At 34.1% G+C, this 72,089-nt stretch overlaps 1 protein-coding gene and 1 pseudogene across 2 annotated transcripts; both read left to right on the forward strand.

Annotated features, from left to right (window-relative positions):
• Positions 1-203: 203 nt before the first annotated feature.
• On the forward strand, positions 204-58,767 carry KIF11 (kinesin family member 11). Of its 2 annotated transcripts, none has more exons than XM_074295868.1 (23): positions 204-585; positions 778-874; positions 9,020-9,152; positions 9,454-9,551; positions 9,636-9,714; positions 17,820-18,005; positions 18,109-18,233; positions 21,684-21,774; positions 21,991-22,233; positions 23,712-23,807; positions 29,073-29,161; positions 31,862-31,949; positions 34,430-34,618; positions 38,639-38,846; positions 40,802-40,974; positions 43,735-43,860; positions 43,937-44,095; positions 46,543-46,649; positions 51,081-51,360; positions 51,912-52,134; positions 54,032-54,174; positions 54,469-54,588; positions 58,138-58,767. In XM_074295868.1, exons 2-23 carry the CDS (start codon positions 798-800, stop codon positions 58,267-58,269), a joined length of 3,165 nt encoding a protein of 1,054 aa, XP_074151969.1. In that variant the 5' UTR covers positions 204-585; positions 778-797; the 3' UTR covers positions 58,270-58,767. The 2 variants fall into 2 exon arrangements, with proteins under 2 accessions (XP_074151969.1, XP_074151968.1); XM_074295867.1 differs by having other exon boundaries at positions 207-585; positions 40,802-40,978; positions 43,739-43,860.
• LOC141558522 (poly(rC)-binding protein 2 pseudogene) lies at positions 13,190-14,446 on the forward strand (annotated as a pseudogene).
• Positions 58,768-72,089: the final 13,322 nt, after the last annotated feature.

Below are 72,089 nucleotides of genomic sequence, written 5' to 3' on the forward strand. Positions count from 1 at the left end.
GGAGGACCAGAGAATCTACCTCATCTTCGGCTTTGTGGCCGCCTACACTATAAATCCAAAACAGTAGCCCTAAGATCCGGAAGACTGAACAAAAGAAAGCGGAAATCCGGTGGCGCGCAGTGCATACCGGTATCTGTAGGCAGCTGAAAGAACCGGGAATTTTCAACTTCCGGTTAGTTGACGCAATGATCCCTGGGGCTTGTGGTAAAAAGAGAAAAATCGTTGGCCCCTGGGCGGGCGGTCTGGGTTCCTCGAGTTTCTTTTTGCTTTCGGGAGTCTCTCACAATAAGCTTCGCAAAGTACAATGACGTATTTGGTTACATGGCATAAAAAAAACAAAAACAAAAACCCACTTCTCCTACTCCCGTTTGTCTTCACCGCCATCTGTAACCCATGTTGGTCCCTTTAATTTAAATGAGATTCCCATGATGCATTGAACCCTTAGTCCTTGTGATTGGTCCAGAGACATTCTGTATGCAAGATTCAAATCGTGGCGCGTGAACGTTTATTCTACTCCGTAGAAGAGGAAGCTATCTGCAGCGGAGGTAACGAGCGGCTGCACTGAGTCGGGAGACCCGGAGGGAGGTAAGAGCCCCGCTGGGATCTTGGGTGGGTGGGGCTCTTCTCGGCCTCGCCGGTCGCGAGGTGGTGGTGTAAGGGGTGTGGGTGCTCCTGGCTGCTCCGCTTCCCGGACTGGCCCGGGCCGAGCGGAGGGGCCGGACGCGTCTCGAGGACTCGCCCCTGATCTGTCCTTGCTATTTCTCGGTCTGATTTTAGGTTTCTCTGCGAGGTCCATCATGGCTTTCCAGCCGAGTTCCGTTGGCAAGAAGAAGGATGAGAAAGGAAAGAACATCCAGGTGGTGGTGAGATGCAGGTGAGAGGCGCGCGAGATTTGACCCCCGCGGCTTAGTATCTGTAGGGGAGGAGGGAGGCCCCACTTCTGTGCTGGAATTCGGCGGGGTCTGGGGGACTGGAGAGGGATGACATCCGCATCAGACTTGGCGCGTCTTGTCGTTGGACCCCGGAAAACCCCCAGGTGTGAGTCTGCACTTGCTCGGACGGCTCTGCCGCGTCGGTCCTGTCATCTGAAACTGACGGGGCTTTTCCTAGTAGCGGCCGTGGACGCTCCCAACTCCAGCGTCTGCTGTGCCGAGCGCCTTCCTGCCTGTCACTCTTGTGACTGTGGGAGTTGGTGCGCAAATCTGCTTCCCGTGCCAGCTCGCTGGGCTAGATTTATCCTCGACTCTGATTTTATTGTGCTATTCACATCGTTTTACCGGTGTTTTTGTTAGCTTTTTAAAAATTTCATTTTTAGTTAACGTGGAGTTTGTGTCCCTGCACTTAATCTGGGACTCCGTAGGCACTTAATACATGTTTATTGATTGTCGGATGACCCCTTTGCGTTTCTATTAGTATTTGTATATGTGTTTAATTATTAATTTAAAGGCAGCTAGATGGTGAAGTGGATAAAGTGCAGGACTTCCTGACTTCAAATCTGGCCTTAAACACTTACTAGCTCTGTATAAATCACCTACTCCCGTTTGCCTCAGTTTCCTCATCTGTAAAATGGGTTGGATAACGAAATAGCAAACCATTCTTTGCCAAGAAAAATCCAGATGGGTTCAGAAACAGTCAGAGGACGGACTATGACAAAAGCTTTGTGTCTACGGGCAAGCCACTTGAGCATAGCTTCCTCTTATTTGACTGAAAAACCGCAACTAGTTTTATAGGTAAGAAAACCTCAGTTCTGGCATGTTAAGTGACTCTGGAGTCACATACCGGAGTAACTATTGGTTGAGTTTTGACTCTAGGATTCTCCTCCTATGCAGGGATGACATAATAGGACCATCTTATTTTGCATGAAAGGCAGTTTAAGGGCATTTATTGTGAACATTTTTGACTTAAAATATGGAGTCGGTAAGTGGCCTGTAGAAGAGTTGAGCACAGATCCAGCCTCAGACACTTAGCAGTTGTGTGATCCTGGACAGATGACTTAACCTTTTGTTTGTCTCATTTTCCTTTACTGTAAAATGGTAATAATAACAGCTTTTTACCTCCCTGTGTGGTCAGTGAGGATCAAATGGGATCATTTTTGTAAAAGTACCTGGAGCTGTATAAATGTTGGCTGTTTATTTTGAAGTATGCAATACATATGCATGTATTACTTAGGAAATTAACCACTCTCTTTTGATAATAATCTTGTTATATCCCATGAGACTTTGTGCCAAGCACAAAAGACAGTGGTTTGAGAGAATGTTAGAGTCGAGTGCCTTTTTATAGATGATAGGAATAAGGCGTAGAATCTCAAGATTGGAGTTTGGATGGAGAAGAAATACTATAGAGAGCAATCTGTTTAAGAGTAGGAGAAGGGAGTGATATCAGGAGGATCTGGCTGTCTTTTCAACACATACTAAAGGAGAGAAACAACACATGGTTTTAAGGTATAAAGATGTAGAAATATTGAGAGGGGCATGTCTCTATTTTCTCAATAAAGTATGATGCAAAATTCTTAGCTGTAACATTTGAGAAAAAGGTGTTACAGGAGCCTTGAATAAAAAGTAGGTTTGGAAAAGCCTCACTGTTGGAGGATTAGGCAAAAGTAAAACAACTGACTTAGAATAGTTTTTCTAGTCTATGGTTAAACTACTCAGTCCCCAGAATCTACTCTGCCTTCCCACATATGTATCTTTTAAGTTGTTTCCTAGATCAGCATATGTTTTCCCATTCCTTCTTCACCTGTTAAATTTCAACTCACTTTAAAAAAAATGATTCAAATACATGAAGCCTTCACTTAACCTACTCATTCTCCTTGACCAGTGTCAATAGATTCAAGAGTATATCTGGGGAAATAAGATGTAAGAAGACTTAGAAAGGTAGGAGGGAGATAGATTATGATTGTGTACTTTAGGAAAATCATTTAATGGCTATTGCCAAGGATTGTCAGTTTCATCTTTTTGCAACATCTTTCTTATATACATAACTCCAAATATATTGTCTATAATGGTTGGAATAATTCATAGTTCCATTAGTGTGTCCATCTTCCCACGGTTTGGCTGACTTATATTACCTTTGTGAACTCATCTTTACCAAGTTAGGCATAAGGTGAAATCTTAATGTTCTCTTTCTTATTAATAATTTAGGAGTTTTTTCATAGTACTTGACAATTTTATTCTTTTGAAAATGCTTTGTTCATCTACTTTGGATATTCATCTTTTGATTATGTCATCTTGGCTTTTAGCCTTATGTTTTTGCCTGTTTCCATTCTACCTTGACTATGTAAAGATGTTTTTCTTAATCTACAATTTCTCTAGTTACCTTGACTAGCTTTGTTTAAATAACCTTTTAATTTTACATAATCAGTAATGTCTTTTATGGTGTCTTCTAATATCCCAACATGTATCTAAAAGATTTCTTTTTCCATTTTCCTCTAATTTTTTTTTTTTAAATGATGCAATCTTTTATATTAGAATTCTTATCCCTTTTGGTAAATGATGCAATAAGCTTAAATTCTGTCAAACTTCTTTTAAGTTTTCCCATCACATTGTGAATAGTAATTTTTCCCCAAGTAATTTTGTTATGTAAATTTTATCAAATACTGAATTGATATGTTGCTTATGCAGTCTGTTCCATCTATCTACTTTTCTATTGTTTGACATATATACCAAGGAGTTTCTATGATTGCTACTTCATACTGTAGTTTGATATGCCTTGTTCATTTTTTTTCCCCCGATCTCTCCTCTTCTATTTTGGTTCACCAAATTATCAAATTGTTTAGTTCTGTAAAGCATCCCATTAGTTGATTTAGCACTATTTCTGAATTCATTTAGTTATCATTATATTGGCCTGGACCGACTATGAACACTGACTCTGTCTCCAGTTATTTAAGTTTTGTTTATTTCCATAAGTACTTGTAATAGTATTTATGTAAGTCCCCGTTATCTTGGGATGAAGGTTTTTAAATGTATTTCATAGCTATTGAGAGGAATTTCTTCCATTTCCTTTTTTTATTAGTACTGTATAGAAATCTTGATCTGTGGATTCATTTTAAAACATGATGCTTTGTTGTAGCTTATTTACCTTGAATAGTTTTTTTGATTTGGTGGGTTTATAATTTAATTTTAGAGCTTCTCCACTATGTTCTTAGCTACCAATGAATTTTTAAAAATTATATAGCTGTCAGAGTAGATTTCTAGTAGTTTTCCCTATTACAGGAGAAGAAAATACTTCTTGTATACCTACTTAGTTATAAATATTTTTCTTCAAAACATTTTTGGTTAAAATTTTTTTAATACCATAAACTCTTTAAGATTGAGCAGTTAGACACCCTGTATTTTGAATTTATACCACAGTTTTAGAAAATTTTCCCTAGGACAATTGTTTGTTTATACATTGAACAATAAATAAATAAACAAAAAAATCTACACAGCAAAATAGAGGAGAAAAGCTTGGTTAGATTAGGTCAGCAAGTATTATAATGAAATCTTAAAGTCTATAAAGCCTCCTAACTGACCCACAAATCACAAGACCAGGTGTATACCCCTAAGGAAATCAAAGATTGAAACAAAGTTCTAATGTAGACTAGGACATGTATAGCAATACTTTTACAATAGCTTTTTAGTTTTCAAAATACATGCAAACATGGTTTTTAACATTCACTCTTGCAAAACTTTATGTTCCAGATTTTTCTCCCTTCCTCCCTACCTCCTCCCTCCCCTAGACAGCAAGTAATACAATATAAGTTTAAAAATATGCAATTCTCTTAAACATATTTCATGTTTATCATGCTGTACAAGAAAAATCATATCAAAAAGAAAAAAATGAAAAAAAAGAAAAAAGAGAAAAAAAAAACAATAAGCAAACAACAAAAAAGGTGAAAATACTATGTTGTGATCCACATTCAATCCCCATAGTTCTCTTTCTGGATGCAGAGAACTCTATCACAAGTCTTTTGGAACTGTTGAAATTCATTGTTGAAAAGAGTCAAATCTATCACAGTTGATCATTCCATAATCTTGTGATTGCTGTGTACAATATTTTATTAGTTCTGTTCACTTCACTTAGCATCAGTTCATGTAAGTCTCTCCAGACCTTTCTCAAATGATCCTGCTGATTGTTTCTTATAGAACAATAATATTTCATAACATTTATATCCCATAACTTATTTAGCCATTCCCCAGCTGATGGGCATCCATTCAGTTTCCAGTTCCTTGCCACCACAAAAAGGGGCTGCTACAAACATTTTTGCATATGTGATCTCTTTTTTATGATCTCTTTGTGATATAGACCCAATAGAGACACTGCTGGATCAATCTGTATGCACAGTTTAATAGTTCCATACTTTGGACATAGTTCCAAATTGTTCTCCAGAATGGTTGAAGTAGTTCACAACTCTACCAACAATGTATTAGGGTCCCAGTTTTCCTTCATCCTCTCCAACATTTATCATTACCTTTTTCTGTCATCCTAGCCAATCTGAGAGGTGTGTAGTGGTACCACAGAGTAGTCTTGATTTGCATTTCTCTGATCAATAGTGATTTAGAGCACTTTTTTATATGACTAGAAATGACTTTAATTTCTTTGTCTGAAAATTATCTGTTTCTTTCCTTTGAGCATTTATCAATCTGAGAATGACATGTGTTCTTAGAAATTTTAGTTAATTATATATTTTAGAAATGAGGCCTTTATTAGAATCTTCACATGTACATTTTTTTTCTCACTTTCCTGTATAGCAATAATTTTTTAGTGGTAGCAAAGAACTAGAAACAAAGTGGGTACTGTCTTGTAAAATGTCTGTGGTATACGACTGTAATTGAATATTATTGTGCTAAATAGATAATTTTGATTATATTATATTAAAAAGGTTTTGCACAAACAAAACCAATGCAGACAAGATTAGAAGGGAAGCAATAAACTGGTGTGTGTGTGGGGATTTACATCCAAGGGTTCTGATAAAGGCCTCATTTCTAAAATACATAGTGAATTGATTCAAATTTACAAGATTTCAAGCCATTCTCCAATTGATAAATGGTCAAAGGATATGAAGACAATTTTCGGATGGAGAAATTGAAACTGTTATGAAATGAAAAGGTGCTCTAAATCATTATTGATCATATAATTGCAAATTAAGACAACTCTGAGGTACCACTATATACCTCTTAAATTGGCTAAGATAGCAGGAAAAGATAATGGTGAATGTTGAAGGGAATGTGGGAAAATTAGAACACTGATACATTAAATTGGTAGTCTTATGAACAGATCCAACCATTCTGGAGAGCAATTTAGAACTATCAAAGGATGTGCAAAGTCTGGTAGCCCTTTAAGCATAGTTCTACATTATCTTTCTGGAAAGAAATCTAAGAAAGACTTAGAGAAGGAGCAGTGAGACAGGTAGGAGAAAAATCAATTATCATGGAAACTCAGAGAGAAGAGTGGTCAGGAAGAGGGTGATTGGTAATTAACACTGTCAGATGTTACTCAAAGGCCGAGAAAGATGAGTTTTGAGGAAAAGGCAGTAGGCAAATTAAAACAATCCTGAAGTACCAACTCATGCACATCATATTGGCCAAGATAACAAAAATGGAATATGAAAAATATTAAAGAGAATATGTGAAAAGAGGAACACTGATGCACTGTTTGTGGAACTGGAAACTAGCCAAACCATTCTGGAGAGTAATTTGTAACTGTACTAGCAAGTTACTTAGCTATACTGTTACTAGATCTGTATTCCCAAAAAGATCAGAGAAGCAGCAGCCCTGCTATTTGTAATAGCAAAGAGTTGGAAATTAAAAGGGGTAAATATCAGTGAAGGGATGATTGAACAAGTTATGGTACATGAATGTGATGGAATACTATCATGCTGTAAGAAAGGATGAGCAGGATAGTTTTAGAAAAACCTAAAAAGACTTCTTTGAATATCAGCTGAAGTGATCAGGACCAGGGTAACAATTTATACAATAAACAGTACCATTATGAAAATAATCAACTCTAAAATACTTAGTCCCTCTGATAACAAAGGACTTGTGATAAAAGGTGCTCTTAACTTCCAAATAGGAAATGGAAGAACACAGTGGAGATTGAAGCCTATTTTCTTTCCTTCTTTGACAAGGCTAATGTGAAAATTAGTTTTGTATGATTATGGCTATTTATAGTGATTTTTGTTTTTCTTACCTTTGCAGTGGTTATGGGAAAAGAGAGAATTTGGAACTGAAAATAAAATTTAATTTTTAAAAAATGGGCATTCAATTTGGCAGTTAAAATATCATTACTAACTTTGGAGAGAGCAGTTTCATGAGTTTGGAACCTAAATTACAGAAAGTTAAAAAGAGTGAGGGGAAGTAGAGACACCTATGATAAATGGCCTTCTTAAGGAGTTAAGCTGCCAAAAAAAAAGGAGAGATAGCAAGAGTAGATCAAGTAAAGGTTTTTTTGAGGGTAAAAAAAAGGGTATCTTATTTATTTAAATAATAGATTTTTATTTTCAAAATATATGCAAAGATAGTTTTCAACATTCACCCTTGCAAAACCTTGTATTCCAAGTTTTTCTCACTCCCTTCTCCCTATCCCTTCCTCTAGACAGCAAATAATCCAATATAGGTTAAACGTGTACAATTCTTCTATACATATGTCCACAATTATCATGCTGCACAAGAAAACTCAGATCAAAAAAGGAGAAAGAAAACAAAAAGCAAGCAAACAACATTAAAAAAAGGTGAAAATACTAGGTTGTAATGCACTCATAGTCCTCTCTCTGGGTATAGATGGCTCTTTTCATCTATCATAAGTTTATTGGTTTTGGCCTGAATTATCTCATTGTTGAAAAGATCTATGCCTATCACAGTTGATCATTATACAGTCTTGTTGCTATGTATAATATTCTCTTGGTTCTACTCATTTCACTTAGCATCAGTTCCTTTAAGTCTTTCCAGGCCTCTCTGAAATCATCCTCCTGATCATTTCTTATAGAACAATAATATTCCATTACATACCATAACTTATTCAGTTACTCTCCGATTGATGGACATCCACTCACTTTTCAGTTCCTTGCCACTATAAAAACGGCTGCTACAAATAATTTTGCACATGTAGGTTCTTTTCCCTTTTTTATGTTTTCTTTGGGATTCAGGCCCAGTAAAGACACTGCTGGATCACTGTATCATAGAACTTTGGGCATAGTTCCAAATTGCTCTCCAGAATGGTTAGATTAGTTCATAGTTTCACTACAATGTATTAGTATCCCAGTTTTCCCACATCCCCTCCAACATTCATCATTATCTTTCCTGTTATCTTTGCTAATCTGAGAGGTATATTGAGGCACTTCAGATTTGTCTTAATTTGCATTTCTCTGATCAGCAATGATTTAAAGCACTTTTTCATATGATTAGAAATGATTTTAATTTCTTCGTCTAAAAATTGTTCATATTCTTTAATTATCCATTGGAGAATGGTTTGCATTCTTTTAAATTTATGCCAATTCTCTATATATTTTAGAAAAGAGACCTTTATCAGATCCCTTGGAACACATAGATGTAAAAAAAAATTTTCCAGTTTTCTACTTGGGCATTAAAAAAAAAAAAAAAAAGTACCTTTTTTTGGGGGGGGCAATTTTAAACATTAATTTGAATACCAAATATTCTCCTTACTTCCCTCATCCCTAAGATGGCAAGCAATTTGATATAGGTTCTATGTGTGTAGTTATGTAAAATTCATTTCCATATTAGTCATGTTGTAAAAGAAGAAATAAAAATTGCATGGTATTATGCTGGTTTTTTTTTTTTTTTTTTTAATTTGTTTTTACAAGCCTCCAAAAGCATTTGTGAGATGGGGAGGTGGGGGGGGTGAGAGCGGAGGAAACTCTAATGAGCTTCTTACTCCCTATCTGATCTTGAACCACAAGAAATTAATTAAAACTGGTACCTATACATTGACATCTATTTTATTGTCATAATTACTTAAAACTAAGTTGTAATGCATCTCATACCTATGATTTGTCAACCTCTGAATTAATTTTGTTATTCCTTAGGCCATTTAATTTGTCAGAGCGAAAAGCAAATGCCCATTCTGTGGTGGATTGTGATTCTTTTAGAAGAGAAATCAGTGTACGTACTGGAGGGATGACTGACAAGACTACAAGAAAAACCTATACTTTTGATATGGTATTTATTTTTATTTTTATGTAATGCTTTTTCTTAGATATTAATAATCAAAATTTTCACTAGCACATAGATTTTTGCTCTTGGTTTTATGGTCAGTTAATTGATTAGACCTATTAAATTTTTAGGAAATTGAATAATCTTTTATTAATATAGAAGAATTTATGTAACTCCCTAAATTTCTGGCCATAAGACTGCCATCGGAACAATTAAATTGCTGATGTATTGTTACTATTCAGGTTGCTACCAATAATGTGAAGTACAATTACAGGTTTTTGCCTCTTCTGGATGTTTTTATTCCTAGGTTTTTGGAGCATCCACAAAACAAATTGATGTTTACCGAAGTGTTGTATGTCCAATTTTAGATGAAGTTATTATGGGATACAACTGCACTGTTTTTGCGTAAGTAGAGTATTTGGGTCTCACAAAAATGATTAAAGTGCATGTTTAAATAATTTTAAGTATGCTTAATGTTCATGTTGACAGATATGGTCAAACTGGCACTGGAAAGACTTTTACAATGGAAGGAGAAAGGTCACCCAATGAAGAATATACCTGGGAAGAGGTACTGATCATTTATATCAACAGTTTAAAAATGTTTATCTCTAATGTTTACTGGTGCTGTGACTAAGCTAGTAAGAGGTTTAACATAGAGCTTAGGTCTTGTCTTAGTGCAGAATAGCTATTTAGTCATAAGAAGAGAGACAGATTTAGAAGTTGCAGATATGTAAAGAAAGTCAACTTTTCAAAATATCCCAAATTTCATATTGTTTTCCTAGAGATTCTGAGGAATTACCTTTTAGGTAATAACAAATCTTTATTGGTTAACCTGATATTTCCTCTTATTTCCATTTAAAGAAGCACATATTTTCTAGTATCTTTTAATAATAATATAATTAATATATAATTCTAATATACTAATAACTTCATTGATTTCCAATTGCTATCTGCTGGGATAAAAATGTTATTCATTATTAAGTATTTGTACTAATTTTTTTTTTTTTTTAATAGCTTATTCTAGAAGTAAAAAAGTGTTCATTTTAGGGAAGTCTATATGCAAAATTAAAATTCTTTCTCATTTTTCTCTCCCTTAGTCCTGAATATCTTCATTTTGTTGAATGATAATAAGGGTACCCTCTTTGAGGGTAGGAATTGATGTTCTTCTTATTAATTGTATCTCAAGGACTTAATACATACCTAGCATATAATAGGAACTTAATAAGTATTTATTGAACTGAAAAAAAAATCTAAGTGGGGTGGTCCATGAACAAGCTGGAAAGGGTTGGAATACATTTTTATGCTTTTGTATTATAATATTGTAGATTACTGATTCTTAATGCCTTTGTGACCCTTTCAAAGTTTCTTCATCTGTAAAGTAGGCATAATTGTACCTATTCCCCAGGGGTTGTTATAAGAGTTAAATGAATCATTGGCAGAGATAGTTTAAAATAAAAAATATTTTAACTGGATTAGGTGTTTGGTAATATTTTAAGGTAATATACAAGAGTTTTAGAAATGGTAAGTATATAAGAGGCATTGAATATGTCCAGTTCTCCCATTAGACATATCTAGGGTTTCATTGTGTGAATTCTGATGACAGTGGATAATGATAAAGACCTTAGAAAGACAATACCTGGTTCTGCTCTTGACTGGAATTTTAAAGAGTTGCTTATATCTAAATTATATTTTCTCTGTAGCTGTCCTTCTTTATCTCTCTCATTCACATATAGAAACATACCATGCTTCTAGGAAATTGGAAATTTGCAAGCAAAGCTTGCAAGTAAAGCTCTGTTTAAACATAATATATATAAGAATAGCTATTCTTATTTCCCTAAATTACAAGTGATAAAATAGAAATTAGAACATTTAAATATTATATCTGACTTTCTTCCTCTTCACAGCAAGGAGCTAAAAGTAGGGAAAGAATCTACAATCAAATAAGAATATGATCTAATATGAAACACTGAAAATAAAGTGTTAGTCCCAGCCCCCATGTTAGAACCAGAATTAAAATTTAGCTCTTCTTTTTTTTTTTTTCTGTTAACAATATTTTTATTTTCCTCACTTACATGTCAATTTTTTACATGTGTTTTTAAAACTTTGAATTCCATATGCTCTTCATTTCTCTCCATCCTTTTCCCCCACATTGAGAAGACATATATGAAGTTATGCAAAAGATTTCCATAAAAATCATGTTGTAGAAAGAAATAGATCACCCTCCCCCCCAAAAAGTACTCAAAAAAAAAAAGCCAAAAAAAATTTCCTTCAACTTGTGTTTTATACACAATCAGTTCTTTATCAGGATATATATAGCATTATTCCTTTAGAGTAGTCTTGGATCATTGTATTGCTGAGAATTAACTCTTCTTATTTTAAGATTGATGGAATTGACACTTTTATGATCTTTGGTGTCTAATACTTCTTTTGTGCCTGTTTTTTTTTTTTTTTTTTTTTTTTTTTTCTGGTCTTCCTACTCATTCTATAGGTATTATTAATTGCCAGTTACACTTACAGTACTATTCTATATCCTCAGAAATAAAAAGATGAGTCAAATCTGGGCCCTTGTCTCAAGCAATTAAAAGAAGCTCTGTCAGTTAGTGCTAAAACCCTAAAGTAGATATCTAACTAGTGCTATTGGTGCTTTTAAATGATTCCTCAAAGAATTCTCTTAAGAGTTTTTATCAAGTATTTTTAAAAAACAAAGAAAACCTCAGGAGATGTGGAAGGGGAGCTGGATGGATAGGTCATAAAAGTATGGGGATGTTATATAGTCAGAGGACAAAGTAAAGATGAAGAAATCTAGAAAGTTGAGGCTGTTCTCAAAATTCTGCAAGGCAAGCACTTGTGGAGGGTCAGATAATTACTTTATCTCAAGAATTCTGAGCTTTATATATCCAAACTAAGTTCTAAAAATTTGATTTTTTTTTTTTTTTTTTTTTTTTGATGGGAAATCATTAAAGACAATCTTCTCTTTTAAAAAAGAGTATTGGAAGGCAGGTACATGATATGATGTAGGAGTTCATGTGGAAAAAGAAGAAACCAGTGAAGGCATTTCTTGTCTTGAAAAATTGTTCTTGAAGGTCCACATTGCTGACATAGATTTAATTTTAACAAGTATTTATTAAATATGGCACTATGCATGGGGTGAGCTATAAAGTTTAGGTAATCAGAAAGACAAATTAGTCTTATCTCTTCAGATAGCCTTGATGGGAAGTGTTGTGATAACAGTGACACAAAATATTCACTTGAAAAAAATGGAAATGAGCCGCAAAGAGCCTTTTGGTACCAAGTAAGAATAGAATTCTGACTTTGGAGATGAGTCAGATGATTGATCTTTGTATCTCAGTCCTACTATTTATTAACTAGTTGTCTTCGGTCAAATTACCTAACCTTTCTGATGAATACTGAAGCATTTCTTAAGTATTTACTTTGCACCTGGCATTACACTATAAGTATTGGGGCTACAGATTTATTTTTGAAAAGGGAGGTTCCTGTCTCCAAGTAGATTGCATTTTGCTGATATCTAGGAAAAATTTCTTTGTGAAATGGGGATGGTACTTATAATATCTCAAGATTATTGTGCAAAAATGAGAGGGGGCTACTAAAATGCTGCCTGAATAGAGAGAGATGCAATAGAAACTAAGATTGCCTAAGTATTTATTGAAGGCCTTGAAAACTAGCCAGATGAAGAATAACATTGTATCTTAAGTTTCATTACATTTCAATATGTTTTCTTTGGCAGAGTTGCAGGATATATTTTTGTTTTTACAACATTTGCATTAAAAAATGATCTGAATAAAAAGATTTGGGTACTTAAAAATCTCAATTCTTTAAAAAGTACATTTGGTTGACTGACCATCTTTCTCCTTCGGTACTGTAAATTATGTAAAGATTACTATACTATTTCACAAACAGACAATTTGTTGCCTGAAGGAGGTTCTGACTGAAAAAGATGGCATTAAAAATTGTAGGTAAGCCTTTCCCACGCACTCCCCCTTTTCCCTTCACTTGCTTCGCGCCTGAAGTTTTTGGCTTCCACTCCCACCAGTGACCAAAGACTTAATCAAAGTCCAAATCCCCAGAACACTGCTCGACATGCACACCTGTGGGATTGAAGGTGGATTAAATGTCACTCTTATCATTCGGCAACTTATGCATAGAAAGGAAGTTGGAAGCATTATTGGAAAGAAATGAGAATCAGTCAAGAAGATGCATGAAGAGAGTGGTGCGTTTATCAACGTCTCAGAATAATTACTCTGGCTGGACCCACCAATGCCATCTTTAAGGCCTTTGCTATGATCATTGACAAACTGGAAGAGGACATCAGCAGCTCTATGACCAATAGTATAGCTGCCAGTAGACCTCCAGTCACCCTGAGGCTTGTGGTCCTGCTAGCCAGTGGCTTTCTCATTGGAAAAGGAGGATGCAAGATCAAGGAAATAAACTAAGAGTAAATACAGGGGCTCAGATCCAGGTGACAGGGGATATGCTACCAAACTCAACTGAGCGGGCCATCACTATTGCTGGCATCCCACAATCTATCATTGAGTGTGTCAAACAGATCTGCGTGGTCATGTTGGAGACTCTTTCCCAGTCTCCCCCGAAGGGTGTGACCATCCTGTACTGGCCCAAGCCGTCCAGCTCTCCAGTCATCTTTGCAGGTGGTCAAGACAGGTATAGCACAGGCAGTGAGAGTGCGAGCTTTCCCCACACCACCCCGTCCACGTGCCTCAATCCTGACCTAGAAGGATCACCTCTATAGGCCTATACCATTCAAGGCCACTATGCCATTCCATAGCCAGATTTGACCAAGCTACACCAGTTAGCAATGCAACAGTCTCACTTTCCCATGATTCATGGCAAAACCGGATTCAGTGGCATTGAATCCAACTCTCCAGAGGTAAAAGGTTATTGGGCAGGTTTGGATGCATCTGCTCAGACTACTTCTCATGAACTCACCATTCCAAATGACTTAATTGGCTGCATAATAGGGCGTCAAGGCGCCAAAATCAATGAGATACGTCAGATGTCTGGGTTTCAGATCAAAATTGCCAATCCAGTGGAAAGATCTACTGATAGGCAGGTTACCATCACTGGATCTGCTGCAAGCATTAGCCTGGCCCAGTATCTAATCAATGTCAGGTTTTCCTCAGAGACAGGTGGCATGGGGAGGAGCTAGAACAATGCAGACTCACCTATAACCCCCTTCTGCTGTTCATCACCCATGATCCATCTATGTAGTTTCTGAACAGTCAGCAATTCCAGGTTTTAAATAGTATAATAAATTTTCAGTTTCTACACAACTTTATCATCCACTCGTGATTTTTTTTAATTACAGCATTTAAATTCCTTTCTCTGTTAACATTGAGAACCATATTTAGTTTTATAAGCTTTTCCCTATTTTTTTTTTTTTTTTTGTTTATTTTGGGGGGTTTTGGGTTTTTGGGCTCATGAAATTTTTTTCTGTTTTTGTCATTGAAATGTAAGAGTGGAATATTAATACATTTCAGTTTAGTTCTGTAATGTCAGGAATTTTCCAAAAAATTTAAAAGATGGACTGGAGCTTTTTCCTTGTGAATAGAAACTGGATGCCAGGGTGCTTCATATGGGTTTTATTCCTGTTAAACTCCCTTCTGTCTGTGTGGGAGCCAGAATCCCAGTTATTGAGGATTGGAATCCTCAATGGAATATAGAGCCCTTCCCCAACTAAAAAAAAAAAATTGTAGGTAAATCACATGATGAACTATTTAAATGAAACTAGGACTTCAGGAGTGTATGTTCAGTGTCTCATAATCTTTTGAGGCAAAATATCTCTTGGCACCACAAAAAAAAAAAAAAAAAAAAGGCTGTAAAAGCGCTCACACTAATACCTGGGTAAGCCAAATTGATTGCTCAGATTTGGAGTTATATTTGGTTGTGAATGGAATAGTATAACTGACTGAGTTTTGGCTTGGGGTTAATTATTGTGGTCTCATAATTTATAATATTCTCAAATTATTTAAGATCTAGAAACCAGGAACTCTGATTATCTCTTGAAAGATTATAGAGGAAAAATTTTTTGATAACTACTAAATCAAAAAGCTCCCACTTCTCAAAAAATGAGTCAGCTTGTTATATCGAGAGCTGGTTTTTGAGAGCCTAAAAGACCTGAGTTTTGTCTTGCCTTTGATCTTTACTGACTCAGACTCTGTGGCACATCTTAGTGCACCCAGGAAACTCAAAAGACAGTAAGTTGCAAAGAAGTTTTCAAATTCTCCTCTGAGTTCTTTGCTATTAAATTCCCAAATCTTGCCTCATGTTGCCTATTGTCTCAAATATAATTAAAACAGAGTTAAGAGTATAAGGAGGTGTATAGACAAACATACTTCTTTTCAGGTGTAGAGAAGCTTTAATAATTTTAAATTTAGCGTTTATTTTGTGAAGTATTTCATTACTAAAGTACTTGCCCATTTCCATTTCCTAAGATTCTATCCTTTTTAATTAGCCATGGCTTCTTTTTCTAGACTTAAAGAGAATAAGTTGATCAGAAAAGTAGATTTTCAATTAAAGGGAGAATCTGGAGATTGGATTATTTGTCATTTAAGAAGAGATATAAGGAATTAGCCTCTTTAAAGGCAGGTATTGTTGAGTATGTTATATATTATAGACACATAATGTTTGTTGTATTGACCTTTTTTTTTTTTTTTTTCATTCCATAATCATTTTATTTTATAAAAATGACAGGAAAGTAGTCTGCATATCTCATTTTGTTCCTACTGACAGGCAATTTATGGTGATCATAATTTTGCATGATTTATGGGATTGGAAAGTCAAAGGAAAACTCTAATGATAGAATGGTTCAGAATTATTTTGAGGAATGGAATATTATTTGGCAGAAAGGTACCAATACAGTTTTTTATGCTATTGATTCCTGAGGAAGTTATTTAGTCTATAGACTAATAAATTCTAGTGTAATATAATTAAAAGAGTACTGGCTTGAAAAACAGAGCCTAGATTTTAATGCTGATTCTCTACTACTTACTATTATGCCCATGAGATTGTAAGCTACTGGAGGACAGACTATGTTTGGACTCTTTTTGTTTCCTCAGTGTATATTACGGTTCATGACACCTGATTAATGACTAAATTGTTTAATCTTGACCTTTTCACTTACACTTTCTGGCCTTTAGTTTTCTATTAGCCTCTCAGTTCTAGAATGATGGTATTTTGAATTTTTCAGAATCCTTCAGAAAATGGCAATACTAATTTTTATGGTACTTTCATAAGACTGATGACATAATCTGGAAAGCCCACTATATACTTTGATGCATTATGTAAAGTCAGTTATTAAGAAATTATTTAGAAAGAATAAAACTTTCTTGAACTAATTATATTTTATTTCTAAATCTAATTATTGTTTTCAATTTTAAATCCATCTTTTATGGAAATCTAATTCCTATAGAAGGAGGGGATATGGAGATATTCTTGAATAAATTGTGGTATGTAGTATCTTACATATACATTGACAAAGAACACTCCTAGAGAGAAGTTAAAGGGGTTTTTTTCTCACTTCTGTGTCCCATGAGTATTTCAAGACCAACAAAAACCTTATAAAATATGAATAATCAAGCAAAGCAATTTCCATTATTGGTCAAGTTTGGGGGGGGGGAAAGTGTCTTTCATTCTGCATGTTTATTCCATTATCTCCTGACAAAGAGTCAGTGATTTGTTTCTCATTCTCTATATTATCTTCTTGGTCAGAACATAGATATTATTCTTCATATGTTCTGGGGATTATTGCACTTAAGTTTACAAGCCTTTCAAAATTCTCCACTTTTAGATTCTTGTTGCATGATATAAATTGTTCTTTTTATCCCTGCTTACTTTGTTTTGCTTTGGTACCCATAATTTTCCCAGTATTCTCTAACAGTGTTGCATTCATTATTTCTTATGGAGCAAGGATATTTTATTATGTTCATGAAGGAAATCAAAGTTTTGCTCTCTATTTCTATTTTGTTCCATCTTCCTTTCTATCCCCTTTTTCTCCATTTTATACTCTGTTTATTCTCACTTTCATAGTTCTTCTAAAAGGATCAATAAATCATAGATCTCATAATCAGAAGAGTAAGATGAGAAAGGATCAGACTATTGACGATATGTTTTTTCATTTCCATGGTGTTATTTCTTCACTTTTCCACTGGGACAAAATGGATCCATGGTTTGGTTCCAAGGCTGAACATCTCAAAGAATCCAGCCTGTATTGACCTTTCAATAACTTGTACAATGACCCACTATTAACCTTACCTGGAGAAATAGGAAATAATAATCATAAATTATCATAATAATTACTAATTGTAATTATAAATCATAAATACCTTAAACAGTTTCTCTGTTAGTGAGACAGAGACATTCTCATATTCTTTACTTGAGAAATAGCATAATATAAAAGAAAACTTGGACCCAGAAAGATGAGTTCAAATCCAGCCTTTGTTAGTTATGTTCTTAACTTTGCTGAATCTTAATTTCATGATCTTTAAAACAGACATGAAAGGATTTTTCCTTATTTCATAGTTGTGAGAAGTGTGTGGAAATTTTAATATTGCAAACCTGTAGACACTATTTGAATGCTAACTATTATTATTACTTCAAGTTCAGCATTAATCATTAGGCTAATTCACCTAATAATTTCAGGATCCATTAGCTGGCATAATTCCACGTACACTCCATCAGATATTTGAGAAACTTACTGAAAATGGGACAGAATTCTCAGTAAAAGTGTCATTGCTTGAAATCTATAATGAAGAACTCTTTGATTTACTTAATCCATCTACTGATGCTTCGGAGAGATTACAAATGTTTGATGATCCCCGTAATAAGGTAACTTTTTGTTTTCAGACTAAGACTTCTCTAAAATTTTTTGTGACTGTTCAGTTTATTTGTTATATTATTTTTTTGATCTTTGCTTTTCATATTTGGTCAGAGAGGAGTAATCATCAAGGGTTTAGAAGAAGTTACAGTGCATAATAAGGATGAAGTCTATCAAATTTTGGAAAGGGGAGCAGCAAAAAGGACAACAGCAGCAACTTTAATGAATGCATATTCCAGGTAAGAATTGTCTTAAGGAAAATTAGTAATACAACATAGAGGACAAGCATTTAAGCACTTTGTGTACACTAGGCTGAGCTCTGGGAATGTGAGGGAAGGCAAAAATAATCCATTACCAAGAAGTTTTTTCTAATGGGGAGACAATAAGCAAACATACATTGAAAGTGTATATGGGACAAATGGGAGATAATCCATTTTATCTTTTCATAAAGAAGAAAGGCATTAGTTGGGAAGAGGGTTGCCAAGTAAAGCTTTGTGACACAGTCAGATTTGAGCTGAATCTTGAAAGAAGCCAGAAGGCAGAAGTGAACATATCTTCAGAGGTGAACATCAAAGCTTCAGATCTGTGATTTGCCTACTTATTTTAAAGAAATCATTGCTCACTATCCACAAATACAAATGTTACAGAATATAAATACTTCAATATAAAAAATAGGGTTGTATATAAAACTGAACTTCTATTACATAGTTTATTTTGGAAAATGTTTTTTTTCCTGAGGCAATTGGGGCTAAGTGACTTGCCTAGGGTCACACAGCTAGGAAGTGTTAAGTGTCTAAGGTCAAATTTGAACTCATGTCCTCCTGACTTCAGGGTTGGTGTTCTACCAACTGCACCACCTAGCTGCCCCCAAAATGTAAATTTTTAATAAGATAATAACAAAAGTGCTGTTTGGTTCCTTTTATAAACTTGTTTTCTTCTGTATATATTTTTAATTTTTTATTGATCTTTTATCTTTTGCATCTCTTTCACTGTATTCTATTCCTCCACCCCAAAAGAAGACTTCTCTAGCATTAAACAAATATAATATAGCAAAAATATGAACACAATTGCTCATCTAAAAATGTATCTCCTCAGAGTCTTCCTCACTCCTCTATCACTGAAACCTCCACTTCTTACTTTGCTACTTCCCCAATCTCCCCACAAATCTTACTCTTATTTCAGAGTTGTTGTGAGAAGTATGTGAAAATTTTTAAGTGCTTTGCAAATCTGAAAACACTGTCATCTTTCATTATTACTTCTCCTTCAGCATTGACCATTAGGCTAAGTCACCCAATATTGTTGTTCCTGTTGTTTGTCCTTTGTTCTGGATCCAATGGCCAGGTAGAGATCAGGATGACTGGAGATGGCCAAGTGCCATGGGAGACCTTGGACTTTTTAAGCTAAGGTCTTCCACAGTTCTCACTTTAACTGAGGCTATACCCATTCAGTGATTAGTGCTAGGTAAGAACTGAGTCAAAGAATCTCCTCTTTCACCTAGTGAAAAAAAATTTTTTTTTAAATAAATGGATGGGTGGATTGATGGATCTGGGAGGGGGAAGACCCTCAGGATTTCTGGCCAAAGCAGAAATGAATGCAGATTTCATTCATTCATTCATTCATTTTGTATCTTGCCACTGGACCAGATAGCTCTGGAGGAGAAATCGAGGTGACCTTGCACAGCCCTTCCTCACCTAAATCCAATTCACTTGCATATCATGGTATCCCCTCTATGATGTTATGGTCCTCTTTCAGAACAAAGGACAAATAACCTCTGTGAGTAAAGTTGACTTGAAATTGGGTTATTCCTCACTCCTCCCTTTCTTGTTTCCTTTCCCTTCCTCCTTCCCTCTCTTTCTCCCTTCTTTCTTTTTTCCCTCCTTCCTTCCCTTTGTCCACAAAAGGTATCTTCTATTACTTACATATGCTCTTAAAAGCTTTTCCCCCCTCTCTTTTGTACCTCTGAGCCCTCCCAAGATATCTTGGAGTTTATTGATTTCATTTATTTCTTAAGAACCATGTCTTAAACCAAAACCAGTGTGATTCTAATTGGCCACCAATAGGTCTTAAGCTAAGCCCCATTTGGTCATTGTTTGTGTCCTGATTAATCCAATATTATAATTTCAAGAATATACTACAGATATCATCTGGTATAGGAAGGGCATTGTGTCCACTACTCTAGCTGTGCTGCCATCTTGTGGTCTTTCTTTGAATTGTAACTCATTAGGGAAAATTTTCAGCCATTTTAATAACAGGAAGAAGAGTGAGGGATGACAAGAAGATTTAAGACAAATCTTCAACTCCTTTGTTTGTGCTCCAGTCTTCTGATTTATGTACTCAAAAGCTAATTTGGATTGTCTGGGTAAAATATCCTAAGGAAGGAAGGGGCAGAGTTGGGCTAATTAATCTTGATTTTGCTTTCCTGCTAGCAAGAAAATCACTGGTCTCTAAATGAAATTTGGTGAATTTACCAATGTATTGTTCTGGGGGAAATAAAGTTAAATCTAGATGTCTTTTCTATTTCTGATCTCTGAGCTAGAGATTTTTTTTTAATATAGTTTTTTTATATACAAAACATATACATGTATAATTTTTCAACACTGATCCTTGCCAAAAACTTTTGTTTCAACTTTTTCCCTCCTTCCTCCCACCTCCTCCCCTACATGGCAGGTAGTCCCATACATGTTAAATATGTTAAAGTATATGTTAAATACAATGTATGCATGCATTTGTATACAGTTATCTTGTTACACAAGAAAGATCAAATTTAGAAAGAAGGTAAAAATAATCTGAGAAGAAAAAATAAAAATGCAAGTAAACAATAACAAAGAGTGGAAATGTTATGTTGTGGTCCATATTCATTACCCAGTGTTCTTTCTCTGGGTGTAGCTGGTTCTGTTCGTTACAGTTCAATTGGAACTGATTTGGATCCTCTCATTGTTGAAGAGAGCCACATCCATCAGAATTGATCACCATATAGTATTGTTGAAGTGTATAGTGATCTTTTGGTTCTGCTCATTTCACTTAACATCAGTTCATGTATGTCCCTCCAAGGCTTTCTGTATTCATCCTGTTGATCATTTCTTACAGAACAATAATATTCCATAACATTCATATACCACAATTTATTCAGTCATTCTCCAATTGATGAGCATCCATTCATTTTCCAGTTTCTGATCACTACAAAAAGGGCTGCTACAAACATTTTTGCACACACAGGTCCCTTTCCCCTCTTTAGTATTTCTTTGGGATATAAGCCCAGTAGTAACACTGTTGGATCAAAGGGTATTCACAGTTTGATAACTTTTTTGAGTATAGTTCCAAATTCTGAGCCAGAGATTAATAAAGTCTTGAATAGTTCCCAAACATCTTATCTTTCAGTTACAATTCTGTTAAGTTTAAATAATTCTCATTGCCATTTGAAATTCTGATTAGCAAGAGTTCTGAAGCAACTAGTAGATTAATTGGGTGCCAAAAAGCTAGATTAAAAATATACTTTAGCAATTTAAAACAGGGGGCAAATTGTCATTGAATAATGCTTTCTTATTTCTTTGACACAACTTCTTAAACTAAGATTAATGTAGTTCTTGTCCTCATAATTCAAATCTAGGTTCATGTCTTCATAATTCAAATCATAATTACTTTCCTATCTTATAACCATGTTAATAATATAATGTTTGTTTTGTTTTTAGCCGATCCCACTCTGTATTTTCTGTTACAATACATATGAAAGAAACTACAGTTGATGGAGAAGAACTTGTTAAAATTGGAAAGTTGAATTTAGTAAGTATCTCCTTGTGAACTTGAATGCTAACTTTGTAAATCTTATACCTTAATATTTCTGAATAATCATTTTATTATTTGCCTTATATTGGTAATGAGCTATTAACTGTTAAGTGTTAAATTACCTCACTAACAATTTTAATAAGAAATTTGAAAGCTCCAAGTTCAAACCTCATAGATTATTTTATTGAATTCATTATTTTTAATCCTTTTCAGGTTGATCTTGCAGGAAGTGAAAATATTGGTCGTTCTGGGGCAGTTGACAGAAGAGCTCGGGAAGCTGGAAATATTAATCAATCTCTTTTAACCCTTGGAAGGGTTATTACTGCCCTTGTTGAAAGAGCACCACACATTCCTTATCGAGAATCCAAACTAACTAGGATCCTACAAGATTCTCTTGGGGGTCGTACAAAAACATCTATAATTGCTACAGTTTCCCCTGCATCAGTCAATCTAGAGGTAAAAACAAACAAAGTCACTTGGAAAAACTTTTGAAAATATTGTTTCTATATATTTTTTTCTAGATTATGAGAAAATAATTGCTTTTCAAATAATTAATTCATTTATTTTCAAACTATCTATGAGAAAATTACCTAGGCCTAAAGTAGCAGGCTGCTATTTCTTGAATGATGTGTATTTGCATACATGTGTGTGAATAGGAGAATATAGCAATTTTATTAATGATCTGATGGAATGTAACCTATTTAAGAGTAGGAATTTTGATTTTTTTGTATTTTTATGTCCAGCACCTGGTACCTACTGGTACTTATGATTGGTGATTTTAGTGTAATATCTTCATATGACTCCTGAGGAAACTGAAGTTCACTGTTTTAATGTCTCACTCAAAGACAGATAATGGCAGTGGCTGAATCAGAATATAGCAGGTCTTCAGACTAATAGCCACTGCTTTTATTGCATACTTTGATGCCTCAAACTTATGGCAATTTTCTTAGCTGAAAACTATCTGCCACTTTTCTGTTCTTTCCACTTAATATATTCACATGGGAAATTGTTGGAAATCGTTTTGCTCATAACTAACAGTGAGTTAAGTGAGAAGGTATTGTGTGTTTTTGTCTTTGCTTTTTTAAGAATATACAAGTATGTTAGCTTTTGGTTTTGGGTGTTGCTGAGCCCCAAAGGAAAACATCTGGTACTAGAAAAAAAGAGAAGCAAAAGAGAGGGAGTGGTTTGCCCCTTTATTGTCACCACTGTTTTGCTTTTAGTGAACAAAACAAGGTCTTGAATATTTCTAAGACATCGCTTCCTCTTGGAAAACATGGAATAAATCCATTCTGTAGGTTCTGTTGTGTTCAGTCATTTTTCAGTTGTGTCTGACCCTTCATGACAGAAGATATTTCTTGGGTTTTCTTGGCAGATATACTGGAGTGGTTTGCATTTCCTTCTTTGGTTCATTTTACAGATGAGAAAACTGAGGCAAAAAGATTAAGTGAATTTTCCAGGGTCACATAATATCTGAGGCCAGATTTGAACTCTGGAAGATGAATCTTTCCAACTCTAGGCCCAGTATGGAATTTGCTCTTGTTGGGTATAATATGATTTTTTTCAACAGATTTCCTTGTATTGTTTCATGCTGTTTATACTTCTTACCAAAAGATTTATGGGTAGTATATAAAAGTTCCAAATAAGTAGAGTTCTTTGTTCTCCAGAACTATATGAATTAAAGATTATATCATTGTGGATTGAATTAGAAGATCCAGGACTCAGAATTGAAAGTAGAGGAAAGTAAACACATATTCAAATGTTTCAGTGCAATGCTCTGTGCCTTTTGTTCCCTTTCTGCTTTTGGCCTTAGCTAATTGGATTTTCTTATAATTTGTATGTGACTTTAAGCTGTGTTATGAATCATGTAATGATTACTAGTAAAGCAAGATACTATACAAATAATAATAGTAATTTATTTGTTCTTTGTATAACAGGAAACATTGAGTACTTTGGAATATGCTCATAGAGCAAAGAATATAATGAATAAGCCTGAAGTTAACCAGAAGCTCACCAAAAGGGCTCTTATTAAGGTAATTGTTATTTCTTAGTTAAATAGTGGTCTTTAGTTGACAATTCTCAGAAGAAGGTATTTGAAAATAAATAGTCATTCCTTAAGTTTTTTTTTACTACAAAATGGTAATGTTTTTAACCCAAGTTAACATCATTAAATAACTTATACAAGTTTATTTTCTTAATAAACAACTTTCATTTTGATATGTCATCTTTTTTTTAAATCTTTTTTGATGAACAGAAATGTAATTTTCTCTTTTTTCTACTTCCACAACTCCATTGAAAAAGAAAATAGAAATTGTCTTATCAGACAAAACATACTTCAATATTAATGTCTAGTATGGCTCATTTCACACCCTGAGCTGATTATTTCTTTCAGGAGATGGGTATAATGTTTTATCATTCAATCCTTTAGAAATCATAGTTTGCCATTACATTGACTAGAGTTCCTAAGTCTATGAAAATAGTTTGTCTTTATATTTTATATATGTTACTGTATAAATTGTTGTCCTTATTATGCCCAAATAACTATAAAATTGTGCATATCATTTGATCCAGCAGGGTCACTACTGGATCTGTATCCCTAAGAGATCTTGAAAGAGAAGTAGCTAGGTGGTACAGTGAATAGAGCACCAGCTCTAAAGTCAGGAGGACCTGATACTTAACACTTCCTAGCTGTGTGACCCTGGGCAAGTTACTTAACCCTAATTGCCTCCACCCCCCCCCCCCCAAAAAAAAAAAAAAAAAGAAGGAGAGATCATAAAAGAGGGAAAAGGATCCATATATTCAAAAATGTTTGTAGTAGCTCTTTTTATGATGACAAGGAATTTGAAATTGAGTGGATGTTCATCAATTGGGGAATGACTGAATAAGTTATGGTATATGAATATAATGAAATATTATTCTTGTATAACAAATGATGAGTATGCTGATTTTAGAAAAGCCTGGAAAGAATTACATCCACTGATACTGAGTGAAGAGAACAGATTCAGGAGAACATTGTACATAGTAACAGCAAGATTGTGTGATGATAAACTATGACAGATTATCTCTTATCAATAGTGATTCAAAACAATTCCAATAGATATGGATTAGAAAATGCCATCTGAGGGGCAACTAGGTGGTGCAGTATGGAGCACCAGCCCTGAAGTCAGAAGGACTTGAGTTCAAATGTAATCTCAGACATTTAACACTTCCTAGCTGTGTGACCCTGGGCAAATCACTTAATTCCAATTGCCTCAGAAAAAAAAAAAAAATTAAAAAATTAAAAAAATAAACAGGAAAGAGAAAATGACATATGTATTCAGAAAAAGAACTGTGGAGACTGAATGCAGATTGAAGCATAGTATTTTCATTTTTTTTTCTTTTTTGTAGTTTTTCCCCTTCATTTTGATTTTTCTTTTACTTCATGATTAAAATGGAAATATGTTTAAAATAAAAAATGTTTTTTCCTTTTCCTATTTATTTCATCTGTATTAGTTCATATAAATTGTTTCTCTGAAACTATTCCCCACATTATTTCTTGTGGTTCAATAATATTCCGTTCCATTCAAATACCATAATTTGTCCAACCATTCACCAGTTGATATGTACCGTAAGTTTCTAATTCCAACATAAAAAGTGTCATTATTTAAGACGTAATAACTGATTTCTAATCTTAATGGAAATTATATAAAATCCTTTTACTGAGTGCCAATATAGTGTCTAACTGGATAATCATCTTATTTCCCTAAGTTTATATTAGGAGTGCTTTGTTGATTTGACAGATTGTTTCAACAGTTAATGCTATATTATAATAATACCTTATACTTAAATAGTACTTTAGAGTTACCAAAATACCTATACATTTGCCACTTTATTTATTCTCATATATTCTCAGCATTTACTCACTTTGATAGAATCGTAAAACTTTGAGTTTAAAAGAAATCTTTTTTTATTATTAATTTTATAATTATAAATTTTTTTGACAATACATATGCATGAGTAATTTTTTTTTAAATAACATTATCCCTTGTATTCATTTTTCCAAATTTTCCCTTCCCTCCCCTAGATGACAGGCAATCCCATACATATTAAATGTGTTACAGTATAACCTAGGTACAATATATGTGTGTAAATCCAATTTTCTTGTTGCACTTTAAGAATTGGATTCCAAAGGTATAAGTAACCTGGGTAGAAAGACAGTAGTGCTACATTCAATTCCCAGTGTTCCTTCTCTGGGTGTAGCTGTTTCTGTCCATCATTGATCAACTGGAAGTGAGTTGAATCTTCTTTATGTTGAAGATATCCACTTCCATCAGAATACATCTTCATACAGTATTGTTGTTGAAGTGTATAGTGATCTTCTGGTTCTGCTCATTTCACTCAGCATCAGTTGATGTAAGTCTCTCCAAGCCTCTCTGTATTCATCCTGCTGGTCATTTCTTACAGAGCAATAATATTCCATAACATTCATATACCATAATTTACCCAACCATTCTCCAATTGATGGACATCCATTCATCTTCCAGTTTCTAGCCACTACAAAAAGGATTGACACAAACATTTTGGCACGTACAGGTCCCTTTCCCTTCTTTAGTATTTCCTTGGGATATAAGCCCAGTAGTAGCACTGCTAGATCAAAGGGTATGCACAGTTTGATAACTTTTTGGGCATAGTTCCAAATTGCTCTCCAAAATGGCTGGATTCTTTCATAACTCCACCAACAAATGTATCAGTGTCCCAGTTTTCCCACATCCCCTCCCAACATTCATCATTTTTTGTTCCTGTCATCTTAGCCAATCTGACAAGTGTGTAGTGATATCTCCGAGTTGTCTTAATTTGCATTTCTCTGATCAGTAGTGATTTGGAACACTCTTTCATATGAGTGGATATAGTTTCAATTTCATCATCTGAAAATTGTTCATATCCTTTGACCATTTATCAATTGGAGAATGGTTTGATTTCTTATAAATTAGGGTCAGTTCTCTATATATTTTGAAAATGAGGCCTTTATCAGAACCTTTAACTGTAAAAATATTTTCCCAATTTGTTACTTCTCTTCTAATCTTGTTTGCATTAGTTTGTACAAAAGCTTTTTAATTTGATGTAATCAAAATTTTCTATTTTGTGATCAATAATGATCACTAGTTCTCCTCTGGTCATAAATTCCTTTCTCCTCCATAGGTCTGAGAGGTAGACTATCCTCCGTTCCTCTAATCTACTTATGATCTCATTCTTTATGCCTAAATCATGGACCCATTTTGATTTTATCTTGGTATATGGTATTAAGTGTGGGTCCATATTTAATTTCTGCCATACTAATTTCCAGTTTTCCCAACAATTTTTTTCAAATAATGAATTCTTATCCCAAAAGTTGGGATCTTTGAGTTTGTCAATCACTAGATTGCTATTTTTATTCACTCTCTTGCCCTGTGAACCTAACCTTTCCATTGATTGGCTATTTCTTAGCCAATACCAAATGGTTTTGGTGACTGCTGCTTTATAATATAGCTTTAGATCAGGTACAGCTAGACCACCTTCATCTGACTTTTTTTTTCATTTATTCCCTTGAAATTATCGACCTTTTATTTTTCCACGTGAATTTTGTTGTTATTTTTTCTAGGTCATTAAAATAGTTTCTTGGGAGTCTGATTGGCATAGCACTAAATAAATAGATTAGTTTGGGGAGTATTGTCATCTTTATTATATTTGCTCAGCCTATCCACGAGCACTGAATGTCTTTCCAATTATTTAAATCTGACTTTATTTTTGTGGCAAGTGTTTTGTAATTTTGCTCATATAATTCCAGACTTTTCTTTGGTAGATGGATTCCCAAATATTTTATACTCTCGACATTTGTTTTGAATGGAATAAGAAATCTTTTTTTAAATTAAAGCTTTTTATTTTCATAATATCTACATGGATAATTAAAACATTCATTCTTTAAAAATCTTGTGTTCTAATTTTTCCCTCCCTTCCACTCCCACCCCTAGACGGCAAATAATCCAAAATATGTTAAACATATGCAATTCTTTTATACATATTAAAATAAATCTTTACAAATATATCTAATCCCAACTCATAGTTGAAATTTCCCTTCTATGACACTCCTTTAAAAATCTATCTTATTTTTATTGATAGTTTTTGTTTTATGTCACATTCATCTTCAGTTAAATCCCTCTCTCTTCTCTATCCAGAAAGTCATCCCTTGTAACAAAGATTTTTTTAAAAGGAGGAGAAGGGTTGAACAAAAGACCCACATACAACATGGCCTTCCGTATGCACCATCATCCATCTCCATGATTCTCCACTCTGTCATGAAGAGAGGGAGGCTCCTTTTCTCAGTTCTTTTCTTGTATCTAAATTAAGAACCTCTTTCCAGATTAGTCCTTATTTTAGACTGAGTCTAGCTAAAGTTCTTTAGCTGATCAAGCTATGTAATTATGGGGTTATTCTGGCTGAGGTAAAAAATCTTTTTTTTCAGTGCACTTGCCAATAGACGTTTCACCCAGAAATAGCAAATAGTCGTAGAAGAAAGCTTCTAGACTTATGACTCACTGACCTTCCTTTATTTCTTTGGCTAGTTTAAATGGACCCAGTATCTCTATCAGCATCCTCCTCCATACCTCTTAATAATCCTGTTCCAAATGTATGTGTGTGCCTTATTGAATCAACCATTAGAAATTTATTTCTCAACTCATTTAGGATTTATTGAGCCCTCAAGAGCATCACAGAGATGAGAATTTATAAAATAATTAGGGTCTTTATAGCAGCTCTAAAATTGAACATTTATAGTCTAGAATATTGATTAGGGGATATGGTGGAGAGTTGAAGCTCTTGTTTTCTCATCTGTCATGTTGCGGTCCAGGTTTAGATCTCTTATTACACATGATGTTTCATGTGTATGAATTTTAAAGATTTGAAGATAACTACACATTTGCTTTCACTTAGGATATAAAATGAATTAATAAATTATCTGATATTTGTCTTCTAAAAGTATAATGTCTGAAGGTGAAAGTTTATATATTTACAACTAAAAAGCATTTCAGATCATACATTTAATTTGCTAGACTTCTTTGAAGGTAATTTTGAAAACTTGGTTTGTATTTTTTTTTTTTTTTTGAATTCTATTTTTTTGAGATTATATGCTTTCTTGGTATTCTAATGTAACAACAATGAACAACAGAGTTGTAGATAATGTTTTTTCCCCCTTGATCTTTGTAGTAATTCATTCTCTACATTTTGAAAAGTTTTGAATATAAAATAGATAATAAATTGATGCATAAAAATAATTTTTATTACAGGAGTATACAGAAGAAATAGAGAGGTTGAAACGAGATCTAGCTGCGGCCCGAGAGAAAAATGGAGTCTACATTTCTGATGAAAACTATAAGTGAGTCCTCAGCTTTAAAACGGTTGAAACCATTTATGACCACAAGGCACCTTAAATGTAGGGAGGGAGGAGAAGGGGGGAAAGAAAAAGAAAGAGAGGGAGATGTAAAGGGATTATTTGTTTTGTTTTGTTTGAACCTAAGTTACATGTCAAATAGCAAGGGATAGATATTTCAGAAAAACTGGTTTTTCTTGATAAATGGAAAATGCTCACAAACAGCTTTCCAAAAATAAAATGAGATACTTTTAGGCAATGAGATTCCCAGCTATGAGGCTAAAAACCAAAATGATTTATGCACAGTTTAAACAGTAGATAAATAGTGCTGTTTTCCAAATTTTTTAAATTAGTTAATAGAAATGAAGGATGTTTCAGTTCAGGATATTCCTCTAGCCAGATATCAGCCTGTTATGAAAACAAGTAATGATGAGAATTACATGGTTGAGTTCTCAGATATTAGTATCATTAAAATAATGTACTCTGGTGAGGTCATGCTTCAACCCTTTTGCAATTTAAGCACATTATTCTTACCTATACTATAATTATGTAAATTATCATATAATATAAATCTTCTGGTTGTGCTCACTTCAGTCTTGTATCATTTTATACAAGCCTTCCCAGGTTTCTTTAAAACTATCCTCTTGCATTGTTTCTTTTATAACACAATAATGTTCCATTATATTCAGAAACCATAATTTAACCATTTCACAGTTGCTGGGCATGTGCCTTGGTTTCTAGTTCTTTGCCACCATGTAAAGAACCACTGATAAATATGTTTACATGAATCTTTCTCTTTTATTTCTTTGGCACATAGGAAAAGTTTGTCTTATTAAGGCTAATTTTCTATCAGTATTACTATATGGTATTGAATTGTAAAATATAACTGTCTCTGAAGAATAAAAATGAATATCATACAAAGGGCAATGGTGAGGTGCCTGGTGGGTAGGAATATAACATAACTAGTGAGAAACTGAAAAATAATAGTAATAGATGTCATCAAAGAATTGTATGATGAAAAGAGAAGGTGGATTGAGAAAATGGTGAGGGCCGGAGATAGGTTGATAGCTGGTTTTCCTAAAATTTTATGTAGTTTAAATTAACCATGTTACCTCTTATGATCATTTCTCTTTTTTGGTCATAGATTCTTTTCCTATCTATAAATCTGACCAGTAATTTCATTCCATGCTCCACACTAATTTGCTTATGATATCATTCTTTATGTTTGCTTCTTATACCCATTTTGTTCATATCTTGGTATACATTACAAACTGTTGGTCTATGCCCAGTTTCTGCCAGACTTCTTTCCATTTTACCCAACAGTTTTTGTAATCAAAATTAACCACTTTACATCCTGGATCTTCTCTATAGTATGCTTGTTTTATGAACTAGGTTGATAGCTAGAGTATCTCCCTGATAACTTCGTAATGACAGAAAAGAGACCTACAGTATGTTGCATGTACCCTCTATGGCTAACTTATGGTGAGAGAGTTTGGATTAATCTTAAACAAAATTGACAGGCATGGATAAGTTTCAGCATGCTTAGCTGGAAGGAATTCTTGAAACAATGAAAATCCGAGATTTGTTTGAGAGCTTTTTGAAATCTATGAGGAAGCCTAGAAAATGCTAATTTTACATCCCAAAGTCAGAATTGAAGAGCTACTCTCAAGTAAAATCACCCAATTTTATATTTATTGAAAATGTTCCATAAAAAAGTAAATGAATGTGGGCTCTTAGTGTTTTGTTTTGTTTGTTTGTTTTGGTTTTTTTTGGCTAAATTGAATGTTTTGTTTTTTTAAGATGTTTAAAATGGAAACTGTTGTTTATACTAATTAATATAAATTTCTGCACTGACAAAAATTGTCAGTTGTGGAAAGGATTCTTAACATAAATAATTCACAAGTGATATAAAAACTTACCAACAGAATTAGTTTTCTTTATTTGTAAAATAAAGAATTGTATCAGATGATCTTTTAAGATTCCCTTCTATTTCTAAATTTGTCTAATTTCTGTTACAGAGAAATTTTGAATAAACAAGAGATACCCCCTTAAAAGCAACTCTTATACTTGAGCTTATAAATTTGGAATAGAAAATGTCAAAACTAAACTAAGTTTAAAGTGCCATCCAACACAAACAATATCTTTTTTCAGTATATCTCTTACATAGATCTTATTCCCAGGCAAGTTACTTAGCATATTGCTTTAAGCTTTGCTATGATATTTTGTGTATTTTGAATATTAATTTACTGTAGTAAGTATGGTTATTTTATGTCTGAGTTAAATTTTTCTAATAGGTGGACATATTCAATTTTATAATAGAGTTTAATGAGGAAATGTTCAGGACATGTTCGGTTCTGAACTTCTTAACTAATATAAATGGCATTTAGTTCATAAAGAGAGGTATAATTATACAACTATTAATGCTGGAAAAGTATTTGTGTGATCATTTAGGTTCTAATATCATCATCTGTATCAGTACTGTGATATAAGAGGAGCTAATGATAAATTACTGGCTGACTTTAAAATTCTGAGTACATTCTCTTTTAAGCATGTAAATCATATAGGATCTGAATTAAAAATGAGCCTTGGTTCTCTGGTCCTTTATAATGCTAATAATATTAGGCTGATAGAGTTAATTTTGCTTATATTTTTGCTTATATCCATAAGCATTACTTTTAAATTATATTTGTTTTTAATTTTATTTAGGGCTCTGAATGGCAAAATAATTTTTCAAGAGGAGCAGATTGCAGAATATGTTGAAAAAATTAGTATTTTGGAAGAAGAGCTTAATAGGGTAAGTATAAATACATGTAAACAATGTATTTTTCTAGTAAGAAATTGCCAACATTTTGAAAAGTTCAAAATTTAAGTGGCATTGTTTTTTGAGAAAACAAATGGAAAAAAAGGAAAATAAAAGATAAAACAAAATTTAAATAAGTATAGAGGTATTTAAAATTAAAAGAAAATGCTATACTAGCATTTGTAAATTGATCTTTGAAAACCATGCTAATTTTTTTTTTTTTATCCCCAAAACAGGTGAGATTAAATGACTTGTCCAAGGTATACAGCTAGGAAGTGTTAAGTATCTAAGGCCGGATTTAAATTCAGATCCTCCCAATTTAGAGTCAGTACTCTATTCACTTTGCCATTTAGCTTCCCTGATAATATATTTTTAAAAATTTTTTTAAATGAATCAGCATTTTTTTCCTTCAAATATTTTGTGGAATGTTCAAAGACATTATGAGACTCCAGTGATTTTTTTCCCCCCCTTAGGAAAAAGCTAGCCTTATATATTTGTTGTTCTGAGCTAGAAACCTAAAATCAAGTCTCATAGAAATAGAATATATTAATCTATATGCAGTAGAAATAGATCATAGAATGGATTTCAAAGACATAATGGAAAGCTGAAATGGATGTGGGGAGAGGAGAAAGAGCTAAATGAATAATTCTGAGATTTTGATTCTAGAAAAACATTGTCTTTGAAAAGGGAAAACTTAGAAGAGCTCTGGTTTGAGGAAGAATTTGACTTTATATATTTTTTATTTAGAGTACCATCCAAGTGGAGATATTGTCAGAGATGCAGAGTTATTACCTGGAGAAAAATAGAGCCAGATGGAAGTGATAATTGTAGCCAAGAATGTCTAGATGAATTTATGGAGAGAAGAGCAGAGGACTAGGAACTTAACTTTGATTTATGATCATATTAATGAGGGCAGTGGAGGGACTGGTATCAGTGAATACAGCAAAAGCAAAAGTCAAGCAGGGTAATAAACCTAGTGCAGTATTTTAAGTAAGCCCCAGTGTTCTTTCTGTTACCTCATAGTAATTAAGAGCTCATATGTTTACTGTCACTTGGTTGGAATAACCTTTCCACATACTTAAATCTATAAAAATTAGACTTTATTCTTTTTGTTTTACAGTTCTTTTTAGGTATAACTTAAAATAGATACCTACTTTTATTTTCCACTAACAGTTATAAGTGAAATTTCTTTAAAAATAGGTGTTTTCTACTAAGAATTATTATAATTATTATAACTCTTAAAATTTATGATTCTGAAGAATAAAACCCTGTAACTGTCTTTGTGAGAGGAAAAATTATGAAGTCACTAATATGTGTTACTTATCAATCAAATATTTATTAAATACCTGTGCTCAACATTGGGGATGCAAATAGAAAAGAGGTACTTCACCTCTAACATTTAGCTTTAAATATTAATGGGAGAATTAACAAATAAAGAAAAATATGTACACTATAAACACAGTTAATAAATTCAAACATATGCATATGGTCATTTGGAAGGGAGAATACTAGCAGTCAGGGTGTTCAAGAAAACTCTATGAAGATGATACCTAAGCTGTGTCAAGGGGAAACTGCCTCTGTGAGGCAGTTAGTTTCATTTCAACTATGGAGGACAGCTAACATAACTGTCGACTGTTGTGGTCATAATGTTGGGCAGAAAGAAGGCTAGTACAGCTGGATTGCTTAAGGCAAGGGTTCTCAAACTATCACCCTTGGGCCAGATGCGTCCTGCTGAGGACATTTATGGGCCCACTGGGTTATGGCAAATGGGCTGAGGGGTGGAGACAGAGTGTGAGTTTTTGTTTTTACTATAGTCTGGCCCTCCCACAGTCTGAGGGACAGTGAACTGGCCCCCTTATTTAAAAAGTTTGAGAACCACTGGCTTAAGGGGAGGGAAATAGGGTGATGCCCAATGAAGCCAAAAAGATTTAAGTAGCCAGGTTGTAAAGGTCTTAAAATCCAAATAGATGTGTTTATATTGTATCCTAGAGGGAACATAAGGCTATTGTAGTTGATTGAATTAGGGGAGTGATATGGTCAGTTTTGCACTCACTGAAACTTACTTTGCCATTTTTCTGGACAGAAGTGGGGAAAAACTTGAAGCAAGGAGCCAATATGTCTTGATGTTAGTTTTAGGTTAACTCAGTATTATCAGCCAGGTAAACTTGGCCAAATTATAGCCGACCACAGTATAACTACATTGGTAAAAGAAATTTCTCCACCTGGAAATTTACTATACCAACTAAAACGTAGTTAATTTAAAGCAAGTTAGCCTTGTTCATAAGTTTGTAGTTTAACATTTCTGATATTTAATTGGCGTGTGAATTGGCTTAAATAACTTGTTTTTTAATGCTAGGGAGTCTAGGTAATTCCTAATTTTTGACTTGATTAAATGTATAGTTGATAAAAGTAGCTGTCCAAATGTTTTTCTTGAGAAAAAATGTAATATTTGATGGTTTGGTTGGTCTTTTTAGGTCACAGATTTGTTTGTAGATAACAAAAATGAACTCCAACAATGTAAATCTGACCTCCAATATAAGGAGAAAGAACTTGAAAATACTCAAAAAAATTTACAAGAAACCAAATTACAACTTGTTGAAGAAGAATATGTCACATCTGTTTTGGAAATCACTGAAGAGAAGCTTCATGATGCCGCCAGCCAGGTAAGTCATTATCTTTTACAAAGTTAGAGTTTTGGTTAATTAATTTCATTTTTTAGCCAAAGAAATCCATGTGAAAAAAATATATTTAGCTTCTTAATGCACAAAAAATAAGATAATATTTAATCTATCCATTTCATATGTTGATAGCTTAGATTTCATCCTTAGATAACTACCTGCTATCCTTTAACCATTTATCTATTGGAAAATGCTTTTGTTTTTATATTTTTTCTATATTTGTAAAGAACTGATTCAAAAATTTATATATATATATATATATATATATATATATATATATATGTATATATATATATATATAATATATATTCAAGAGCTGTAAAGAACTGATTCAAATATATATATATATATATATATATATATATGTATATGTATATGTATATGTATATGTATATGAGGAACTGATTCAAATATATGTATCTTTTTTGTGCATAGTTCCAAATTGCTTCCCAGAATGGCCACAATTGTTCACAATTGCACAATGCAGTAACATGTCTGATCCTGTACTCCTTTCTAAATTGGCCATTTTTTTTCCTGCCAATTGCATGAGGTAGAACTTTAGGTAGCTCTAATTTGCATTTCTCTAAGAATTAGTCGTTTGGATCATTTTTCCCCCTAAAGTTAAGCACTCTCTTTTGTTTCCAGTTTTTTGCAATTATGAAAAGAGTTACTTTAAATATTCTTCTATATATGTCCCCAAAGTCTCAATTTCAGAAGTATAAATGATGTTACAAACTTAATAAAAATGCTACAGAATTACAAAAGACATAATTTTAAAGTTTAATTATTTAAATTTATTTTACACTTTAGTTTTGTGAATTTTGAATACTTAATTTTAATTTTTTATTTAATTTTTATTTCAATTTCTCTTAAGGTTAGGATTACAAATGCAATCCTTTGAGCCACTGAAGCTATTGAAAGTATTTACAAAGTTCAAAAAGCAAGTAGAGCAAAATAGCATAAGTTGGTCAAGATGTTGAATTTTAATAAGAATCATCAGTATTTTCACTTTTAAATAACTTCTCAATGCTTATTATGGGTTGTAAGCATTTAAACATACTTCTGAAGTTAAAAGCTTAAAACCGCACTCAGACTTTTGGGGATTATATATATGAGTTTTTTTCCATCCCATTCTTTTATCTCTTAAGGGTATAGGTTTTATAATGATATTGCTGAGTCCAAAGGTATACATAGTTTAATAACTTTCTAGGATTTGGGCTCAGTTCTGAATTGCTTTCCAAAAGGTCTGTAACTTTTGCATTCTGGAATTTGATTCTTAGATTATCTGTCTTTGACCTGTTTTCCAAGTCATTTGTTTTTGAAAGCAATAACTGTATTATATTCTTTCTTTTCTTTTTTAAACATTTTATTCTAATACTTCTTATTTCATGAGGTCATTGAGTTCACATTGGTTCTGTTCTAAGCTTTTTCTCTTTCCAGTTCTTTTTTAAAACTTAGATTTCTTTATTTTTTGTTGTGGTTGTTGTTGCTTAATCTCCTCATTTCTTCCAGGCATTCTTGTGGAAAAATATTTTTTTTTTTCTGTAAGATTGTGCTTTAGTTATTCTCTCCTTCTAGGTTGAATTTTTGGATTATCTGGTTATATAATTATTCTTTTTTCTTTTTTTTTTTTTTTTTTTAATTTTTAGCTGAGGCAGTTAGGGTTAAGTATCTTGCCCAGGGTCACACAGCTAGGAAATGTCTGAGGCCAGATTTGAACTCAGGTCCTCCTGACTTCAAGGCTGGTGCTCTATCCACTGTACCACTTAGCCGCCCCCATAATTATTCTTTAAATTTTTTTTTTATTTTAGTAGTATTTTATTTTTCTAAGTACACATAAAGATAGTTTTCAATATTCATTTTTGTAAGATTTTGAGATCCAAATTTTTTTTTTCCTCCCTTTTTACCCCTCTCTCCTTCCTAAGGCAGCAAGCAATCTGATATATGTTTGCATCATTTTTAACATTAGTTATGTTGGGAAAGCAAAGTCAAAGCAAAAGGGAAAAACCACAGAAAAGAAAAAACAAAACAAATGGGAAAAATAGACTGCTTCAGTTTGCATTCAGGCTCCATTGTTCTTTCTCTGGTTGTGAATGGCATTTTCCATCCCAATATATAATTCTTAAAAGTGGTTGATATCTTCACTATTTCACCAGCTTTAACTCCTAATTTGGGGCTTTGCCTCCTGCTGTGTTTTTGGGTTATGTGGTTAGTCTTCCCAGTCTTAATCTAGGTTATTTGGATTTTTCCCTCACCTCTACCACCTGGGAGTTTCTATACTAAGATTCTAGTATATTCTAGACCCCTGGATCTTTGAGATTCTAAGTACTGATAATTAGGATCAAGAGCTCTTGGGACATTTTCCTTTTTTTAAATTTTGTAATTATGACATTTTTTGACAGTACATATACATAGTTAATTTTTTACAACATTATCTCTTGTACTCCCTTCTGTTCTGAATTTTCCCCTCCTTCCCCCCACCCCCTCCCCTAGATGGCAGGCAATCCCATACATATTAAATATGTTATAGTATATCCTGTGTACAAGATATATGTGCAGAACCGAATTTTGTTGTTGTTGTTGTTGCATAGGAAGAATTGGATTCGGAAGGTAAAAATAACCTGGGGATTAAAACAAAAAATGCTAACAGTTTATACTCATTTCCCAGTGTTGGTGTAGCTGATTCTGTCCATCATTGATCAATTGGAATTGGATTAGATCTTTTCTTTGTTGAAGATATCCACTTCCATCAGAATACATCTTCATATAGTATTGTTGTTGAAGTGTATAATGATCTCCTGGTCCTGCTCATTTCACTCAGCATCAGTTGATATAAGTCTCTCCAAGCCTCTCTGTAATCATCTTGCTGGTCATTTCTTACAGAACAATAATATTCCATAACCTTCATATACCATAATTTTGGCACGTACAGGTCCCTTTCCCTTCTTTAGTATTTCCTTGGGATATAAGCTCAGTAGTAGCACTGCTGGATCAAAGGGTATGCACAGTTTGATAACTTTTTGGGCATAGTTCCAGATTGCTCTCCAGAATGGTTGGATTCTTTCACAACTCCACCAACAATGCATCAGTGTCCCCTCTTGGGACATTTTCAATATTTATTCTCTTGGTTTCTGGTTATTCTTTGTCATAGAACTTTACTATTTTTCCTACTTCCGGATATAAATAGAGTCCTATAGGAGATAGGTCTATTGACCCATCTCAGACTCCCAGTGTCTTTTTTAATCATTCTGGCTGGTATAGATTTTTTTGTGAAGGCTCCCTTTTCTCCTGCCTATGGGCTTCTAGCTGAATTTCTGTGCAGTTATGTGGTAGTTGAAGTTATTTAATATAGTATAGATAATCATTGGATTTCTTGATTTTTATTCATTTTAGAGCTAATTTTAGATTTTTACTGGATTAGGTATGTAGAAGTTGGGCTGCCTGATTCTGTTTAGAAACTGTAAGTTTATTTACTGAATTAAAAAAAAAGAACAACTTAATCCTTAATGAAAATGGAATAGAACTTTAATGCACTTTAAAGAAATTCTAAAAAATCACAAGATCTTGATTGATGGTTTAAACCAAACAAACAAAAAGTATTTTCATACCTCCTGAATACTAAACTACATTCCTGTGTTACAGAGGATGAATTAAAATTCTTTGAACTCAGGAAAGAAGAAAACATAAAATGTGTATTTTTTGATCTATCCAAAGATAATTAGGCTAACTTTAATTGTCATTTTAGAATATTTGAGCGTAAATTGTATACGGACATTGGTACTGGACCATCTTTTTAATGTTTAATTGGAAATGGTAATAAGTATGAAATCTAATTTTAAAAAAAAACATGATTTTTTTGTGAAGGGACAAAGAATGCAACTGCACACTTGATTTCACTCATCTCTCTCCTTAATATTCTGAAGGAATTGACTGTCTTAATTATGTAATAATTTTGTTATATCCATCTTACCAATACTATTATTTTCCTTTTCACTTTTAAAATAGTTACTTAATACTGTTGAAGAGACGACAAAAGATGTGTTTGGTCTACATTCAAAACTGGATCGTAAACAAGCAGTTGATAAGCATAATGCTGAAGCCCAGGAAATATTTGGCAAAGATCTGAATAGTTTATTTAATAAAATGGAATTTTTGATCAAGGATGGCACCAAAAAACAAAAAGCCATGTTAGACTCATACAGTACTTTATTTGGTAAGCTCAAGTTCGGTGTTCATATATATATATATATATTTTTTTTTATGTCCTAAGTTTTTAATATCCTAATTTATTTTAGCTTCTCATTTATATGTTAGTCTCAAATTTAATAAAATATTATCAATATGATTTTGAAAACATGAAATATGTTTTATTATGTGTTGAGGTTTTTTAGCCTAGAGCAGATTCAAATTCTTCTACCCCTTGATTCAATGTTTAATCAGGCACATTTTCTAATACAGGTGATATTGTCATCATTAGGGTCATAGGCATAAATAGTTTCATTCTTTGCCATTAGTATGTCATGTTATGGCCATCACTAGACAGATTTTTCTTCTGACCAAATTGAGTAGAGAAAGAGAAAAGAGAAAGAGAGAGAGAGAGAGAGAGTGTGTGTGTGTGTGTGTGTGTGTGTGTGTGTGTGTGTGTGTGTGTGCGCGTGCGCGCGCAGCCAGCCAGGCCAGCATCTGTAACTGTGAGGCAAATCATGTAACTTCTCAGTGCCCTGACAACCAGAAGTTGGAGATGACTTTTAGATAAGAATGGACTTTCCATACTTGTGTGCTCAAGAAATCACAGGTCCGGACCATATGGACAAACAATCTAAGCACATTTATTTATCCTTTTTATTTAAATTAAATTTAAGACAAATGCCACATTTATCCTCTTTGATTCTTACAACAACTCTTTGGGATAGGTACCTATGATATTTATGATATATAAGTAATTTTTTGCAGATGAAGAAATTCCTTTGCCCCACAGCCATTATGGCATTAAAAACCCAGTGGTTTCCTGACCTCAGGCCCAACATACTTTCCAAATACCACATTGCCTCATAAGATTCTTGCATGAGCATTGGATTAGAAGATTCTGCATCTGATTTTCACTAGTTTTATGACTTAACCAAGTTACATATGTTTTGGTTTTCACTTTTTTCTTCTCTAAGTGGGATGGACTATATTAGGTCTAATCTAACTGCAAAATTAAGATTAAGTAGCTAATTATGTAATACTATTAACATTGCAATGTAAATTTCATTGTAAAACCTTAATGACTATATAGACAGAGTAAACTACTTTGGCCAGAACATAGAATACATACAGATGACTAATATCAGGAAAGCCTAAACAGAAAGATTTAACATTGATTTGGGCCTTGAATCTCTAGGCAGACAAGTCTGAATTTCCCTCCCCCCCCCCCCCCTGTTTTTTTGATAGGCTACAAGACTGAAGGATTTTGAGCAAAAAGAATAATAAGGTCAGATGACTACATAAAGAAATATTTATGTATTAATAGTGAGAATGATAGATGCAAGGATTAAGTAGTCTAAATAGAAAGAGCCATTAGGAAGCTATTGCAGTCCAGGTAGATGTGAATGAGGGTCTGTACTAAGTGACAGATAGTTAAAGCAGAACTTTTTAATTGTTTAGCTATGGAAGGTGAGAGAAGAATCTTAGGTTAGTACTTCAATTTCTTCTAAACATAGACTGAGTACAAATTTATTTAAGAGACTGAAAAGTTGGAAAGTCATCTGTGTAGAACTCAGATTTAAAACTGAAAATTAATGATGTCGGCCAAGTAAAAAGAGAAGAAAAGAGGTCAAAAAAGAACCTGCAGAAATATGTAACCTTTAGGAGTCAGAATAGTAGCCATGAAAGGAGGCAGAGAAGGAGTAGAGGTAAGAGAACATGCAAAATGTGATATCTAAGAACCAAGCGAGGAGAAAGTAACTAGAAGTTTTACTCACTAGTAGGAAGGTTTAGTCACTAGAAAACAGATGAGCGTAAGTCAAGGAGTATGAGGGGTAAGAGATAAGGACACTGGATTTGGCAATAGGGAGGTCATTATAAATTGGAAAGCATTTTCAGTAGAGAGATTGAAAGAATGAGGAATTAGATTAAATTTGTCAATATTGAGAATAGTATCGATTTTAAATCATATTTTCTTTTTAGGTCACCTATTATCCACCAGTTCCTCTGCACTAGATAGTATTACAACAACTGCACTTGGATCTCTCACTTCAATTTTAGAAAATGTATCTACCAATGTTTCTCAGATTTCGAATGTGATATTAAAAGAAGAATCTATAACAACTGAAAGTAAAACTGTTCTTCAGAAATTGTTGGCAAGTAAATTATTTTGTATCATCTTATGAAACAATGTTAATGGTTAATGTTCCTATTTAAGGTATATAATCACAGGAGAGACTACATCATTATGGATATCAAATAGAATAAAGCAGATCAAGGATATCATAAATTTTGAGGCACTTTATAAATGTGAATTATATCACTAAATACTATTATAATACTATAATGATGAGATGTTAACTATATGTTTTTTGTTTTTGTTTAATGTCAAATGGATAAACCTGCTATGGAAACAGCCTCCTATTACTTTATGTCCCATCCTCCCTCATCCTCTTTTGTCAGAACTTTTCACTAAGACCTGTCTGTCTTGGGTAACCCTGCACAGCAAAGCATATTTGAGCTACAAAAGTCTCCCCTCCATAAAAAGGCAGTGATCCAGGAAGGGATGGGATTGTAAAATATTAGCACCTACAAATTTGATACAAACTAGCCCTAGTTCTATTCTCAGTTGTTATGTCCAATTTTCAATTAATAACCTATACGTATTTTAGTCTAGTACTTAAAATTAATATTTATTATTTTGGTGGTCTTTTTCTTTATTATAAATATCTCAACTCTTACAGATCAGTCATCACTTTGCTTCAAGTTATCTCCCATCTTACCCAGCCCTAATTTTTTTCAGTGTCCTATTAACAAATTGCCTCTTGGATATTTTCCTTGGATGTCTAATGTTAGGACATCCTATAGATAGGATGAATGTCTAAAATGTAGCATCACCCCAAACTCACACTTCTTTCAAAGTTCCCCATGCCTGTTGAGGGCACCATCACCTTTTCAGTTAATAAGATTTGCTCTTTGACTCTTCTCACCCTCAGCTCTTATGTGTAAGCAGTTGCCATATTTTTGTCATCCTTACTTCCATTCACAAACTCTCTTATCTATCCTTCTTCACTGTTCTCATTCCTACTTACTCTCCCTCTCATCCAGACTTTTGTAATAGTCTCTAAATTGGTCTCCCTGCTTCTTAGTTCTCCAAAGCATTTTTTTACACAGCTGCTAAAGTGGCATTTCTAAAATGCAAGTCTGATTTCTAGGATAAACTGTATTTGGCATTTAAAATCCTTCTCAAACTGGCTCTAACCAGTTTTTTTTTTTTTTTTTTTAATAATAGCTTTCAATTTTCAAAATATATGCAAAGATAGTTTTCAACATTCACCTTTGCAAAACCTTGCTTTCTAAATTTTTCTCCTTCTTTTTCCCCACCTCCTTTAGACAGCAAGTAATCCAATATATGGTAAAACATGTCTTACCACCTTTCTGATATTCCTTCATTTTGCTCTTCACCTCCATGCAAGTAGATGACTTGGTAGATAGAAGACTGGTATGACTCTGGACAAGTCACTCAACCTCTCTCTGCCTCAGTTTCCTTCACTGTAAAACAGGGACAATAATAGCACCTACTTCCTAGGATGATCCTTTAGATCAGAAAAGCTATTTGTGAAATGCTTAGCACAATGCCCTAGTGGACATTTAAATACTTTGTTCCCTTCCTTTCATATACTTATATCCCAGCTTATTTATATTTTCCCATACATGATATTCCCTTTCCTTTTCCTTTATACAAGTGATTTCCCATGTCTGGGCTATGCTGCTTCCTTACTTGTGCCTCCTTGTAGCTTCCTTCATTGAGCAGCTGAGTGTATGCAAGTTTTTTGTGACTATCAGTTGTCAAGGTCCGGGCTAGCTCCTCTGAAGGGCTCAGAATAGATCCTTGCCCCCATGTTGGGCACCAAAATATAATGGTCCTGTCGTCTCTAAGATATAATCCTTCTCTGGGAGGAGATCTCTTTTCTGTAAAATCTTTTCTTTTGTGAGCAGGTTTCTTGGAAAGCTTCTGGAGCCTCCAGCCAGAGCTAAGGTAGAATCTCGAATCCTCTTCTTCTTGAATCCTGGCTCTGAATCTCCTCCAGCTCTTGTCCTTCCCCAATACAGACACTGTCCAGGCCCAATGTTGTCTTCTTTTATCCTCCCTATCCTAGGCCTGTGGGAAATACTTCAACCAATGAACTTTCTCCTCTTAAAGATGCAAACTCCTTTAAACCTGTAAACTCCCCCTCAGAAGTCCAAAGGGGCAAACTCCTTTCAAAGGCCTGAACCAAAGGTGTGAATTCTGAGCTAGAGAATTGTTTAGACAACTTGAGTTATCACCTTGTAGTCCTAACAATCAGTTACTGTTTCTCTTACCCCTCTTTCTTTCCAGTTCCATTTATTAAATTTCTCCCTTGAAAATTTGCGATTATGTAATTTGTATTTACTTATTCATTTGCATGTTCCTCCCCTACCAATAGAATATAAGCTCCTCAAGAGCAGGGACTGTGTAGTTTTGTCTTTGTGTCCTTTGCATTTGTCGCAGGACCATGTGTCTAGTCCACATTTAAATGGCTGTTGAATTTATTCACCAGATGCACACAGGGAGTTGGATATCATCCAAAGTTAATTTCACTATTTTTTGTCCCCAGAAAACTGCCCCTAAAGTCTATTAATTTCTTAGAGTTAAATTTAGGACAATAATTGCACAGATCAATGGGATGATGTGACTTAGGGCTTTGCTAAGTGTCAGCTCCCACCTGACTGCTTCTTAGGAATCATTAAGAGAATACTATTAACATTTATGCAGTTAATGAATATTTAGCCAACTGTTTCTGGAATTTCTTATTTAGTTTAATTTAATTGCCTTAGTTTGGGGAATTAAGGAAATTAATGTCTATGTTTTTTGTTTATTTTTAATAATATAGGAAGAGCATAAAACTCAGCTTGATAAATCACTGGACACGATTCTTTCCCCCGTGGTTGTGTCTCTATTGGAACTCAGCTGTCAAATGGATTGTAAATTCAAGATTCTTCTGTCAGTAGCTGATAAGGTAACAAATGTTTCATTTGTAATATTTGAAAGAAAACCTCAGAATAAGAAGGCAACTAAATCCTTTTTCTTCAAAGATAGAAGATCAAAAAAAGGAAATGGATGATTTTCTCAACACACTGTGTAAAAGTCTACATAAACTCCAGGAAAATACTGATATGTCCTTGGCTGAATCTCAGAAGCAATGTGAAACCCTGACAAATGAACTGAAGATATTGAAGCAAGCCCAAGCTCAGGTATCAGATAAAAAGCTGGTTTTATGAGGGTGGGAGGTCATTTGATCACCTTTGCTCGAAGAAATGTAAGCATTCTGAAATGAGCATTTTAAAAAGTTTGGGAGTTGGTAATACCCTTCAAATTCTTTAATGTGACTGGCTTTTCATCCCTGCTACCAGAGAAGCTAAAACTGGCACATCTCTTGAGCTCCAGAGTTTTGCATTATGACATCCCCTGCTGATCTGGTAGCCTTATCAAGTCCCACATCAGAGTCATAGGCCCCAAAGTGAAGAGTCATCAAGTTGCCTAATGACAAAAACCCCAGCACAGGTAGGAAATAGAATATATTTTCAGCTTGGGTGAGATAGAGATCTAATCTTTAAAAAAATTAAAAAGGAAAACATTCTTTAAGCAATTAGCAATAGTCCGCTTAAAATTAATCTGTCAGTAGGTTACTATATATGGAACACTCTCCCTTAAATATTATTGATAAAAAGAAATAGTTTACTTAAACAGATTAAAAAATGAGGTTAAAAGGGAGAGATTAGCAGTCTGATAATAAAATGAAGAATACACCAGGTCTTGGAAAAAGTAGCATAACTAAGATGAAATTTTGGAAGCTATCTTTTATTGCCTTATTTTTATCAATACTTTTGTTTTGAATGTCCTTTCTCCCTCCCTTATCCAGCTAGGCATCCCTTGTAATAAAAAGATATTAAAGAAGGAAAATAGTTTAGCAAAACTAACTTTTCAGCCATGTATATCAGTATATGAAATTTTCTACATTCTTAGTTCGCCAACTCTGTGATGAGAAATTTATTTTCAGCTTTGTTTTCTCTGGATTATAGCTATGTGGGTGACTCAGGCTTTGCCTTTGAGTTCTAGAAAGGGAACTAACAGTACTAACTTTGTTTTTATTTTGCTTTTTGGTCAGGATCAAGTGGCTTGCCCAGGGTCACACAGCTAGGCTATCTGTGTATCAAATATATGAGGCTAGATTTTGAACTCAGGTCCTTCTGATTCCAAGGCTAGTGCTCTATCTACCACTCCAGTATTTGTACTTTCTCAGCAAACAGAAGATATCTGAACTTAGCATAAGTTAGCAAGAGTAGTTGGCTCCTCTCAGAACCAGATCTACTTTCCTGGGCAGTAACCTCAATGGAGCCTGGGCCCTTGTGGTTTCTTAAAATCTTTTCTCCAATCACCTGAATCTGTCTTTAAAAGTTGATTAAAGGGGGCTAGGTGGCTTAGTGGATAGAGCATCAGCCCTGAAGGTAGGAGGACTTGAGTTCAAATCTGATCTCAGGCACTTCCTAACAATGTGACCCTGGGCAAGTCATTTAACTCCAATTGCCTTGGGGTGTTGGGGGAGGGAATTGATTAAAGAGCAACTTTCATATAACTTGTTCTGCCTTCATTTTTATTAATTATTAGTGATCTGTTTTGCTAGGGTGATCTGAATAGTCTCTTATAAAGTAAACTGGACTTTTCTTAATCCCTTCTTGCTTTTAAATAACATGTGAAATATTTAAACCTTACAGTCAACTAAATATTGTTCTTGGTTATTCATTATTATATTTAGGCCAAGGCAATGATAAAGAATTTCTGGGTAGACACAATTTTCTAGCTCTTCAGCTTATTGTATGAGTCCTTTGACCCCAAATATATGACTTAATCATATATCATAGTACTTTATGGCTTCTTTCAAATCAGGGAAATTTTGGACCAGAAATGTTGAGAAAGAGCTTCATCAAAACCCATTTGTCTAAGTAGATATGTGTGTATATAGTACCAATTTAGACTTTCAGCAATAAATACCTAATAATCCCAGCAGGTGGGGATATAGTTCCATGAACCAAATCTGCCAAAAGAACCTTGTGACCTTTTTTTAGTAACTTGCAAGTTGCAAGTCTTCTCCAGTAGAAGTTGCTTTGGGTGGAAAATGAAGCCCAGAGAACAGCATCAAGTCCTCAACTCCATGACTTCTGCTTCTGTTCTTCTCAGGGCAGACTTTAAAGCATTTTAAAGAAATTACTTCAAATCTTACTTTTGTTCTAATCTTGAAAAGAAAGTACAGCAAAGAAGCTAGAGTCATACTGTCAATTGGCCTGAATCAGTTTGAGTTCACCTTTCAATATGAGAAGTCTTATATCATTGGCATTTTTTAGAATTCCTCTGTTATTCGTTCTAAATAGAGAACTTCTCATATGGGGGGAAAGGCATTTGACTTTGGGAGTCAGGAGAGCCAAGATTAATTTCTGTTTCCTCCACACACTGATTGCACAAAAATAAGACCTTAATTGTGTCATAATAACTTCCTAGGCCTCAGATTACCTACCTGGTTTTTGGATTAGATTACTTGTCTCCTTTTAACATCAATATCATTGCTTTGTTCCATTCTAATTAATAACTTAAAAGTTAACTATTTGTTTAATTACATAATTTGTGGGGGCATTTTCACTTATAGGAACTTTGCCAGTTAATGAATATTTGGGCACAAAAATTCTCTGTCTTGGAAGAAACATGTGGAAACATCAAGAATCCACTCAGAAATATTCAAGAAAATACAAAACAGTAAGTTTTTTTCTGCTTATGACTTTTTTTAGTAACATCTGTAAGCTAACATATTTGATTCAACATACAAATTTTCTAATAACCTTGCTATCAGACACTTTTTGGATAGAACCCAGGTTTAAATGCCAAACAGAGAAGTTTGCATTTGATCTTAGGTACAAAGAAGGAATCTAGGACATATGGATAGATTCTTAGGGGAGATATGGTGCTGGTTACACAACCTTGTTATTCATTTAGGCGATAGATTTCAGACATTTATCGTTGCTCTTTGAAAGGCTAGTGATTGTTTTCTTTAGCATCTCTACCTAAATTGAGAAATGACTTTTTAAAATGTTTTTTTTTTTAAGTTTATACAATGTATTTTTTAATAATGTATTTTTGTTTTCTCAAGGAATTGAGTACTTTATGTATGAACCAGTGAGACAGCTCTTAGATATTCAGAAGCTATTTACTTTGTTAATGCTGATTCATCCAGCAATGCTTGAGAGCATCAGTGAGTCTCTTTACCCACTAAAGTCCCCATTTGCAGGCAGTCTGATACTACTATTAATATATCCTAGAAACAAAGAAATAAGATCTTGTAATAAGTGAGTTAATTTATAATAGAGTGTGTGTGTGCTAATTTCAAGAGCCACTTTTTTTCATGGTGAATGTATTCAATCATGAAAACCAAGTTATATGCCAAAAGATTCTTGATCAATGTCTAAAAAAAAAGTCAGACCCAGGGTGTTAATTGTTGTTAAAATTTCTATCAGCTCTGGCAATACAATGAATTCTTGTTCTCTCTTAAGGATATTTCTTTCTAAGAAAAGGAAAATGGTTTCATAGATCCAAGCACCCTTCTAGCCTTTTGGAAAAGGTGATCAGTCATCTTGCAACTTTCTCTTTTCTAGATTATGTAATTACTATCACCCTTCTGTTTTCACTTGTCATATAACATATAACTTTATAACATTTTATAATGCTAAAGTTTATACTATGTTATTATAACAATGATATTTTAATTGATTCTTTCCAGGAGTTTTTTAGGGAAAAGTAAGTTACTCTCACAATTATAAATTTGTTTCTAAGAAGATTTCTAATAGACAGTTAATTCCTTTTATAATTTAATTTTGGAGTAATATTTTATTTTATTGTGTTACATTAACATTTTGATAGTCATATGAATAATGCATTTTTAAAAAATAGTTTCATATAAATCTTTGTGATACTTAAAATGGGACTTTGCAGTATTTTCCTTTTAGTCCTTTGATTTCAAATGATTTGAACATGGGTATATATAGTACAAATTAAAGGACTCACTAGTAGCTGATATATAGCACCTTAAATTTTACAAAGCCATCCTATATACGTTTCTCTTTTGAAATGCAACATTATCCCTATGAGGTCTGTATATAGTAATTAGCCACATATTGCAGATGAGGAAACTAAGTTTCACAGAGGTGAGCTTATTTGTCCTTGATATCATGACTTAAGTACCAGAGTCAGCATTTGAACCCAGGCCTTTATGACTCTAGTCTGACTTTACTGAAGATAAGTAATATATGATCCCTGCCCTGCAAAAAGTATGGTCTTATAGAGGAGATAAAAGAGGGAACCAAATAAAGTACAAATTACAGTATGTATAAAATGCTACAAGATCAGATGAGGTTTGACCAACACGTTGATTTATTTAATTTGACTACTTATTTGTTTCAAGGGAAGATTTGCAGGGGGGGGGGGGGATATTGGGAGTAATAATGATGGGTTTTTAAAGTATATTAATAAGACATTTTTGAAAGGAAATTATTTTTTATTTTTAAGTAAATAAACATAAAATATGTTTATTTTAAACATAAAGGAGAGACTTCCAGCTTGGGAAATTAGAAAAGGCTTTATGGAAATTCTGAATTTGAAAGCTGGGATGGAATTCTATCAAGAGGCAGATATTGGCATAAAGGGAATTTTGCAAGTATAATGAACAACTTTAGCTGTAAGAATGTGGAATATTAAGGGATAGTGAATATTCGAGAATATGTAGGATGTTAAGAAACTCAGTTGTATGAGTTGAAGTCATCTGAGAGAAGACTGGGTTTGTTTAGGCCAAATTGTAGAAGAATTTGAATGCTATGCCAAGGAGTTGATTTTTTTTTTTTGGTAGTCTATGATAATCCATCAAAAATTTGTTAATAAGAGTGATTTGATCAGATCTGTGCATTAAAATAGTTAATCTGGCATTAGTATATGAAACAATGTGGAAGGTAAGAGAAGAGTGGGAATAAGATCTTATACTGATAGTCTGGTGAAAGATAATGGTGGTCTGAAGTAGAATAATGAAAGTTTGAAAGCAAAATTGTGGACGTAGACAATTAACTAAACTTGATGATTAGTGGAATATTTAGAATAAGGAATAAGGAAATCAAAGATGGCTGATGTTCTAAGCATGGGTGACCAGGAGAATGGCATTGCCAGTGGCAGAGAAAGGTCAGAAAGAACAGCATGTTTAGAGATAATTGAGGATCTTAGTCTGACCTGCTGCACCTGAGGTGCAAGGAAAATAGCTGGTTGAAAATGTGTAGCAGACAGCTGAAAACATAAATCTGAGACTTGGGAGAGACATCAGACATGAGGTAAAAATATAGAAACTTTTTGCATAGAAGTGACGATTTCTTTAAGGACAGTGATGTAGACAGGGAAGACAAGAATACCAAAAAATAAGGTTAACATTAATAAGAAGATAAAAAGACCAACCAAGCAGAGGCTAGAGAATCATGACAGTGATGTGGTCTTGTGGAATCCAGTGAAAGAGATGTCAAGCAGATGAGGAAGGTTATTTGTCATTCGAGTGTTTTAATTATGTCCAAATCTTTGTGACCCCATTTAACCTTTTCTTGGTAGAGATACTGGAGGGGGTTGGCCATTGCCATCTCCAGCCATTTTTACAGATGAGGAAATGAAACAAAGGGTTTGTTACTTGCCCAAGATCACACAGCTAGTAAGCTTGATGAAATTCAGACTTCTTTACTCCAAACCTGGCACTCCATCTATTGTGCAGCCCAGTTGCCCAGAGGAAAGTTAGCAGTGCTAAAATCTTCAGATGTCAAAGAAGATGAGGGCCGAGAAAAACCCCCTGTATTTGGCATTTGTAAAATGGGCATGCTGATACCTGTAGTACTTATCTAGTACTAATCTAGTAATTAATCTAGTACTTCACTAGATTGATGCAAGGTTTAACAATGTAATATCTGTAAAGCACTTTGAAAATCTGAATGTATTCTATAAAAGTCAGTTGTTATTGTTTGGTGAAATTTGGGGGCCATTTCAATGGAAAGAAGTGGAAGCCAGATCAAAAAGACTGAGTAGATGGTGATAAAGTGGAAGCAACAAATTCAGACTGCTTCAAGAAATTTGACAGTGGAAAACACAAGAGGGACATGGTCACATTAAAGGCATAGTTTAGATTTTGTTTTTAAAAGCAGAGGAGGTCTGAATGTATATATAGACATAGGAAAGAGCCTGCCAAAAATTTTGAGGGTGCTGTGGTTTCTTTAGATGATGCTGTGTAAAAGGAATGATTGAAGGGCTCAGAGATATAGAGAAATTGTGTTTATAATAAGAATTCCAAAGAGCACAGTAAAAGAGGCAAATAAGAGTTTTGATGTGATTTAAAGGTAGAACTAAATAAGTTAGTGATAAGAGTTATAGGTCTGCAGGAAGCAGGGTTATGCTGAGGACAGGGATTTAATTCAGTATAAAAAAGATTTGAGAAGTAGGCTGGAGGAGCACTTTTAGCTACAGGAGATGGAAAGTGATTATATGTTAAAGTTTTAATAAAAACTTTTTATTAAAGCTTTCTATTTTCAAAACATGCATGGATAATTTTCAACATTCATCCTTGCAAAACCTTGTGTTCCAAATTTTTTCTTTCTCTTCTCCCACCCCCTCCTCTAGATGGCAAGTAATCCAATATATATTAAACATGTACATCAATATGAATTTAATGAAATGAAATATTGGTGTAGTATTCTATATCTCAAAGGGAAAATCTAACCTACTCTAGTTATTATGAAGTTATATTGATAAGGTATGCATCTTCAGTCAGAAGAGTTGTACAGCCAAGGGTCTCCATGGGTGACCTACAAATGAAGCAAGTTACAGAATGAGAAAATTGTAGCTATGGGAGAAAGAACAGGGAACAGAAATAATAATATGCTGCTAGAGAAAACTTCAAAAGACAGGTTCATATAAAAAAGTGTTCAAAGATTCCCTAATTCTTAAAGAAATAGTTATACCTTCTTGGATTCATCTCCCTACTCGAATCATGAATCTCATCTCCAATTAGTTTAAAAAAAAAAAAAAAAAAGATGTAAATAAAATGTGCTTATTTATGAATCTTGCAAAAATCACTTCATATTTTATCAAGTATTCATAATTTTAATTTTTTCTTTATAGGCATTCCAAGGACATCATAAACAGTACAACTTCTCACAACAAAAAATTTCTAGCTGTTTCTGATGATTTGTCACAAGAACTCAGACATTTTAACTCTCAAAGTGCTGGGTTGATTGAAGAGTCTGTCAAACATTGTAAGAAGCTCAGTTGCAGCATTCAGACAGTGTCACAAGAGAACCAACAATGGTATAAGGATATGAATACAAGTACTGTCCATTTCTCAGATCAGTGGATATTTGGCTTACACAAAAGGAAAGAAGAACTTGAAAACTTATTAAAGGTAATATTTTAACTGGCGCTTACTTTGAAGAGAAAATTATTGGTCAGAAAATTGAATTTTTGTCTAGAAATTTCTGAAGTGGTTTAACCATTTCTTTTTATGCTCACTCTTAATGTATAATCATGCCACTTAAGTGATCCTGATTTCATGTTTTGATTAATTACTCTCTTGTCTGAAGTCTAGTGATTAAGAAACCTAGACAATCATCTAGATACTTTTTTTATTACTTCAGCATTTAAGAGAGAATGATCCTGCCCTCATGTCTTTTATGTGCATTAAGATTTCAAGATTGTTGCCTCTGCTAGCACATACTTAGTGATCACGTAAAAGAAAATTGGTGACCAGCTTGTGGTTTGACTTACTTATTTGAACATAACCTTTCCCATATGTTGTTTATGGCCTGATTTCTCCTTTTGCAAAAGAGAGATAATTCTCCCATAAAAGAGAATGAAAAAATTCACATAATTTCAGCTTGTCAGAAAAAGAAATGACATTTTAAAGAACTAGTGAGTCTAATTGTTTTGGCAAATTTTCACTTATATGTTCTTTAGGTTGTAAAGCAAGGTTGTGTTATATCCAAATCAGAGATCATGGAAAAAGTCAATGGACAAAAGGCAGTACAAGACAGCCAGCTGACCTCCTTTCATGATGAAATAACTAATGACAAGGAAAGGCTGGTGGAACAGAGTGAAGAACTTCATGATATCATGAAACATGGCTGGAATAAACTCAATTGCTTTTTGCAGCAGGACCTGAAACTGGATATTCCAACAGGTAGTTTAGAAGGGAAACAAAGTTATATTGTTACAAATTGAATTGAATTGAATTTCTAGTTTTGTTAACTAAATTTTTGTTTTGATTACCTACTGAATAACTAGCATCATCCTAGGGGTGATGAAAACATAGTATAAGATGCTGCTAGCCTTGAACAGCTTAGCCCAGTTAGAGACACAAGGAGAACGAAATGACTGTATTTAATATAGAATTAGACTGGGATAAGGATGGCGTCGCACGTAAGGGCCATGGAATATCTGAGAAGTAAAACATCATTATGGATTGGAGTAATTAGTAAAAAAAATTTCATAAGGCCATGACTGTAAGAAATGGAAGGAGTCTGGAAAGCATCCAGGTGCATCCTCTCATTCTACAGAAGTAGAAGCAGCCTCAAAGAGGTCCAGTGACTTCACTATGCCCACACAGACCCCAGGCAACACAGCAAGTGTTGGAACATGACCGTTTTATGCAAACTCAGATTTTCTTCCACTTTACATAATATATTCTAGGAAGTGTGACTTGAATAGGAAAGGATGAAACTAAATAAGAGGAGGGGGTAGCTAGGTGGCACAGTGGATAGAGCACCAGCCTTGAATTCAGGAGGACCCAAGTTCAAATCTGGTCTCAGACACTTAACACTTCCTAGCTGTGTGACCCTGGGCAAGTCACTTAACCCCAGCCTCAAAAAAAAAAAAAAAAAAAAAGAAACTAAATAAGAGGAATCAACCCTATGTGCAAAACTGTTTGGAGACAAGGCTAGGAAGGACCATTTGGAGGACATTGAAACTCTCAGGCCTGACTGAGATAAAGAAAGGGCTTGTGGTAGTGTAGCAAATAGGAAGTAGATCCTAGATATTAGAAGATGAGAGGATCTTGGATGAAGTGCTGGAAGGAAACACTGAGCTCATTGAATTAAGCCTCTGAACTCAGACCCAAAGAGAGAGAATAATTGCTGCATGGTTCAAAGGTTAGAGAGGCAGATCATGTGTTACCAGGTCCTCTGACTCCAGGTCTGGGGTCTCTAGACCCCATAATCTAAGAATGTGAGTTTGTTCAGTGAGGGGCTTTGAAGTTTTTCAGAATCTGTTAGAATGTGTATGTGTTTCTTAAAGAACTGATAGAATTTACTATTAGCTTTCTGAACAAGTGAAAAATAAGTCATGAAAGACAGAAAAACTTTTGAAAAATAAAAGATTGGATGACATTTCAGGGAAAAAACTTGTTAACCAAAAATATCAGAACTTATAAACATTTCAAGTAATTATCTTTAGAAGGCTAAAAACTTGAACTTGGTCATTTGCTCAAAATAATTTTTGAAACTCCTCTAGGAATTGCCTTCAGAATTAATGGCATATTCTTTTGCATATCTTCAGTTGTGACAAATCTTTATGCCATTCTTGTAAATGATTTAAAGTAATTCAGAGCCAAAGAATATGAAAAGATTAATGGCCAATTTGAAGTGTATCAAAATTAATAAAAACCTTTCATATGTGACCTGTTGAACAATGGCACCATTATTAGAATAAATACCTCGCTTCTCTAGCTGATTGCTGTGAAGAACAACATTCATTTGATTGTATAAATTCTGATCTTTTTGTGTAAAAACCTTTCTCATTACTTCATGAATTAGAAACTTCATATAATTAGAAGTTTCTGACAATGTAATGTACTTGCAGTCCTCACTGTCAGCTGTTGAGATGATGGTCACACTGGCATTCTGTAATAAGAAGTAGGAGAGGGCAGTAGATAGGATTTCATTTCATCTCTTACTTTAAATGTGAGGAGTTGAGGCACTCGCACAAGTAACAAGTAGCAAAAGTGGGACCAGAAGCAAGATTCTTTCTTTGTACTATAGAATGGTGCTTTAATTTGTTTGTTTGTTTGCAATCTACTAAAGGTTCAACTCCACAGAGGAAAACCTACTCATACCCATCTACACTGCTGAGAACTGAACCTCGGGAGCAGCTCCTCAGCCAGCTGAGAGAGAGACAGCCCAAGCTCTTAACAACAGTAATTGTTAAAGCAGAAGACCCCAGTCAGGTAAAATTAAATGTTGGGATCTCGGGGTTTCTGGCTCTTCCTTCACCAGGCTCCTTTTCAATTGTGATATAGGCAACTCCTTTGTGAGGCCGTGTGAGTTTTCCCTTCCTCTCTTCATTCTCAGCACTCAGTCTCCTCCTCCTACAATGTATTTTGTAGACCTGGCTCTTAAATTTTCCTATACCTTCTTAGATATTAGAGACTCTTCCATCTACACTGCACATAAAACTTAAGGATATGGAGAATGGCTACTTCATAAATGCTGATTGAATTGAATCCATCTTTCTTTGTTAGGACTTAGAGGAAGAGAAACCTGCTCAAGAGCTCACTAATGAAAACATCATAAATGAAGAACCAACAGAGGACACAAGTGTGTGTGATCATCCTATAAATGGTGGTGTTCCTTTTTTCCAGGTAACAATATCGCTGCCTCTAATATACCTAACAATTTATTTCTTCTTCTGTTAAGCTGGACAATCTATATTTTTATAGGTAATCCTCCATATCATTTAGATTATAAAATTTATTGATATATAGTTGGACAAATAACTCCTAATTATTGCTCTAATTTCCTCTTCAATGGTGGAAAGTTCTCCCTTTTAATTTTTGAGACTAACAATTTGATTTTCTTCTTTCCTTTTTCATAAAACCTACTCTTTATTAATTCAATGGTTTTCTTACTTTGAATTTTATTAATCATCCCTTTTATTTTCAGAATTTTAAATTTTTGTTCTTTTTCTAGCTTTTTTAGTTGCAGGCCCAGTTCATTGATCTTCTCTTTCTCTATTTTATGCAAGTAAGCATCTAGAGATATAAAATTTCCCTTAATGACCGCTTTGGCAGTCCCATAAATTTTGGTTTGTTGCCTCATTATTGTCATTCTCTTGGATGAAATTATCAATTGTGTTTATGATTTGTTGTCTCACCCACTCATTTTTTAGGACTAGATTATTTAATTTCCAATTGATTTTTGGTTTATTTTTACCTAGCCTTTTATTGCATCATAAGCTGAAAAAAATACATTTACTATTCCTGCCTTTCTGCATTTGATTTTCAGGTCTCAATTTTTGTATAGGTTCCATGAACCATCGAGGAAAAGTGTATTTCTTTCTGACTCCATTCAATCTTCTCCAAAATTGACTATCATCCAATATCATCCCTAAATTTTCTAGGATTCTGTTTACCTCTTTGACTTCTTTCTTATTTATTTTGTGGTTTGATTTATCAAATTCTGAGAGTGCAAGATTGAAATCTCCCACTATTATAGTTTTGCTGTCTATTTCTTCTTGCATCTCTCTTAACTTCTCCTTTAGGAATTAGATGCTACACTACTTGGTGCATATATGTTTAATATTGATATTGCTTCATTATCTATGGTATCCTTTAGCAAAATGTAGTTTTCTTCCTTATCTCTTTTAATTAGATCTAGTTTTGCTTTTGCTTGGCCTGAGATCAGGATGGCTACCCCTGCTTTTTTTTACCTCAGCTGAAACATAGATTCTGCTCCAGCCTTTTTCCTTTACTTTAAATGTGTCACTCTGCTTTAAATGTGCTTTTTGTAAATAACATATTGTAGGATTCTGGCTTTTAATCCAGTCTGCTATCTGCTTCCATTTTATGGGAGAGTATATCCCATTCACATTCATAGTTAAAATGACTAATTCTGTATTTCCCGTCATCTTATTTACCCTGTTATGCTTTTCTCTTTCCTTTTCCTCCTCCCCATTATTTTGCTTCTGAACTCCATCTCTCTCAAATAGGCCTATAGCCTCTCCCCCTTTCTTATATCTTTCCCCTACTATTTCTATTTTCCTTCTATTAATCTTCCCTTTTCCTTTCCTCTTTCATCTCCTACTTCCCTGTAAGGTGAGACTGATATACCTAACATGATTGCTTTTCAATTTAAAGAATTTTGGAAGGAACCTTAGATATTGAGTCCAATACCCTCATTTTACAAAGAGGAAAACTGGTATCTAGAGCTGTCTCACAAATAGAATTGTGTAATTGACCACTAGTGGTCTTCTAATCCCTTGATTTGTGTATGATTACGCTAGTGATAGATAGCCAAACCAGACTTTGAACCCAAGTCTGCTGATGCCTAACCTCAGTGTTCTTCTATTCCATTGCTGGGCAGTAGTAAACCATTGGGCTGGCCTTGAAGTTAAAAGAGAGCTCTGGGCAAGTCATTTAAACGCAGGCCCTGGCAGCTCTCTAAGGACAGTGGGTTACCTATGAGACGCACTTCTTCATTGGTACAGGAAGTGTCCCCTGGTTACCAAATAACCAGGTAACCTAGATTTTAAAATCCTATCTTGTTTGCAGTGGCAAAACTTCTTAATAAATTTCCACTAAAAACTATGTTATTTTTTTTTAATTGTATTCTTGGGGACATGAGATGGAGAAAAGGCAGTTACCTTAACTGTACACATTATGCCACACTCTTCAGTTCTGACCTGCCACCTCCCTATTGGAATATATATCCTTTTTCCATCTCCACTAATCAGCATCTCCATGGAAACAGCTCAGTGTGAATAACTAGCATCCCTGACAATCCCTGAATTCCTCACCTGCCCTATCCCAGAAGGCCTGGAACCTTAATATCAATCACTGCCATTAATTCCCTTTCCCTACTCGATTGATCTGTGATCCCTACACTGTGATCAGGAAGCTCAATATCTTTGCCTGACTCTCAAGACAATGGCTAATGGGACAAATATGAAGGTAAGGGTGTACAGGACATTTAATCTTATTATTAACGAGAAGCAGAAATCTTTTAGAAAACTCATAAATTTGATGAAATTAAGCTGAAAGCCTTACATAGAGAAAAACAAGTCTAGAAACATGAAGTGGAAACAAGGAGCCTTTTAGATTAATTTAGAAAAGGTTGTGGTGGTAATAGTCAAGGACAGCTAAGTTAGAATACTAACTTTGAAACTTCAATTCAATAAATATTTACCAGTGACTAAAAAGTCACTTAATGTATCTGAAACTGAGCTTCAGTATCTGAAGCTCAGTTTTTTCATCTGTAAAATGGACGTAATATCTACTTCAGGGTTGTGGTAAGGTCCAAAGGAGAATACTGTATGTAAAAGTGTTTCAACTTTACATAGTTGAGGGTGGGGAAAGTAGAGATTGGAAGAGACAAATAATGAATGCCTGCATAAATAAGTAACAAAGAAAATAAAAACTCCCTAAAAAAAGTTTAAAAGACTTCATACTTGTGTATGGGATGGGAAGAAATAGGACAATGACAAAAACAAAAACTTTGGGCTGTCTTGGTTGTAGAACACCTTGGCAGAATAAGTAAAGCAAAGGGAGCTGCACTGGACATTATCCCCACCCCATTACTCACAAAATAAAGTTCCTTCTTTCTCCCTTCCTATTCCTGTAGGTTTAGAAATTCAATTCAGTGGTTTATTTAAACTGCCAGTGGAAGGATTTGTAGGAGCACTTGCCAAAGGCCTACATTTGTCTCTATCATTTCAGTTCAGTGAGCACTTGTGGGGCACAGGACAGGGCTATACCTTGGTTACTACCTTACTCATTTCACTTGCAAGATGGTAATCTACAACTTACTTCAGTAGACATGTTTGAATACCATAATAACAAATTTTTGGCATTCTCATAGAGATACATAAATATGGAAAGGTGAGGACCCTGACATAGCAAAATTCATTGAGAAATATGAGTCTTTCTTTTTTTTTATACATACAAAGTAAATGCTTATTATTTTAAAAAAATAATTTTATTAATGTTTTCTCTTTCTTACGTTACCATAGTATCCCATATATCCTTCCCCCTTCCCCTACAGCCATCTTATATAATAAATACTATTCTTTTTAGAAAGGGGGACAAAATCAGCATAATAGATGGATACATTGAAAAAGTCTCTAAAGTAGCATTTTGTTTGTTGTTATATTTCTTACATTTGTGTTTAATTTTTTCTTTCCTTTATATCCATAGCATAAAAAGTCGTCCAGAAAAGATAAAGAAAACAGAGTCATAAATGTTGTGGAGAAATCAAAAGTAGAAGATGTTCTGGAACATTCTGCTGTTAAGTCTAAACTACCTTTAAAAATCCAGATAAATAATTAGCTTTTTAAAAAATCTGTTTATAACACCTGACCTTGGTTGTTATTTTTGAATTTGACAAGTATACCTTGAGATTTTTGTTGTTGTTCTTGATTTAGTTGGTAGGTTTAATCATTTTTTACACTATTGTCAAGTATCTCATTTGGTGCTTACTAATTTGAATTTCAAATTAGTGATTTGGGATTTGTTTTAAATAAAATTATATTTCCACCTTTTGTTTGAGACAACCCAACAAATGAAAAAGTTAAAATAGTTATTTTCTTAGTCTGTATGATATTTTTGTACATCCATACAAATATGAGGCTTCATTTTTCTTCTAGGCTTGAACTTATAATGAAAAATATTACCAGCAAATTGTTCCTAGAATTAAGATATGCCCCCTGGGGGGGCACTCTTCTTATATTTTCTAGTATGTAAATATTGCCTATTTTACTTTCTGCCTTTTTCTCCTCCTTCATACTGCAGATTCATTTAGTAGTATAATAAAAAGCATTTATACTTCCTAGTGTCTATTTAGGTTAATAGATAATACTCTTTCTAAGTGTGAAATACTTGGACACACAAAACACTTTATACTGAGTGTGTCTAAGGTAATTATAGGAAAAAAAGGAGAAAATTATTCAGTTAGAGAAAATTGTTGGATATCAAAGTGTTCCCATTGCAGGAGGTCTGTGGGAGGTGACTGAATTAAGAAGCATTTCTTTTATATAATTATACATTTGTTTTATGTGTTTTCTGAAAAAAAGAGGCACTATAGTGCGGTGGATAGAGACCTTGTCTCTAAGACCTGGATTCAAGTGTTGTCTCTGACATATACTGACTGTATCATTTGGAAAAGTCACTTAATTTCCAGTGAAACTATAAGGTGATTAGTTTTAGAGAAGGTAATATCTTGTAATTGAAGGGAGTATTTTATTACAGTAAGATCATAATTCTTATCCCCAAGTCCTTATGCCTTCTTCTGTAAACAGGAACCAAATTATTGCCCCAGTACCAGAGCACTTGCTATTTTCCTTTGAGAGATAGAGGACGATATGGGAAAGAAAACAGATAGGAATAAGCAGGAGATGTTGGAGGTAGGGAAAAGAAAGATACATTTCTATTTTTCTGTTTTCTAGAACTATTCCTTTGTTTCTCCTACTTTGGAATACATAATATATCTATGAAATCTTAATACTTGTGTATGTACTTTTTATATGCAAGTTTACATCTGTATAGACAGACAATAATCATGCACATACATAAATTTGAAAATTCCTTTGGGGAAATTTCCATAGGGAATGAATCTACTTCATAAATCACAGTTTTCTTTGTCCTCTCGTATTTTGTTAACCAATTTCTCAATTGAGTATTAAATGCCACAGATTTCAAAATTTTAAGGCCTTTTCTGTAGTGAAATGTTTACTCAAGTTAAAATTTAATAAAAAGCATCTGATAACTGGCATTTATCCATAGGAAAACTATCATCAAATATTTGTCCCAGCAAAAAAAAAGGACTGACCCGGAATTGAAGAGTCTCATCAAAAAATATGCTTGTTCTCATCCTGATACTAAAATGGTGTTATGAAAACATGTGGTTTTTTGGTTGTTTGTTTTTAAGCATCTTTATGTTGGAGAGTCTTCATTGCTGATGGTGGGTTTGTGCTGATCTGTCTACATCCTTATTCCTTTCCTTTGAATTGCCTTTCTCATCCCATAATCAAGCATAACCTTTTGTGAGACAGCTAACTGAAGTCAAAGGTGCTAATTAAGGCTATAATTTTTCTATATTCCCTTTAAAAATTTACTAAGTGCCTACTGTATGCAGAGAATTGTGCTTGAATACTACTAGCCAGAATGCACTGTTCATTTCAGACATGTCTCTACCCTCCTCCTAAACTTAATGGTGGTAATGAATGAGCCATAAAACAACCATAATATTTGATAAAAGTATTAGAAAATGGTTTAAAAGAAGGATAGGAATTCATCGGGCAACTGAGTGAAGAATGCATTGAAAAATGGAATGAAGCCAGATGATGGGGGATCTTGAATTATAAATAGGTTTAGGAGTTTGAACTTTATTCAGTATGATAATCAAGCAAAGAACTATGAGATACTAAAGTATTTAGAGACTAAGTCTTCTTCACAAAGTATCATGTTCCAACCCACAAGCATGGATCCAGTCTAATTTTTTTTATTATTATAGCTTTTTATTTACAAGATATATGCATGGGTAGTTTTTTCAGCATCAACCCTTGCAAGTCCTTCTGTTCTATCTTTTCCCCTCCTTCCCCCTCCCCCCTCCCCTAGATGACAGGTAGACCAATACATCTTAAATATGTTAAGGTATATGTTAAATACAATATATGTATACATATCCATACAATTATTTTGCTACATAAGAAAAATCAGACTTAAACATAAGGTAAAAATAACCTGAAAAGGAAATTAAAAAATGCAAGCTGACAAAAACAGAGGGAGTAGAAATGCTATGTTGTGGTTCATACTCATTTCCCATAGTTCTTTTGCTGAGTGTAGCTAGTTCTCTTCATTATTGAACAAGTGAAACTGATTTGGTTCATCTCATTGTTGAAGAGAGCCACGTCCATCAGAATTGATCATCATTGAGTATTATTGTTGAAGTATATAATGATCTCCTGGTCTTGCTCATTTCACTCAGCATCAGTCTATGTAAATCTCTCCAGGCCTTTCTGAAATCATCCTGCTGGTCATTTCTTACAGAACAATAATATTACATAACATTCATATACCACAACTTGTTGAGCCATTCTCCAATTGATGGATTCATGGATCCAATTTAACACAGACCCTAAAAACCTGTTTTTTGGTTTCTCCTGCCTTTGTATGCTGGCAATTTTTTTTTCTCTCCCTCCCTACTTCTCTCTCTCTCTCTCTCTTTCTCTCTTTATTTCTCTCTTTCTTTCTGCAATTGGGGTTAAGTGATTTGCCCAGGGTCACACACACCTAGGAAGTATTAAGTGTCTGAGACCAGATTTGAATTCAAGGCTGGTCCTCTATCCACTGCACCACTTGGCTGCCCCCCAGACTATAGTGTAACAGTGCCTGGATCTGTGTGGAGTCTGAAGAGGCACACTAAATAGAGTAAAATAGTGATAGTTATAAAGCACCCTAAGATTAGGTATCCTGTTTAATCTTTAAATTCATAACTCTGTGTGTCGAGGATTCTTAATTTTGCTTTTGTGCATCACCTCTACAACTTCATGGACAGCCTTTCTGAGTGGCCCCTGAATAACTAGTGGTCAGCCTTCTCAAGTCAGAGGTTAGATACCCCTGTATTCAGATCATGGTCTATCCAGCTAGAGAGGCCTGCCAGAGTTTTGTTTTTCATTGGCATAGTGTACAAGAATTCAAGTTGTTTTCATGCAATAGGGCGAAACTGGAAAAGGATTTTATCAAGAGGCATCAATAAATGCTTGTTGAATGGATGACTGCCTTTGAGAAGCAGAGATAAGATACCTCCACATAGAAACAAAACTTAGAAAATCAGACTTTTAAGTAAGTGCCAATGAGTGTCGAGGACAATCAAGGTTATAGGAATTAGGAGTTAAGAAAAGACTTTGAAGGAAGTAGGATTTGAACATTGGCACATAGTGATTGTAAATAGCTTTGAAACATCAACATAATGGACAAAAATCAGAAATGATTTTTTTTTTCCCTAGTAAAGATACCTAGGTAGTAACAGAAATGAAATGACAAACAACAGCACTCCTCCTCCTCACCTCCTCTCTCCCTTTCTTTAAAGCCAGGAGATTTGCAGATTAGCAGGACATTGTAAAATGTGGAAGGAGCTGCAGGACATTACCTATAATGAAAAAAAAGGCATTTGACATCAGAAATAAAGAATGGGACAGTTTTTAAATTTCAGTTTTTTCACATAGCCATCTAATGAATATCTTTTCATTTACTTCATTTTAAGAACTTTTCTTTAAATCAGAACTTGACAACACTAGCAAGCTATATGGAATCTGCAAACCAGACTTTGAAAACCCTCCTTAGTATACCTACTACATTGGAAGGCTTAGAACATTGAGTCATGGTTACAGGTAAATGAACCTTGAAGGTTAAGGGGGACAATCAGGCTGCCATATAAATCTTAGGCATGACTTTATTCTAGCATAGGATCAGCATAGGATGGGGCACTATGATCCACAGTCACAATCTTTTCTCCTCCAAATCTTTTGATTAGACTAATAGAGTAATTTATCTTTTATATTCTTTTTTTCAAATTCATAAAATAATTTCTCCTTATGCATTAAAATCTTTTTTTTTTTTTTTAACTAAGATATTCGTCCTTTTATCTTGTTCTCTTTTTTGGTCCTGCTATAAATTTAATTTTCTAATGTCTAGTACCTAAAAATTGAGATTGCTCAACAGTTGATTAAGATGGAGATAGCAGGTAGTTCAAAATGGGTTCATAGTTCAAAGATTTAGATACAATTGACCATGATGGTCAATAGTTTATTTGTAAATAAGCACTATTCATGTACCCTGTAAAATATATGCAGTAGTAAAATCAATTTAATTAAAACTTCATAGGCTCAGAGGAAATCATCTTTATCTTATTTATTTGGATTGTTAATAAAGTTTGTTCTGAAATGAAAATCAATTGTCAATATAAGCTATGGACAAACTCTTCATAGAATTACTCTTAGTAAATTGATTAATAAGATTAGTTTCAACATTAACTTATATTCTTTATGATGCTTCCTTTCTGGCACCGAGTATGTTTTCAGGGTTAAATAAGCAATTACATTTTCTAAAATAAACTTCTAAGGCAAGTGGGAAAAAGATTGGCATGCTGTAATATCACATAGATATTAGGACAGTCCCCCTCTTTCTCTCCTCCTTCCCTCCCTCCCCAAAAAGTCTTGGCATATTTCCTTTCAATTAAGGCACTAACATGAAATAAGATTTTTTATTTTTTCTATTTGGTGCAGAGCACACTGATGATTTTTCAGTTTTCATACCATCTGGTTAGTTTCAACATTAACTTATATTCTTTATGATGCTTCCTTTCTGGCACCGAGTATGTTTTCAGGGTTAAATAAGCAATTACATTTTCTAAAATAAACTTCTAAGGCAAGTGGGAAAAAGATTGGCATGCTGTAATATCACATAGATATTAGGACAGTCCCCCTCTTTCTCTCCTCCTTCCCTCCCTCCCCAAAAAGTCTTGGCATATTTCCTTTCAATTAAGGCACTAACATGAAATAAGATTTTTTATTTTTTCTATTTGGTGCAGAGCACACTGATGATTTTTCAGTTTTCATACCATCTGGTTAGTAGAATATATGTGAAATAACAAATATTCTTGAAAGGAATATTTAGCAAAGATACTCATTATAATTATAATAATAATTCTCTGAGTGATACAGTTGCAGACTTATGACCGAGCAAAGTTTTTCATTGTCAAATTACAAGTGAACTAAAAATTCTAAATATAGAAATGGGCGATTTAATTATGTGTAAGACAATGGATAGATGATTGGAACAGATTTTCCTTTACTTCTGAATTGATTTTTTTTCTAGTTCTGCTTAAGGTCTTCCCTAAAATATTTAGTAACTTGATAGACAAATCATGAATATATTTCCAAGAACAATTTCCTGCCTTGATTCTCAGTTTTGTTGTTTTTTCCTCAAACCATTAAGCCCACCTCAAAAAGACACTTCCACACATCAAGGAAAAGACCAGGTTTTAATTTACCTGAAACTATTAAAACTTTATCTTGAAAGAAAGTAAATCTTGCAGTGCTGCCTTAGTTTATATATAAACTGTTTCATTATAATAACTGAAGTTTAACAGCTGCGTTAGTACGTAATATATTTCACTTGAGACTTCCTAGTCTTAGAAGAAATTGATTTAACTTAAAGTATGGGTTAGTAAATGTTCAAAGTAAATGTTAGAAAAGCAGAAAAATCAGCCTACTTCTTAGCTTACTTGTCAATAGAAAGAGTAAAATTATAAACAGAATTACTTTTTCTTGAGCTTATTCCCTTTGGGTGAAGAAATGCATTTAAATAACTTAATATATTGAATAACTCTAAACACCTTAAATTTGGTGGACTTGGGGTAGGGGGAAGGGAACATCTGGAGTTCTTTACCAGTTATGCTATATTTTCTCTTTAGATGTGTTTTGTTTTGTTTTCTCAGCAAAAAAGTGATAAAAATTGAATTTGTTTACAAGGTATTAACCAGTTAATCATTTTGCATATGTCTAATTATATTATACCTGTATATTATGTTATCATAAATTTAGATTGAATAAAATAAATTCACTGTGATCAAAATTGTTACTTTGTTGTTTTTTTTTTTCTTTAGCATAAATCACAATCCAGCTAGTAGTGCTTTTATGTAAAACAAAACCAATACTTTTTTATTGGACAATAAATTATTTATAAATCTTTAACTACTGTCTTTTTTCTTAATGAGCTTAAATGATCATATATTGTCCATTTAAATACAAATACCTACATATAATTTACATAACGTTTTCTATTTAATTTTATTGATCAATGTTATTATAGTTTTAATTCTTATAGACATTCCTAGTGATTCTGTTAAAATAAACAATGTCATTATCAGAAAGTACAGCTCACTTTTTCTGGTAATGGTCAACAAATAAGTTATAGGTTTTGTTAGAGGAAAAAAAAAATTTTTAAGTACATTTCAATCTATATTCAGACACAAGTAGCTCTTGCTCTGGGTATGGATGGCATTTTTCATCATGAATATGAGTAATGATGGATCACTGTGTTGCTGAGAATAGCAAAGTCTTTTACAGATCATCATCCCACAACATACACAATACATTTTTACTTTGCTTGAGTTTATGAAGAATTATGCAAGTTTTTCTAAAAGTATCCCGCTCATCATTTCCTATAGAACAATAATCTTTGTCACATACCACAATTTATTCAGCAATTTCTCAACTGAAGAGCATCCCCTTACTTTCTTACTTACAATTCTTTGCCCTGAGAAAGAAGCACTGGATATAGGTCCTTTTCCTTGTTTAAAATCTCTTGGGTTCATGCCTATAGTGATATTATTAGATCAACAGAAATTTTCTATTCAGCTCTGATCTTTTCATTACAAACACTTGAAAATCCTTTCTTTCATTGAATATCTTTTTCACCAGAAGGGTTATACTCAGTTTTGCTGGGTAGGTGATTCTTAATTTTAATTCTAGCTCCCCTGCTGCTTTCTGGAATATTATGTTCTAAGTCCTCCGATCCTTTAAGGTAAAAATTTCTAGATCTTATTTTATCCTGATTGTGGCTACACTCTACTTGAATTATTTCTTTCTGGATACTTGCAATATTTTCTCCTTGATCTAGAAGTTCTGAGATTTGGAGATAATATTTCTGGAAGTTTTTAAAAGTCTCTCTCCCATCATTGGAATAGATTAGGTTCACAGGACAAAATAGTCAATAACTATAATAATCTAGTGTTTGACAAACCCAAAGATCCCAGCTTTTGGGATAAGAACTCATTTGACAAAAACTGCTGGGAAAATTGGAAACTAATGTGGCAGAAACTAGGCATTGACCCCACCTAACACTGTATACCAAGATAAGGTTGAAATGGGTACATGATCTAGACATAAAGAATGATATTAAACAAATTAGAAGAACACAGGATAGTTTACCTCTCAGATCTGTGGAGAAGGAAGGAATTTGTGATCAAAGAACATTATTGATCACATCCAACCATTCTGAAGAGCAATTTGGAACTATGGCCAAAGAGTTACCAAACTATGCATACTCTTATTGCTGAGCCCATATCCCAAAGAGATCTTAAAGGAGGGAAAGGAACCCACATGTGCAAAGTATTTATGGCAGCCCTTTTCGTAGTGGCAAGAAACTGGAAACTTAGTGAATGCCCATCAATTGGAGAATGGCTAATTAAGTTATGGTATATGAATGCTATGGAATATTATTGTTCTATAAGAAATGACCAGCAGAATGATTTCAGAAAGTCCTGGAGAGACCTACATGAACTAATGCTAAATGAAGTGAGCAGAACCAAGACAACATTGTTCACAACAATAAGATTATACGAAGATCAATATGATGAATATGGCTCTCTTTAACAATGAGATCATTTGCTTAACATGTATGAAACTGCCTGTCATGCGCTACTACTGGGATTATATCCCAAAGAAATACTAAAGAGCGGAAAGAGTCATATATGTGCCAAAATGTTTGTGGCAGCTCTTTTTGTTGTAGCTAGAAACTGGAAGATGAATGGATGCCCATCAGTTGGAGAATGGTTGGGTAAATTGTGGTATATGAAGGTTATGGAATATTATTGCTCTGTAAGAAATGACCAGCAGGAGGAATACAGAGAGGCCTGGAGAGACTTAAATCAACTGATGCTGAGTGAAATGAGCAGAACCAGAAGATCACTGTACACTGCAACAACAATACTGTATGAGGATGTATTCTGATGGAAGTGGTAATCTTCAACATAAAGAAGATCCAACTCACTTCCAGTTGATCAATGATGGACAGAAACAACTACACCCAGAGAAGAAACACTGGGAAGTGAATGTAAATTGTTAGCACTAATATCTGTCTGCCCAGGTTGCATGTACCTTCGGATTCTAATGTTTATTGTGCAACAAGAAAATGGTATTCACACACATGTATTGTACCTAGACTATATTGTAACACATGTAAAATGTATGGGATTGCCTGTCATCGGGGGGAGGGGGGGGGTAATTTGGAAAAATGAATACAAAAATAAAAAAAAAATGAAAAAAATTAAAAAAAAAAAAAGAAACTGCCTGTCATGTAGGGAGAAGATAGAAGAAGGGAAGGGAAAAGTAGGAACAGAAGTGAGTACAAGGGACAATGTTGAAAAATTACCCATGCATATGTTCTGTCAATAAAAAGCTATAACAAAAAAACAAAAACCAAAACCAAGCAATAAGATGATTTAGACCAGTTCCAATGATCTTGTGATGAAGAGAACCATCTATACCCAGAGAGAGGACTATGGGAGCTGAGTGTGGGTCACAACATAGCATTTTCACTCTTTCTGTTGTTGTTTGCTTGCATTTTGTTTTCTTTTTCATTTTTTTCTTTTTGATCTGATTTTTCTTGTGCAGTAAGATTATTATATAAATAAGTATATATATATTGAATTAATATATATTTTAGCATGTTTAACATATATTGGATTACTTGCCATCTAGCAAAGGTTGGGGGAAGAAGGGGAACATTTGGAACACAAGGGTCAATGGAAAAAATGGCTCTCTCCATCACAAATCTATTGTAATTGGCCTGAATCAACTCATTGACTCATTAACAACAGCCACATCTATCAGAGTTGATCATCTCATAATCTTGTGGACAATGTTCTCTTGGTTCTATTCATTTCACTTTGCATCAGTTCATGTAAAATTATCCATGCATATGCTTTGAAAATAAAAAGCATTAATTTTTAAAAATGTTCATTATAAGGCTTTGCTTTTGTTTTTTTGTTTGTTTTTCTTTCTTTTTTTTCCCCCAGTAGTGAGTTTAGTTGGAAGAAAGAGAAAAGCTTGTTTATAAATAAACTTTTTAAAAATAAATAAACTCTCAGGATGAATACAAAGTGGCTTGGAGAGACTTACATGAATTGATGCAAAGTGAAATGGTTAGAACCAGGAGATCATTATACACTTCAACAACAATACTGTATGAGGATGTATTCTGATGGAAGTGGATATCTTCAACATAGAGAAGAGCTAATTCAGTTCCAATTGATCAACATGGACAGAATCAGCTACATCCAGAAAAGGAACACAGGGAAATGAGTGCAAACTGTTTGCACTTTAGTTTTTCTTCCCAGGTTATTTTTACCTTCTAAATCCAATTCTCCCTGTGCAACAAGAGAATTGTTCTATTCTGTACACATATATTGTATCTAGGATATACTATAACATAATTAACATGTATAAGACTGCTTGCTGTCTAGGGGAGGGAGTGGAGGAAGGGAAGGGAAAAGTCGGAACAGAAGTGAGTTGCAAGGGATAATGTAAAAAATTACCCAAGCATATGTTCTGTCAATAAAAAGTTATAATAAAAATAAATAAATAAATAAATAAAATAAACCAAATATCTTTTTTTTCAAACATCTTAACTTCTCTGTAGCTTTAGTACTATTGACCATCTCCCCTCCCCCAATAAATATTCTCAGCTCCCTAACTTTTCATGACACTTCTGGTGTACCTCATATCTTCTCACTGTTTTTCCCTAGTTTTGTGAGATTACAATCTATATCTTATCTTTTAAATGCAGGCATCCCCTCAGGCTCTGACTTGAATTCTCTTCTGAATACATTCCTATTCATCTCATCACACTCTCATCTCTCACACACTCATTTGACTCCCAAAATGCATAATCATCTTTCATCTCTTTTTTCTTTCCCCCCTCCCCCCCTCCCTCGAGGCTGGGGTTAAATGACTTGCCCAGGGTCACACAGCTAGGAAGTGTTAAGTGTCTGAGATCAGATTTGAACTCGGGTCCTCCTGAATTCAAGGCTGGTGCTCTACCCACTACGCCACCTAGCTGCCCCATCATCTTTCATCTCTTTCCTGAATACCCACAGCATCAACTGCTTGCTGGACATCACTTGGACAGATATTTCAAATAAACTATATCCAAAATAAGAATATTGATCTTTTTCTCTCTTTGCTTATTCTCCCCCTAGATTCTCCATTTTTATTGAGGGCATCTATCTTTCCAGTCACCATTAAATACATAACTTAAGTGTTATGCTTGATATTTTATTCTCCTTCAATATCATTTCTAGTCATTTGCTAAGTCTTCTTGAGTCTACCCTCACAATCTCCCTCACATCCATTCCTTTCTTTCAAGATATTCACATGGTCACCATCCATACAGCCTTATCACTTCTATCCTGAAACATTCTGATAATAACCTTCCAATTGATCTTCTTGCTTCTGGTATCCAATCGCTCTGCCACATAGTTGCCAAAAGAACTTTTGTGTTTGTTTACAACAACAACTTTTTATTTTCAAAATACATGCTAAGACAGCTTTCAACATTCACTCTAGGGGACAGCTAGGTGGCGCAGTGGATAGAGCACCAGCTTTGAATTCAGGAGGACCCGAGTTCAAATATGTTCTCAGACACTTAACACTTTCTAGCTGTGTGACCCTGGGCAAGTCACATAATCCCAGCCTCAAGGAAAAAAAAAATTCACTCTTGCAAAATTTTGTTCCAAATTTTTCTCCCTCTTTCCTCCACCTCTTTCCTCCCTCTCCCCCCCAATAGCAACTAATTCAATATATGTTAAATATGTCCAGTTCTTTTATACATATTTTCACATTTATTATACTGCACAAGAAAAATCAAATCAAAAAGGGAAAAAATGAGAAAGAAAACAAAAAGCAAGCAAGCAACAAAAAGGTGAAGATACTATGTTGTAATTCTCTTTCAGTCCCCATGGTTCTCTTTCTGGATGTAAATGGCTCTCTCCATCACAAATCTGTTGTAATGGCCTGAATCACCTCATTGTTGAAAACAGCCACATCTATCAAAGTTGATCATCTAAATCTTGTTGTTTTGGGCAATGTTCTCTTGGTTCTATTCATTTCACTTTGCATCAGTTCATGTAAGTCTTTCCAGGCCATTCTGAAATCATCCTGCTGGTTGTTTGTTATAGAACAATAATATTCCATAACATTCATAAACCATAACTTATTCAGTCATTCCCCAACTAATGGGCATCCATTCAGTTTCTATTTCCTTGCCATTACAAAAAGAGTTGCTTCAAATATTTTTGCAGATGTGAGTTCTTTCCCCCTTTTTATAATCTCTTTGGGTTACAGACCCAGCAGAGGCACTGCTGAATCAAAGGATATGCAGTTTGATAGTCCTTTGAGCATAGCTCCAAATTGATTGCCAGAATGGTTTGATCAGTTCACAACTCCACCAACAATGTATTAGTGTCCCAGTTTTCCCACATCCCCTTTTCCTATCATTTTAGCTAATCTGAGATTTATGTACCTCAGAGTTGTCTTAATTGGCATTTAAGAGGGGTTTTTCTTGTTTTTTTGCTGAGGCAGTTCAGCAAAACTTCTGTTTCAGCTTTTCCCCTCCTTCCCTCTACTCCTCCTATATGGCAGGCAGTCTCATACATGTTAAATATGTTAAAGTATATGTTAAATACAATATACGTATACATATTTATATAGTTATTTTGCTGCACAAGAAAGATCAGATTTAGAAAGAAGGTAAAAATAACTCGGGAAGAAAAAACAAAAATGCAAGCAAACAATAACAGTCACTCATTTCCCAGTGTTCCTTCTCTGGGTGTAGCTGATTTCTGTCCATCTTGATCAATTGGAACTGAATTAGATCTTCTCTTTGTCAAAGATATTCACCTCCATCAGAATACATCCTCATACAGTATTGTTGTTGAAGTGTATAGTGATCTCCTGGTTCTGCTCATTTCATTCAGCATCAGTTCATGTAAGTCTCTCCAAGCCTCTCTGTATTCCTCCTGCTGGTCATTTCTTACAGAACAATAACATTCCATAACATTCATATACCACAATTTATTCAGCCATTCTCCAATTGATGGACATCTATTTAATTTCCAGTTTCTAGCCACTACTAAAAGGGCTGCCACAAACATTTTTGCACATGTGGGTCCCTTTCCCTTCTTTAAAATCTCTTTGGGATATAAGCCCAGTAGTAACATTGCTGGATCAAAGAGTATGCACAGTTTGATGACTTTTTGAGCATAGTTCCAAATTGCTCCCCAGAATGGCTGTATTCTTTCACAACTCCACCAACAATGTATTAGTGTCCCAGTTTTCCCACATCCCCTCCAACATTCATCATTATTTGTTTCTGTCATCTTAGCCAATCTGAGAGGTGTGTAGTGGTTCTCAGAGTTGTCTTAATTCCCCAAAACAATTTTTTAAGAAAAGGATCAATACACACAAAATAGTAATGTAATTTTTTTTGTTATGGTAAAGACTGGAAATGAGGGAAATGCCTATCAATTATTGGTAAAAGGCTGAACAAACTGGGTAGGTAAATATAAGAATAATTATTGGGCTGTAAAAAATTTCAGACAAGCTTGGGAAGACTTCTACGAACTGATGCAATGTGAAGTAATCAGAAACTAAAGAATAATGTATATAGTAACAACACTGCAAAGAAGAAAACTAAGAACAAAGTTAGAGCTTTGATCAATGCAATGGCCCATCACAATTATACAATCACACTGATAAAAATATGTTGCCAAGAGAACTGTTCGGTTCTGCACACACATATTGTATCTAAGATATACTATAATATATTTAACATGTATAAGACTGCTTGCTATCTAGGGGAGGGAGTGGAGGCAGGGAAGGGAAAAGTAGAAATAGAACTGAGTACAAGGAATAATGTTGTAAAAAATTACCCATGCATATGTACTGTCAATAAAAAGTTATAATAAAAAAATAAAAATATGTTGCCCACCTCCTCACACTGAGATTATCATTTCAAAGTGCAGAATGAGATTCATTTTTGAACATAGCCAAGCATTTGTTTTAAGAAAAGGATTTTGTTCTTTTTCCCCCCAAAGGAAAAAAAGTAAGAGTGTCATTGAAATATCTTTTAAAATTACAGCAGAGAATAGAAAGTCTAAGAACAAACAAGCAGGATAATTTTGAAAATACCATGTTGAATTCATTGAATAGTATACTTAAAGGGAGAAGCAAACTATATGTAGTACAGGAATCATGACTAAATCCTCTTTTTCTGACCTTCTTTGTATTTGAAAATGTCATCTTTTC

The sequence above is a fragment of the Sminthopsis crassicaudata genome, chromosome 2, assembly GCF_048593235.1.
Source record: "Sminthopsis crassicaudata isolate SCR6 chromosome 2, ASM4859323v1, whole genome shotgun sequence".
Lineage (NCBI taxonomy): Eukaryota > Metazoa > Chordata > Mammalia > Dasyuromorphia > Dasyuridae > Sminthopsis > Sminthopsis crassicaudata.

What these genes read in the sequence shown, in the direction of transcription:
- KIF11 (XM_074295868.1), top strand. Translation starts at nt 798, where the DNA reads ATGGCTTTCCAGCCGAGTTCCGTTGGCAAGAAGAAGGATGAGAAAGGA. An exon ending in TTCATGATGCCGCCAGCCAG is followed by an intron (nt 34,619 to 38,638) that starts GTAAGTCATTAT and finishes CTTTTAAAATAG; the next exon opens with TTACTTAATACTGTTGAAGA. An exon ending in GTGGTGTTCCTTTTTTCCAG is followed by an intron (nt 54,589 to 58,137) that starts GTAACAATATCG and finishes TTATATCCATAG; the next exon opens with CATAAAAAGTCGTCCAGAAA.